The sequence below is a fragment of the Ursus arctos genome, unplaced genomic scaffold (assembly GCF_023065955.2).
Source record: "Ursus arctos isolate Adak ecotype North America unplaced genomic scaffold, UrsArc2.0 scaffold_15, whole genome shotgun sequence".
In the NCBI taxonomy this organism is placed as follows: Eukaryota; Metazoa; Chordata; class Mammalia; order Carnivora; family Ursidae; genus Ursus; species Ursus arctos.
In genome coordinates this window covers 15,758,173-15,830,261 of record NW_026622819.1, presented here as the reverse complement: position 1 = coordinate 15,830,261, position 72,089 = coordinate 15,758,173, and positions in this window count along the sequence as shown.

The following is a 72,089-nucleotide window of genomic DNA, read 5'->3' as shown; positions in this document are numbered from 1 at the left end:
TGTTTATGGCACCATCATCAACAATAGCTAAATAATGGAAAGAGCCCAAATGTCCATTTACTATGGAATGGATAAAGAAGAAGTGGTATGTATATATATACACAATGGACATTATATATATATATATATACATACATATATATATACACATATATGTATATATATATAATGTATATATATATAATGGAATATTACTCAGCCATAGAAAAGAATGAAATCTTCCCATTTGCAATGACGTGACTGGAGCTAGCATGTATTATGCTAAGCAGAACAAGTCAGTCAGAGAAAGCCAAATGCCATATGATTTCACTCATATGTGGAATTTAAGAAACAATACAGATGAATATAGGGGAAGAGGGGAAAAAAAGAAAGGACGGCAAACCATGAGACTCTTAACTGTAGAGAACAAATTGAGGGTTGGTGGATGGGAAGTGGGTGGGGGATGGGCTAAATGGGTGATGGATATTAAGGAAGACACTGGTTGTGATGAGCACTGGGTGTTTTATGTAATTAATGAATCACTAAATTCTACTCCTGAAACCAATATTACGCTATAGGTTAACTAACTAGAGTTTAAACAAAAACTTCAAACAAACAAACAAAAACAAAGTAACAGGGCCTAATTTGCTGGGGGAAACTAACTGACCTGGGGAAGAAAATACCCAATTCTTGCTGGCTGTAGTCATTCTGTTCCACCTAAGGGAAGAGAAAAGAAAAAGAAAGAAAGAAAGAAAGAAAAAAAAAAACTAAGAAATATTTGTGAAGTTTGCAGTGCAGAGGCAAATTTTAACAAAAAAACTGAGACTTAATCACATGACTATAGAAAACTTTCCTCACACTTCAACACCCCATTACTAAAGGCCCATTCATAAGCAGAATATTTTACCAGGTACATCATGCCCTGCAATCAAGAAAAAATAACAGGGAATACCAAAAGGCAAAAACTAAAAATAAAAATAAATTGAAGACTCAGAGGAAAAGTGAGAACTATAAAAGAGGGATGTTGGAATTATCAGACCAAAAATTTAAAACAACTATGATTAATATCCTAAAGGCTCTAGTGGCTAAAGTAAAGAATATGCAACAACAGATTGTTGGATGTCTGCAGAGACATGGAGATCCAAAGAAATAACTGAGAAGAAATGCTAGAGATTAAAAACACTGAAACATATATGAGGAATGCCCTATCATTGATAGGCTTATTTGCTGAATGTATATGGATAATGACCTCAAGATACACCTACAATTGCCTGGTTCTCCTTTCTTTCCCAGCAGTCTGTTACTGGAATACTGTGCTAACAGTGCCTTGGTCATAGCAGATGTGCTTTATATATTTTTTCTTTGACCTATTAATATGACCACTGCATTTCTACCAGTGCTGCCCTCTGTAGGAAAGTTGTGTTGATATTAACAAAATTCTGAAACTGATATAAATGCATTTTAATACTTTTAAGCAAATAAAATTTTAGAATAAAACACGCTCATATTAAATTATTTGATGCTTCTCCAAGTCCAATATTACCTACCCATCCTATGAGGTCTTTCTTTAATTTTGAAGTGTGCTTATTTATTAAAAGAAGAAATGGTGAGAAACCAAAAATTCAAAAAGTGAAATATCAAGATAAGTTTATCATAAAAGGAATTACTTGGAATGATTCTTATTATGGTAGCAGAGAAAATACAATACTTCTGTTGGTTTTTAATATAAATTGATATTTTCTTAGGACACTGCAAACACTTTGAAAATTAACTTGCCAGCACCTCTTAGGCTGAAAAGTTCTTTCATTTCCAAAAAGATAAGATGGCAATTTTTAGCTAGCAGATTTAGGGTTTTTCTCAACTAAAAAACTTTTCAAACCCCCGTTTTAATCTCTGAATTTAAATAACCACATGGAGCAAGGTAGGCCACATCTATCTTCTAAATTTATAGAAAGCATAAACTATATTTAAATATCTTCCAACACCTTTAACTCAGTATTTTACCCTAGTTCCTTTAAGTTAGAGGTGAAGAATTTGTGCAGATTTTACTGAAAGACTCAAAGGTGCAAATTCACAGCTATATTGTAACCCTATGGGAGAGTAAGAAAAGTAACTTTGAGAAAACGACTTAATCCAGGAAGATGTTACGGAAACTAAACATATATTTCCATTTTCTTTAAAGTATGCACTTCTTAGAAGCAAAGTTTATTAAGGTAAAATAATTAGCTCAATCAATGAAAAACAAATCCTTGGTTGATTCACATCTTATGCTGCTAAAGGAATTCTTTTTTCATTATGTACAAGAAAAATGCAAAGAGGTACCTGAAAATGATTTTGAAAATAGCATTCTTAATTATGTAGCAGATAAATTCCCAAAACTCAGTGATTTAGATAGTTGTTCTCTCTTAACATAGTCCAGTGATGTTGGCAGGTAGGATTAGCTTCATGGAGTCATTCAGGAATGTATGTTATGCTCCATCCATACCACGACTCTTCTATGTGCAATGGAAGACTTTGAGATTGGACCTTTATTGTGTAGGTGGCTGACCAAAGAGAGAGCAGGAGAGAAAGAGACACACAGAGATAGATTATAGGACTTGAGCTTAAACAAGTGACTTATGTTGTCGTCTTCTTTCCCCCTCCTTTTCCTCCTCTCCTCCTTCTTACTCACAATAGGACTGAAATGTATCTATAGGCGAATAATCCATTCTTACATATCTTTTTTTTTTTAATTCTTACCTATTTTAAACACACTATCTATACTATCTTTGTCGCACACTTCTTCCTACATAGTTTGTTAGATATGCAAAAGGATTTTTTCACTGATTTTCCAATGTTCCTAGTCTAAAAATAGAGCCTAATTTTAATTTCAAACGTAATGCTGGCTCATTGCCAAAACAAAAACAAAAAAACTAGTCAACAAAAATAAAATATTACAAAAGCATGATAAAAGTATAAAAAAGTCTAATCCCATCATTTAGAGACTATTACTGTCTACTGTTTTGGCAAACACTCATCTTTATTTTCATCCATATATTTCTTGTTGTTAAAATGAGATCTTTCATTATAGAGTGTTTTGTACAGATTTTCTTTTTCCTTAGAAATACAGAGTTGACGTATTTCTAGGTTAAAGAATATTATTTTATATTTTTGTACTGGTTGCATAGTGTTTCATTTCTCTCATCTTTCCATAAGAATGTTTGATTATGTTAACATTATTTCTGCCCAAAAGGAGTTTGGCAATTTAGTAGCTGCTCAATAATGCATATTACACTGAAATGGAGTCATCTCTTTACAAATATTTGTAAATTTTTGTATTCTCAGGGCTGAGAATAAAAGGACTTGTATATGATTTTTTACTATAAGAAGACCAACTGCAGATCCTTACTTAAATGAGCTATTGCATTGCACTTAATTTAAAATTAAAACACTCTTTTAATAAGTTATTCTGGGAAGACCATATTGATAGTGGTAGATTTTTGTTAATCTATTAGAATTTCACTCATTAAAAAAAAATCAGCAGGTAGAATAGCAGAATCAAATAGGACAATAAGTAGGGCAACTCCTATGCTAAAACTAGGTGACACATTTTCATTATCATGAGCCCCCAAATATAAATGGTTTGGGATAAACAACAATGGTTGCAAGACACAATTGTTACCAGAAAATCATATGGAGGATAATCATGTGATAGTTCTGAGAAGCAGAGCACTAAAAATCATCATCATGTATATACTGGAAGACTCAGGGAGCAATCCTAACACAGCATCTGAAACTGGTGGCTGTGGAGGTTGGTGGCATTTGAGGCTTCTAATTCCCAGTGAGTGCAGTGACATAAGGAAGGTCGCTAGTGCTTGGGTAGTGCAGGTATTTGTGAGTATGAACATTGGAGACTAACAAACCACAGTGCTCTCCCAAAGCAAGCTGAGAAGTGGAATATCCCCAAAGAGCTGAATAAGATAGTGAGCAAAGAATTAGAAGAGTTCAGATGAAAGGGTGAAGACCTCCAGAAATTGAATCATACTGTTTTAATTGGCATGAAAGGAGAAGGGGAGCCTTAGGGTAGTGACACTAGAAAAGTGATATCGGTCCATTCCTTTCTCTTTGAAGTCCATGAAAATTCATCTCACTTCATACTGAATCAGTGAAAAAAATTGTGGCTTTGTCTTTTAAAATCTACCAAAAGTAAGAAGGAGAAGGAGAAGGAGAAGGAGAAGAAGGAAGGAAGGAAGGAAGGAAGGAAGGAAGGAAGGAAGGAAGGAAGGAAGGAAGGAAGGAGAAAGAAAGAAAGAAAGAAAGAAAGAAAGAAAGAAAGAAAGAAAGAAAGAAGAAAGAAGAAAGAAGAAAGAAAAGAAAAGAGATCCATCTCCTACAAATGAGGAAAGTGTGTTGGAAATTTATGTTAACAAAGCAAATGAAAAATACAGCTTAATATTTTGAAATGAGCTAAGAGAAATAATGGTAATGACAGTCGTATAAGCCAACAACAGAAATCAAAATTATAAAAGATCAGAAAGAAGTGACTGAAGAAAAGAAAAATATGAAAACAGGTGTGAATGAACTTTGTTAAGAATTACAATGGGGGCACATGGGTGGCTTAGTCAGTAGAGCGTCCATTTCTTGACCTCAAGTCTTGATCTCAGGGTTGTAAGTTCAAGCCCTGCATTGGGTGTGCAGCCTACTTAAAAAAAAAAAAAAAAAAAGAAAAGAATAAAGATAAAAACAAAATACATGTAATAGACCCTTCTGGAGAAGAAAACCAAATAAATGGAACAGAACAAATACTAAAAGTATAATCCAAGAACATTTCCTGAAATCAACAAAAAAAATGATATGAAACTACATAATGACAGAACACTGAGCTCCTTGGGAAGTTAAGCAAGTATTTCCAACACTAAGACATATTCTGGTAAAATAATTAGACTTGAAGTAAAAGTAAAAGTCCCTGGAAGCATCTAGAATAGAGTATGGAAGTTTTGGGGTCCCAATTCAAACTGAGAGACAGACTAAGAAAGAAAAGGAACGTTTATGTTTCAATTAGAGAAATAACGTGAACACGACGGGACATGTAATATTAAAACAAGTAATTCCTATTTTTTTGTTTTGTTTTGTTTTTGCAGGGGGGAGGGGTTAAGTTTTTGATGCTAGCTGTGCTGGAAAAGGGGGATTCTTGTAATTTAGAGACACACTGAAAGATTCATACATAAATTAATATGCTGTTGCCATTTGCCTCAAACTTACCCAGGAGTAAGTGGTGTGTAGATACAATAATGTTGGTCATGGATTGAGTATTACTAAAGCTGAATTCATTACAGTCTTTTTTCTTTTTGCATATAGTTTGAAATATTCCATACAAAAAGTGTTTTTCAAAAATGGATTGTTTTTCTTTACTACTTTAAAATGGTTTTCCCATATGCTATATTTGGATTTAGACTTTCTAATGTATTAAATTTAATTTCTCCACATCATGGATTACTTTTGCCCATTGAGTCACGTTCTTAGTCATAATTCTCCATTTCAGTTCTGTTCCCAAAAGTTTTAGCCACTACTACCTAAATTAATCTCCTTAAGCAAAATTATCTTCTCTAAATTCAAATTATTCAAAATAGAGGAAGATATTCTTAAATTAGGTCTGTATATATAATCCCATTTCTTTTAGTGAGGAAAATGTGTGTTATTTTTAATTGATTACCTACGTTAAGCTCTAGAAACCCAGAAATAATTTCTTTATCTAGGTTTCCAAACTGTGATTATAGTTTTTTGTAATAATCCACCATTTTTGTTCAACCTACAGTCACTTTTTTTGGGTCCCTGGTAATCTGATCTACAAAATCGAATCAGTGAGATTTCAAAATGCAAATCCAACCATGTCACCTTCCTGCTGGAAACTCTTCTAGGGCTTCCTAATTTGCTGCTATGAAGACAGAGGTTTTGAATCTATGTTCTCTACCCCCTCAGACCTCTTTAGCCTCCTCTTCCCCATCCTCCAGCATCAGATTTAATTTTGGTTGATCTACTTCCTTTACAACTCCAGGCCCTATGCCTAGACTGCTTTCTGTTGATCTTCATTTACTTAATTCTTACAAGTTTATCAGAACCTTGTGCCAATATCACTTCCTAGGAAAATTACTTCTGAAACTTGCTGGGTAGGTTCCTTGATGTATACACTCATAACACCCCGTGATTTGGGTTTACAGCAATTATCACAGCTTCTTGTTATATATATATATTTGTCTACTTACTATTTACAAATGTCTATCACTTGCCTTAGGTGGTAAACTCCATGAAGACAGCATCCATGGGAGTTTTATACTTAATAGTTTCCCACTTTCTAGGACAATATACATATTAGGTACTTGCAGATTCAATGATTGGAAAATTTGTGAGTATTCCAGTCATTTGTGGTTAGTACTTCCATCAAACAAGGAACATTTCTTAAGAAAAATCACTGATACTCCACCTCTATATTCTATTTTTAACATTACTGCATTCAGGTCTTCTTTCCCCTTCCCTACGTAGCTCCCCTACATTTCTTTTAGGAAGAAGTGGGAAGTTTAACAGAACTTACTCAAATGAGTGAGTTCGTAAGAAAACCTTTGTGGTCTCATATGTCAGTGACACTTAAAATTCTGTCATTTAAACTGAATGGATCCCAGGACTCTCTAGAAACAAAATCTCAAAGACATTTCAAAATTGCAATCTGTAGAGTCCACAACTGATTTTTTTAAGGGAATAATGTAAAATCACAAGTGGAAGCAAAAAAGAAAAGCGTAACAATGATAACAGGATAGAAAAAAAAAAGCAAGTGTTCAGAAGTATGTACTGCTAATGCAGCCTTTCCTGCCACTGGTAAAAATCTTAAACGGCTTAGTGTCTGAGCTCAGAGAGCAGAGATTTATACAATGCTATTGACATAAAAGATCTCAGCAGTTTGTTTCCCAGAGTCCATAGTCTCTCAAGGGTTTCAGAGGGGAGGGGGTGCGGGATTGGGATAGGCTGGTGATGGGTAGTAAGGAGGGCACATATTGCATGGTGCACTGGGTGTTATACGCAAACAATGAATCATGGAACTTTACATCAAAAACTAGAGATGTACTGTATGGTGACTAACATAACATAATAAAAAATTAAAACAAAAAAACAAAAAAAACCCCCAAAAAATGTAGAAAAAAAAAGATCTCAGCATACTTAATTCGCCTTAGGTGAAGTTCATGTAATAAATCTAGTGATCATGGTGTGGTAATAAGCAATTGTTATTAAGCATTTCAGTTCTCCTATGTAAAGCTGAAAACTGAATCAAAATGTTCAGATAAGTACAAATGTTCCTGTGTTTCTTTATCAAGCCAAGCCATTTTAAATGCACACTTGATATTTTTAAATGCACACCAAATTGTTAACATGCTATTAAAATACAATTTTGTACATTTATAGTAATTCATTTCTTTTACACGTAGTTTACTTAAAATAGTTTGACCAAGATATAGTTGATTATAAAGAGAAATATATAAATATATAAGCAAAATTTGATTGAAATGTAACACTAAAATAATTTATTTTAAAAATATATTCATTGTTGGGGTACCTGGGTGGCTCAGTTGGTTAAGTGTCTGCCTATGGTTCAGGTCATGATCCCAGGGTCCTGGGATGGAGCCCCACATCCAGCTCTCTGCTCAGCGGGGAGCCTGCTTCTCCCTCTCCCTCTGCCTGCTGCTCTGCCTACTTGTGCTCTCTATCAAATGAATAAATAAAATCTTTAAAAAAAAAGATAAAAATAAAAAAGTGTTCATTGCTTAATACTCAAATTATCAAACTGTTGGATATAAGCAGCAGAATGTAAGAAATATGTTCTTTACTTCTTTTGGGTATAAAAAATACTGACCATTCTGATTTCCTTCAATACATATTTTTCTTCTTCAATTAAAAAGTTAATAAATCTGGAATTAGATATTTTGCCAACAGGTTACTGTATTTGTTATTTAAATGATTTGTGTAATTTAATAACAGAGAGGATTACTTTTAGAATGGGTAAAATGCATGAGGCTAAGCAAACTCTGAAAAAGATCAGGAGCTAAATTAACTCAAAATAGTCTGCGTAATTTACAGTGACACTTACAAAACCTTTCTGCTTTTACAATTGAAAGAATCAACCCCTAAGTTAAGATCGGAAGAACAGTCAGTATTATTATTGCTCCTCAAGAAACTACTTCCTTGACTTTGAATAGAACAAACTTTATTGAAAAGTTTTGATGCACTTCACAGAATAAACTTCAAATTAATGTTCTCTCCTTGGCTTGAGAATCTCTTGTAGAAATTTTAAGAATGCCTCTCTCTACTAAGAAAAGTTAAAAAGTACAGTACAACTTTCCATTGTATTTATTATTTGTGCCATTTAAAAGTAGTCCAGAATATGCTTCTCAAAAGCAAAGTATGGATATATACCATATACCAGACATATATCAGTTTAGGAATTCTATTTTATAATATCATTTTATTTTATATAGTCTCTCATTTCAAATTAGATGCTGCATCTTACAAAATCATCTGTAGATGTTTGATCATGCACACTGAATTCATCCAATGATATCTGCCTCTCACAAATACATACTATTTATCTGAAGGTGTAATTACTAGATTTGAGAATTTTCTATCATTTGCAATAATAATTAATTTTCCATTTTCCATTAATTTACAGTTCACATTTATTTCCTTGATTGGTTTACTTTAAGCTTTGTTATGATTATAATTAGCAATTTATTAAAGTGTGTATACTTTGGCATGTTGGACCAATATTGATAGACTCAGCAAAAACAAATTGCTGCAAATTTTATACATTTGCAAACTGCCTCATTGATTTTTTTTTAAAGATTTTATTTATTTAGTTGACACAGAGAGAGAGAGAGAACACAAGAAGGGGGAGCAGCAGGCAGAGGGAGAGGGAGAGGCAGGATCCCCGCTGAGTAGGGAGCCCGAAGAGGGACTCGATCCCAGGATCCTGAGATCGTGACCAGAGCCGAAGGCAGACACTTAACTGACTGAGCCACCCAGGCTCCCCTCATTGATTTTTTTTAAGATTTATTTATTTATTTGAGAGAGAGCGAGAGAGCAAGCACGAGTGGGGGGAGGGGCAGAGGGAAAGGGAGAGAAGCAGACTCTTCAGAGTGGGGAGCCAGCCTTGGGGCTCAATCTCACAACCTTGAGATCATGACCTGAGCCAAAATCAAGACTTGGTTGCTTAACCAACTGAGCCACCCAGGTACCCATTCATTGATTTTTAATTTTGGAGGTCATATTGTTCATTGTTTGATTTTTTAAAAATATCATTTCTAATTAGCACTGCTATGATCAACTTCCTTGTTTTGTGAAGCAATTTTAGTGTTAGTATTATCCTAAAACAACAGGTGAAGGATCTTGCCAATTAGTCAAAAGAAATAGAAACAAATAAAAAATTAGCTTAGAAACTTTTAGAAAATCATATATATATGATATGATATATCATAATCATATATATCTCCCTGAATTTATAAACACAACCTTTATTTATAATCTTAAAAATGCTTAAATGTTAATAGCATTAAAATTCCACTAAAATATTCATCATAATAATTTCCTATATGGAAATAAAACAAATAAAACATCTACTGCTTTTATTTACTTTGAGAAAAAAGGACTAGTTTCCCCACAGTATTTGGTAACAAATGCTCTATAACGAATGAGAACTTGTCATTTATTACTCATCCCTTATTTGTCCATTCAAAATATACTTGTGTATCTTGAGCTAAGTATTTGTTGTTGGCCCCTCTAGATCCACACCCCATATTTATAAACTCAGCTCCTGGCTCATGAAGCTGACCTGCCCCTCATGAAGGGACTATGCCCTTGCTCTGTTTCTGTTGGACTATCAGTAGGTGCCCTGGCAGAAGATATCAGGGAGAAAGCAGAGTGAGAGCAGAGTGTTTCTACCCAGCACCCCTTGAGGCTTCCTATTTGTGGCTCTGTTCTTGACAATGTGTCCAGCTCCACTCAACGGGGGCTTCCTTGTGTGACTTTCCATTGTTCCCTTGGGTCTAAGTAGTGGAAGCTTATTTATCACACAGCCACATGACTCTTTGTAAAAAGACTCTTTTGTAAATACACTGTGCTTGAATGATCCCAACTTTAGGTTTCCCATCTGCTTCCTGCCGTGGCCGGCCTAACTACTGTCTACCACCCACCAGGTGTAGTTCTTGTTAATGTCAAGATAGTCCTCTTTTATTTGTGTACTTATTTGTTCATTGTGTATTTATTATGTATTTATTTATTCATCCATTCCCTCACTTATTGTAATTTGAAGTGGAAGAGAGATCTCTCCATTTCTATTCTTGCATCTTTAAGTAAAATTAGCTCTAAAGGTCTCAACCTCTGCCCTGTTCCCCCACCAGTCATCCCAAACTTTCAAAATCCCAATCTATAAAGGCAAAACCACAAGAAGATCCAAGGGGTTGTGAATTTAAAATGTGAGAAGGTATTTTGTGACAGTATTCTCATTTCAGTGTGAGAACAGAGCATGTCTTTTGTGTATGAACTCAGTGGTGAAATGCAGTGTGTCTTCCCTCATTAAACATTGTTCAGATGTTTTTGACTTGAAGTGTATTCTTGAAATGTATTCATTATAATGATAATTTTCTAATAATCAAATGTGAATTACCAGTGGGCATTGTTAAAAAGAGTTTTTTGTCTTTGTGTGGTTCATAATTACAACAATACAAAAAAATCATTCTTGAAGAATAGTAAAAGAAGTTATGGTTCCATCTCATTATTTTTTAAAATATGGTTATATAATATTTTTAAAGGCAATTACAGGATACTTTTTGGATTAAGAAACATTAAAACCATTTAAAAACATTTAAACTAAGTGACTTTAAAATACTTAAAACATTGGATATAAAAATTCAGTTTTGCTATTTTCAAAAATATTTCTTATTTATTCAATTTTTGAAAAATAAGTTTTAAGATAACATTGATTCTAATTCTTGAAACAGACCCTAACAATACAGGATATTTATCACTTTATCATAATCCTATGAGATAAATCATAATATTTTATGAAGTTTGGATTAGAATTCAGAAATATAAAGAAAATTAAGGCAACATGACAAAAATATTGTAAATATAGAAGATTAGGACAATAATAATATGAAATATATTACAAGACTGGAGTGTTAATTTTTTTGTTTTCCTCTTTGCCCTAACTTGAACTAGTTTCATCAAAACTTTTGGATTTTAGATTGATTTTAAGTCCATTCATAACACAGGAGATGCTATGCCTGTTTCTTTGAAATGGTTGTGCCGTTTAATTGCAATTTTGTCTGAAAATAGTATATTATAAGATGTTTATCTTCCCTAAAGGAATTCGTACTGGGGCTTGCTTTGCTCCAAATGTTGTCTTTGTTATTCAGGGGCTCCTTATAGGCTTTCCCCCTCTCTCTGGATACAATTGTTAAATATATGGAACTAATCAGTCAACTTCTATCTCTCTTTCGCTCTCTCTCTCACTTTCTCTCTTTCTCTCTCTCTCTTTCTCACACACAAACACACACACACACACACACACACACACACACACACACACACACAATGGTTCAAATATGGGCAGGAAATATATTCCTGAGTAAAACTGAATAAAATGTGTAAAATTATAGTTAAGGAAAATGAGAATGATGAACAACTGAACACAAATATAATAGATAGATTTTTATAAAAGCCATTAGAGCAAATAAAATCAAGATTATTTGGGGGGGAATATGTTTCCTCTCCTGAAATCTGTTACAGAAATAAAACTTCACTGCAAATACTAATATTCAACTTAATATTTTTCACTTATCCTTAAGTCCTTCAAGCATTTAGTAAATATTCAAGAACCTTCTGCTAAGTCATCATCGTCCATAAAGTTTATTTGAATTTAATTCTGCTGTGCCAGAACTATCTTTTACTCATCTCCCTATCATCAGAGTAGAACACATTCTGGGGCAAGTAATAGATATTTAGTTAAATGTGTCTATGATTAAGTACTGACACATATACTATACAATGAGGATGACATTCTTAATCAAGGAGTAAGCAGGCATTCTAAAAGTAAGAAATTCGAGAGCAGCCCAATACCACCAATTTGGAGAATCTGGTATCAGATGAGAAGAAGGTAAACAAAGCTGCTGAATTCAACACTCATTCATCCCCAGGGAAATTTACTGATGTGTTCAAGGATGTCTGGCTGCTACTTAATAATGACAGTCTTCTCAAGGAAGGGACAGCACACTCGTTTGCCCAGTTCATTTCTGGAAAGATAGAAGAATATGCCAAGGAGTTTTTTTAAATTGTAGAGCATGGAGAAAATGAGTGTCAGGCAGCAATTAGTGATGAGGATCATACAATGTCAGGCACCACATTCAACACCTTGTGCTAGCCGTTGCCAGTTACCTGCACCAAAATCAACGGAAACAAGATTGGCAAAGAAATGCAGAATGCTTAAAGGCTCAATGTAAGGATTCTTCAGATGTAGGAAGAAAGGATTCAACATGTGGTCATGTGATAAATAAGTGATATAAACAAGAGTGATATTTTGCTAGGGCTTTAGTTAACAGGTTTTCTAGCCCTCATGGAATACTATTGAATGTATAGCATTGTTGTGATTCTTTCGTGTTCTCTGCCTTGCAGTTTTCCATTTTTACTATATCTATATTACTATATTCCATTTTACTATATTTTGTAATTTTTTTTAATTCTGCAACATTTAGTTATGAAGAGAGAGATGTATCTTGGAGTCATTTTGCTGTTTAGATAATTTTCCTAGCCATGAAGCCCTGTTACTGATATAGACAGGTAAGACGCTCAGTATTTTTCTACCTCTGTCCTCCAAAGCACTTCTTGTACTTCAGTGATTTTTACTGATCCACCAACAACTACAGAGGCTATGCTATAAACCAGCTGAATGGAAGGCACATTTACCCTTCTCCCTCCAACTGCTTTGGTCATTATTTATAGCATCTCATAACTGGGGGCACCGTGGTGACTCAGTCAGTTAAGTGTCAGAGTCATGATTTCAGCCCAGGTCATGATCTCAGGATTGTGAGATGGAGCCTGTGTCAGGCCCAGTGCTGCGTGGTGTGCAGCCCGCTTACCATTCCCTCTCCCTCTTCTTCTGCCTCTACCCTTAAGTGTGTGCCCTCTCTCCCTCCATCCCCTCCTCTCGATTTCTCTCTCATTAAAAAAAAAAAAAATGTAAACGTCTCATAACTGTAGTTTTCAAAAGTTTGGAATTGGGCTTTTCAGGTCCCTTTGTGGGGGCAAAGGAAATTGTCTGGAAATTCCATTATAACCAGCTTCTCTGGGGAAGTTGTATTTTAATCGAGAGTCTTAAACCACTGTCCCTGCACGAGAATGTGTTTGCTTTCTTCTCTTCCCTTGTTGTCTCCTTCCCATCTCGTACCATTATAGTTGTAGACATGGGTCTGGATTTTTAGACGAGTTTTACCCATTTGTTATTATTTTTTATTATTCAAGAACGGACATACTAGGGATGTAGTAGTGTATAAAATTTGAAAAATACAGATGTTGAAGAAATAGGTATCTTGTGCTTTAATACTTTGTGGTGGGATTGTACTATAAGCAAATGAATCAAACGGCTATGTAAATCACAAAGACTAAAGATGAACCAAAGTGAAAAGGATATATTCCAGGCAGTATCTTTCTACTATAACCTGTTATTTAAGGAAATACTAGTGATTTGTTCTAAATAGGATGTACAGCTTATTCCAAATTACTCTTCTTCAGCCCTGCCTGCCAAGAACTCAAATATCACTGTGTTGTAGCAACTCGTCCCAGGTATATTGGCAGGTATATGTGTGATCTCAGAATACACAGGTGACATAGATATAATATGACAACTGCTAATGGTGGATTCATTTATATTGTTTACACTTCTACGGCCAGGCCTCAAGGGAAGGTCAGTTTTTCAAAAAACAGGTAGTGTCTTCCTACCTATCTCCAGATACATGTCAAAAAAGAAGGGGGTTTGTGCTTCAGCTTTCTTTTTGCTCAGTGTTACAGTCAAGCAAGGTTGTTTCCACGTGAGCCGTTGAGCTGCAGAAACATTTTTGTTTATTTCAAATAAAATATATTTGTGTAAAAAAATAAAAGTAAGAAATGCATTTAACAAGTTACATTCACATAGAACAAATAATGGAGAATATTCCTTTCAAATATTTCTAATGTGCTTCCCATTTTCATTGACCTTGATTTTTCCTAAAACAATTTCTCCCTAGTCAATTCACTTATCTAGGATAGATTTAAATTACATGTCAAAAACTCTTTATTCCTCAATTCACTTTTGGTTCAAAGGATGTAAAGGCAGTTAAATTTTGAAGAAGCTCATTGTTGTATTACGTTTTCCTTTCACTGGGGAAGAAATCAGGAGGAAGAAAGGCAGCTGTAATTGAAAGAATGGAACATGTGAGGCTTACATTGTGTTCATAAAGTCATCAACAAAAAGAGACATGGAGAACAAGATTCTTATCTCTTAGTTCAATTTAGAAGAAAACTTCATCTGGAAATAGTTAAATGATTTGGACTCACTTTTTTGTGATATTTAAATTTAATGTTATTGAAGAATCACATCTAAACAAAAATTCTTGGGCATTATCTCTGTACACTTTAAGAATGGTTCTGCTCCCCGGCTAGTTTATTCAAATCTAACTAGTTTATTTTATCTGTCAGGGTGCAGAGCTGATACCAGAAGATGAAAAACTTTTCAGTAACCATTTAAGAAACACTGGATAAATTAGAAAGGTATTTTAGAAATGAACTCCTTTTCAAATGAGAAAAAAATCCATACTGCCAGAAATTATTGGTATTTTCTTCTAATTAGAAGGGATTTTTAAGCTAAATGTCCTCAAAAAGTAATAAAGACATACTGCAATCCAGCCGGGGTTTAAATGCTCTCTCCTCCACTCAATTCTCGTGCAACCATCTATATATTCATTAACGTTTTGGACCTCAGAAGGAGGAAATAGTTATTACACTGTTGGATTATTCATCAATATGAGTGAATCCATTAGTAGTTTTCAATAAATGTGACTTCTATTGTCATCAGTAACTAAGTATTGTGTACATAATAAGCCTTTTATAAATAGTACAAATGACTTAACCACTACCAATGCCTCACATTTATGGAATATGGTATATTGCACACATATTAAAGCAAAGCTCCATATTTAAAAAGGTGATTTTCTTAGAAGATCAGATTTATATAAGATATGTGTTTTAAATTTATTTCATGGGATATTGTATCTTTGCATGGCAATATATTTAGCTGAGAAAACTTTATTCCTTGTTTTCAATATATTTTCTGCTTTGTAATTTCTGATCTTTATACTCACCTCATGCTTTTCACTCAATATCAGCTTCCTCTACTGGGGTGATTGCTGACCAGTCTCTACCTAAATCAGCATTTGCTGTTGAGAGGTCAGGCAAGATGAGGACTTAGAAATGTCCTTTAGATTGGCAAAGTGTATTCCATGGCGATTTCTACATGAACAGATATGGAGACACACAAAAGCAGGATTAAAGTTGCTTAAAAAATGCATGAGGAAAAATATTAAAATTTTTTCTAGAGAAAAATAACCTATCTTCAACAAGCAACGAGGAATAAAAACAGAGGATGGAGGCTGTTTTAGATTAAAAGGGACATAAGAGACATAATACATATAAATGTGAACATTGATTCTGTTTCAAATAAGCTACAAAAAGTCATTTTTCAGATAAGGGAGGAAATTTGAAAATGGACATGATATTAGGTGAACAAAATAGTTAATTTCAATATCGTGATGTATAGAAAGAACACTGTGGTAATGCAAGGAAAGCTCCATAATTTTATAAGATGCTTATAAAAATATATGGGGTAAAGTGATATAAAGTCAAGAATTTTCTTTAAAATACCACAGGAATGTGAATAGATGAAGCAATGTTGTAAAATCTTTAAACAATTGAATCTAAGTAAATACTCTAGAAAATTGCTCTTTCTTCTTTTATATAATCCCTTAAAAATAAAATTTAACTTAGAAACATTTTTAAAAGAAGTAATCTTATCCTATGTTTCCAGCGTAAGGCTGGAATATATATATGACCATCCTCCTGCTGAAAAGTATTAAAAATACTGTATAAAATTTAAAAAAATAAAAGCAAGCCAACTTTGTAATTGCATTAAGGAGCAAGCAAGGAAATAAAGAATCCTGAGACCAAAAACTAATTTAAAAGCAAGAAAGGAGAGGTAAACGGCATTTTACTAGAGCAAGCTACTTGCCCTGAGGACATTGTAAAATGAAACCTAAGGAAATTGAACTTTATTTTTTATGTATTTCGGGGACTGGCTCAAGGTGGTAAGCCTTTTAGTAGAACTTCTAAATACAGCTGGAACTTCAAATGACTATATCTTCCGGGTAAGTGTGCCCTAAATATCAGGTCACTTTCTCTCACCCAATGCTAGGTCCAAAAAAAAAAAAAAAAAAAAAAAAATCTTCTTCAACATGAAGAGCTAGGTGGGAAGAAAAAACTTTCCCTAAGAATTAATAATATTAATAGAGATAAGTTAGCCTTAATAATTTTTCATGCTAAATTCAAATCATCTGGTTGGTTGAAAAAATAATAATCAGATCCAAAGTAAATACAAGTCATTTGAAGGAAATCTGCATGCTCAAAGAATTTGCATGGATAAAGTTCCATGGAAAATAAGCTCACAGTTAAAAATCACAGAACATACAAGGAAATAAGACAAGTGAGAGAGAGTAGTAACAATGGAACATTGAATAACCCTCAAAAAAGAAGCCTGAAATTGAATTTTTAAAACTGAGTAGGAATTAAGTATTTTTCCTATTTATAAGTAACAAAAAGTAATTAAAACATAAATGCATTACAATTACGTATTATAGGAGACTCTTACATTGTTTGTCCCAATATTTCATACCTCCCAGTATACAGGCTTTGTTTAGCCATCTCTCGCATTGACTCTGAGTTTGGCAATTTTTCCTGCTTTGGTTGATGAGAAATTAGCAAGCATAATTAGGTAAATATAAGCAATTGCACGTTGGGGTATGTTCTCTAGAAATGTTCCCTTTTAGCAATCAGCCTCTGTGCTACAAAAAGTCTTAGAAAATACTACTGAATTAAGAGAGAAAACACAGCCCAGGGCTGAAAGGCCATCATGGATGTTCTAGCACCAGCCAAACATCTAGCTGAGTGTAATCACGTAGATGACCTTGACCATGGCACGTGACATTGAGCCCCCTCGACCCATAGAATCACAAAAATTAATAAATCAATATTCTTTTACAGCAGTTGTAGAAAAACTTTTCCTGTAAAGGTAGTAAATATCTTAGGCTTTGTGGGTCATACAATCTCTGTTCCAATAACTCAGTTCTATCCTCTAACACACAAGCAGCCATGGACAGTATGTAAACAAGTGATCATAGCTGTGTGTCAATAAAGCTGTATTAGTGGGCATGGGAAGTTGAATTTTATATCATTTTCACATGTCACAAAATACTCTTTTTTATAGTCATTTAAGAATAAAATGCCTTTCTTGGCTCAGTGGTATACCAAAACAGGCGTTGCACCTAATTTGGCTTTCAGGCCATAGTTTTCTGATCCTTGTGGTAAGCAACTAAATTTTGTATTGATTTGGTACACATCAATAGATAACTGAAACAAAATTGTTTCTGGAAGTTGGCTCCCGCTATAAAGAACTTTGCTTGTTACATCTTAGGCACATTAGCCCTTTATTCTAATGTCACTTCTATTTGGGCCTTTTTTTTTTTTTTTCATTTCCATCATACACTTCATGGTTTCACCTCCTTTCCTAAGATATAAACCAAATTTATCTAAATATTTTTGTTACATGATTGGGACAAAACAAATAAGATTATTATATGTATTATATGCGAGTTGTATTTCCATATCCATGTAGAATATTTTGTGTAAGAAAAGCTTTGGTCAGTGGGAAATTAGCAAACATAAATAGGTAAATATATGATAAGCATTTGTACATTAGAGTGTGTATAATTTTAATTATAAAGCAAGGCATAATTTTACCCACCCATAAAAATAAAAAAACAATAGTTGATTGATAGATCCATCCAATTCTACCATCTTCCTGTTTTCCTAAAAAGGCTATCTGAATCCATCTATATGTCATGTTGGTTCAATTTTCCATCCTAAGTAGAATTTTTCTTGGCTTAATCTTTGAACTATAGATTCAGGCTCAGACAGATACTGTGCCATACTCTTGGTAGTAACCATAAAAATGCCACATCATACTCTGACCTCACTAGTTGAACAGTTCATTTTTGTAGAAATAACCAAGGATTTATATCTAACTGAAAAGGAATAAAATATTTCTGTTCGAACTACATAGGGCATATTTTAGAATCTAAAATGAGAGTTTTCTTTCCATTTTGAGATACCAATTTTTCTTTGAAAGATACCTGTGATTAGTTTGTTCGGATAGACTTTTTCTATCATTGTGTCATTCAGATTTCAGATCTTTGATAGCAGAGCTAAAGGATTTTGTTTTCTGGTGTCTCATCTATAATGGGCTCTACATACCTATGAAACTCTTACTGAAAAGTTTCTATTTTGAAGTTATTTTTATCTATTAATACAATAGGTACAGTTTAAGGATTAATCTCCAGAGCTTTTCTTACGTTTTTAAATGTGTCTTGTATAAACTGTAAAGCAGAACACTTCAGCTGAAGAGGAGACTTTTTTCTCTTTTAAGGTGTTTCCTTAATCAATTGTAACATGAAGGCTTGATAGCAAGTTTAAAAGGATGTAAAAGTGTCATACTTATCTCCCGCGCTATTTTTAGGTTTGTTGTTAAACATGGGTTTAGGTTTATGTCAATAAAACGTGCATTTATTATTTCTTTATATTTTTTTAAAGTAGGCATTTCATGGGACTAGCATAAATAATTTTAGTTGTCTGTACCAGTAAGTGATTATGGTTCTATACAAGTGGTCAGTGAAATACTGATGTATTATATGACTATCAAATTGAAATAAGATTCTTGTTGAGAGGTCAGAATTCCACTGTAATATAGCTGCCCTGTAGACAACAGGCAGGGGAAGTGATTTGAGTTATAAGTAGGTTTGCCTTGACCATAGGAATTAGAGGCAAAGGGAAGTCAGATTCCTCAGAATATAACAAACAGCTTGCTGATTAATAAGAATTTGTGTTTAAAGTCCATTAAACCTATCCTTATTACCCCATACTCTTCAATCTCTTTAGGTAGAATTAACTTCCTCCACTAACTTGAATGTCAGAAGAAACACTCCTGAGGGATGGATTTTACCTTGAATGATGGGGAACTTTGTTTCATGATAACTGGTTACAGCACAAGAGGATGAGATAATAAAATTACTGGCAGTAACCGTTAGCTGATTCCACATGGACAGAATCCAGAAAAATGTACAAAAAAATTTATTTCTATCAGTGTGAATTACATTTTCTAATCCATAGATCTTCAAATTAGAGTCAGTATATTGGATTGGTCCTCTGACTTAGTTCAATTTTTCCTGACTCTAAGTAAGTAGGGATTTTTTCTCTCAGATCCTCCCTCTCAGAAGATGAGTTTTCCTCTCATTGGTAGGACATCTATTTGTTTTTTTACAACCCTATCTTCTACCTCCTTTACTTATCCTCAAACATGTCAATTCTCTAGTATCCCTAGTCTCCTTCTATAGTATTTTTTTCTTCAGTCTTTAGTGTGTATTACTAGTTAACTGGGGTCTATCCAGGTTCACATTTCAGAACAGCAGTAAATCAGTGGCAAACAGACAAAGTAAAAAAAAACAACAACAAAATTTATACATACATATATATGTATGTATAAATTCCCTAATGCCAAGTAACTATGAGACAATAAAATCTTTTAAGTCTTCAAGATTGTTTTCCTCTTAGCAATTTTTTTGCCAAAGATATTTCTATTACTTCATCTGCTTTGAGCTGCAATACCAAAAGTTATTCTCCATCTGTTACCTAATCTTTTTCAACTCTAGGCCCTAGATGAGGGAAGGACATGTTACATAATTTTTATGTGTTGGAGTAGGAAAAAAAAATCAGGCCTAATAATCTGATTCATATAATATGTTCTTTTACTGCAGTGTTCAAAGAGTTACTGGGCCAATCAGAAATGCAAAATTTATATAGGAAAATTAGCATAGAAGATTTTCAAAACTCGTTAGAATGCTAAGCCATTTTTAGCAAACACTATGGAATTATTTCCATAATATATATATACCTGAGTGGAAAAAAAAATTCACCTGATAGTAACTCTGATTCAATTTTTGTAGTTGCTAACATTATTACAAGATCAGAATCATTTTATTGTTTTCCTTCCCAGAACTTCTTGCTAAAATGTAGACTGTCAAATATTAATACAAGTATTTTTCATCAACATTCCTGTTCTACCCAGTCTAATCCTCTTCTCTTGTACATTGCATAACTCTGAAATTTGGCAAAATCCAAGGTAATCATAGTTATAAATAGTTAACAATCTTGCATAGCATTCAAAACATAAATGATAAAGAGCAAGTCAGAAAATCCTCTTCCAGAAATCAACTTCCACATAGACATAATTATTTAAGATGCTGAATTTTATTTAGCTCGTTTTAAACACACTGCATATTGAACATTAACAAAACAAGTGATCAGAGAAATAAAATAGCTGTATTCAACAGACACAAACATTTAAGTGACATTCATTATTATTGGGTTCTTCAAAAGTCTCTCATATCTGATTGGACACGCCAATGACAGGGAAATAGTGCTTAAATTCTTCAAGACAAAGATTCCATTCTCCACATGCTTTTATTCAGTGAATACTAGTAGGTATGTTAGATTTATTGGCATTTTGAGTTTCTTTAGTCATGTTTTTCCACATCCTCCATCCTAAACTTGTTTTATTGTTCATTTTAAAAGGGTTATATTTAAATTAACATATTTTTAACACCCAAAATGAGAAATAGAAGAAAATGTAAAGTAGGCCTAATGAACTTAAAAACAAAAAAAATATATAGGCTTTAACCAAAAAACAAAATCTAAACTTAATACATTTATGTCAGCTGGGCATAAAGTTATCTCTAGAAGATAAATGGAAAGTAGGTACTGGGTTCTTTGCATAATTTTTACTATAGAAACATAACGCATTTTGTACAGATGTAGAAGAATATTAATCTTAAAGTTGTCATTTTAGATATTTAGAATTTTACATAAACAAACGGAGGCAGAAATACAGTTAGACCATCTTAAATAACATTCAAATAATATAAATAATAAACAGGAAGTAAACAAAATTTTCCTTATAGAAGTCAACTCTTACTGGGACAAAGACTATTAATGAATGATGACTTTTAAACAAAACCTGAAGAACATGAAGTTGCTAGCCAAGTGAATACCTCTAAGTAGGGGAATCAGCAAACGCAGTGTCTGTGAGTTGTTTCCAGAAGAGCAAGGAGACCTTGATGACTGGGCGGAATGAGCAGGCAGTGAATCAGGCTGGAGTCAGGGTGTTAATGGGGCCACATCCGGGAAGGCCTTGGAAAACACAATAAGGATTTTGCCTTTAATATGAGCAAGAAAGGAAATTAATGTGGCAATTTTGGAAAGGTGGAACATGTTTGGACTTAATTTTAACAGGATGATTCTTGAAGAAGAAATTAGAAGACGACAAGAACTGAATCAGGAAGAGCTTTTTTGGAGGTTGTTGCATTAATCAAAGAGAGAGGTGTAGGGGCTTAAACAGGATGATGGAAATAGAAGCAGTTAGAAGTGATAAATTACAAATATATTTTCAAAGTAGAGCCAACAAAATTCTCAGGTGGATTAAATGATACTCAAGTTTTTGTTTTGTTTTGTCTCCAAAAGCAATTGGAAAAGAGGGATGGGATATAGTTTGTAGGCAGACTGTCAGGTTCTCGAACAAAAAGAAAGAGGCAATGTTAAATCTTGATATTGATACCACAAGTGGCAATGATAAAAGTGAATCTACTATGATTGCTTTATTTTTAAATATGTTGGTACTAAGATGCTGACAGATTATTAAAATGAAGAACAGGCAGGAGAGCTCTTAAAGGATATAGAAGGAAAATAATTTACATAGGAAGATGAGGATTTGACAATCAGTATTAGCAAATATGTTTGAACATATATTCAATACCAGGTGTTCTTCTAGGCATCAGAGATTATAGCAGTCAACCACAGAGAGAAAATTAACTCTCTCCAATGTAACAACAACTGTCACTTGTGGAAGAGGGTAAAATGATGGTAAGTGTTCTCTATTCTTGAGCATCTCAGGTTGAGAGTATGTGTGTGTGTTTAAAGCATCATATGGTATCTACCCATAAAACTAATAATATACTATATGTTAACTAACTTGAATTTAAATTGAAACAAAAACAAAAAAAACTTTCTTTTATTTAGGTCAGTGGAGCTCCACTCCACATGTTAGATGGGATGCTGCCCAATTCATAAATCATTTAATAAAGCCAATTAAATCTTCAAATTAAAAAAAAAATCTTGTGATATATAATATGAAAAGAAGCTGTTGAATCATGCCCCCAAATTCATATATTAAAGCTCTAGTCTCCAATGTGACTATATTTAAAATAGGACCTTTAAGTTGGTAAATAAGATTAAATGAACTCATAGGATGGAGCCCTAATCTGAAAGTACCAATGTCCTTATAAGAAGAGGAAGAGATATCAGAAACCTCTTTCTCTCTGTATATGCACAAAGGAAATGTAAGAACATAGAGAAAATGCTGTCTTTTTTTTTTTAAGCTTTTATTAATTTATTTGAGAGAGAGGAGAGGGAGAGAGAGAAATCATGAGCAGAGGGAGGGACAGAGGCAGAAATAGGCTCCCCAATAAGCAGGGAGCCCAATGCGGGGCTCCCTCCCAGGCCCATCCCCGGCCCCTGGGATCATGAACTGAGCCCAAGGTAGACACTTAACCTCTTAACCAACTGAGCTACCCAGGTGCCCTCCAAAAAGGCAGTCTTTTGCAAGCCAGGAAGAGATGTCTCACCAGAAACCGACCCTGCAAGCTCCTTGATCTTGGACTTCCAACTTTCAGAGCTATAGGAAAATAAAATGATGGCTAAGCCATACAGTCTGTGGTATTCCGTTATGGCAGCCCGAGAAGACAAATATACAACCTCAACATTCTGTATTATACTATCACTAGCGTATTTTCTTTTCCTTCTGTGTCATGTATGTCAGTGTTTGATGCACATAAGAGAAAATAAACTGGTTAATTTAGTGGATATGAAGTTAATACAGGGATTTAGGTACTTATAAATATTGAAGTGGCTGGAGAAGAGAGACTCTAGTCTTGACTATATGGATACTCTCTGAACAGCATCTAGAATTGTTCTGCTGAGAGAGCTGCTATTTTTTTTTTCTTGTTAATACATCTTTCATTACAGAAGTCTCAGCTAATAGCTCAGAAGGAGAGAGGAAGAATCATTTTTCCTCCCCTACAAAGTCAAACTTCAGCAACAGAGCCTGATACATAGTATATGCTCAATAAAATGTTAGCAAACAGAGAATACTGATGCAAGCTTTACTCCAAGCTTAAGCTACGTGTGTGTTTTTTCTGGGGAAGCTGCTATTTTTGAGCCATTTAGACACCAAAGAATCTGGAAACCACTGATTCACAAGAGTCCTCATGGCTGCTGGCTCCAAGATTGCTCTCCCTTAGTTATCTATAATCTGGGTTCAGGAATTCCCAAACTTCTTATTCAATTCTATTACCTCCCAAACTATGCCGGAAGCCCTAAGATTCTTCTTTTTTTAATTTAAATTCAATTAGCCAACATATAGTACATCATTAGTCTCAGATGTAGTGTTCAACAATTTATCAGTTGTGTATAACACCCAGGCTCATTACATCACATGCCCTCCTTAACCCATCACCCAATTACCCCAACCCCCCACCCACCTCCTCTCCAGCAACCCTCAGTTTATTTCCTATAGTTAAGAGTCTCTCATAGTTTTTCTCCCTCTTTGATGACTTCCCATTCAGTTTTCCCTCCCTTCCCCTATGATCCTCTGTGCTATTTCCTATATTCCACATATGAGTGAAACCATACAATAACTGTTTTTCTATGATTGACTTATTTCACTCAACATAATACCCCCAGTTTCATCCATGTCGACGCAAATGGTAAATATTCATCCTTTCTGATGGCTGAGTAATATTCCATTGTGTGTGTGTGTGTGTGTGTGTGTGTGTGTGTGTGTGTGTGTTATATCTCACATCTTCTTTATCCATTCATCTGTCAGTAGACATCTCGGCTCTCTCCACAGTTTGCACAGTTTGGCTACTCTGGACATTTCTGCTATAAACATTGGGGTACAGGTGCCCCTTCAGATCACTACATTTGTATCTTTGGGGTAAATATGGGGTAGTGCAATTGCTAGGTCATAGGGTTGATCTATTTTCAACTTTTTGAGGAACCTCCATACTATTTTCCAGAGTGGCTGTACCAGTTTGCATTCCCACCAACAAGGTAAGAGGATTCCCCTTTTTCCTTATCCTTGCCAACATTTATTGTTTCCTATCTTGTTAATTTTAGCCATTCTGAGTGGTGTATGGTGCTATCTCATTGTGGCTTTGAGTTGTATTTTCCTGATGCCAAGTGATGTGGAACATTTTTTCATCTATCTGTTGGCCATTTGTAAGTCTTCTTTGAAGAAATGTCTGTTCATGTCTTCTGCTGATTTCTCAACTAGATTATTTGTTTTTTGGGTGTTGAGTTTGATGAGTTTTTTATAGATCTTGGATACTAACCCTTTATCTGATATATCACTTGCAGATATCTTCTCCCATTCCATAGGTTGCCTTTTAGTTTTATTAACTGTTTCCTTTGCTGTGCAGAAGCTTTTTATCTTGATAAAGTCCCAATAGTTTATGTTTGCTTTTGTTTCCCTTGCCTTTGGAGACATGTCTAGCAAGAAGTTGCTGTGGACTAGGTTGACAAGATTGCTGCCTGTGTTCTCCTCTAGGATTTGGATGGATTTCTGTCTCACAATTAGGTCTTTCATCCATTCTATCTTTGTGTATGGTATAAGGACAAGGTCCAGTTACATTCTTCTGCATGTGGTTGTCCAGTTTTCCCAGCACCATTTATTGCAGAAACTGTCCTTTTCCCATTGGATATTCTTTCTTGCTTTGTTGAAGATTAGTTGACCAAAGAGTTGAGGGTCCATTCCTGGGTTCTCTATTCTGTTTCATTGATCTATGTCTGTTTTTGTGCCAGTACCAAACTATCTTGATGATCACAGCTTTGTAATAGAGTTTGAAGTCCAGAATTGTGATGCCACCAGGTTTGGTTTTCTTTTCAACATTCCTCTGACCATTTGGGGTCTTTTCTGGTTCCATACAAATTTTAAGATTATTTGTTCCAGCTCTGTGGAAAATGCTGATGGTACTTTGATAGGGATTGCACTGAATGTGTAGATTGCCCTGGGTAGCATAGACATCTTAACAATATTTATTCTTGCAATCCATGAGCATGGAATGTTTTTCCATTTCTTTGTGTCTTCCTCAATTTCTTTCATAAGTGTTCTGTAGTTTTTAGAGTATAGATCCTTTACCTCTTTGGTTAGGTTTATTCCTAGGTATCTTATGGTTTTTGGTGCAATTGTAACTGGGATCAATTCCTTAATTTCTTTCTTCAGTCTCATTGTTAGTGTATAGAAATGCAACTTATTTCTGTGCATCGATTTTATATGCTGCCTTTGCTGAATTCCTGTATGAGTTCTAGCGATTCTGGGGTGAAGTCTTTTGTGTTTTCCACATAAAGTATCATGTCATCTGCAAAGAGTGAGAGTTTGACTTCTTTTTTGCCAGTTTGAATGCCTCTTATTTCTTTTTGTTGTCTGATTGCTGAGGCTAGGACTTCTAGTTCTATGTTGAACAATAGTGGTGAGAGTGGGCATCCCTGTCATGTTTCTGACCTTAGGGGAAAAGATCTCAGTTATTCTCCATTGAAAATGATACTTGCTGTGGACTTTTGTAGATGACTTTTAAGATATTGAGGTATGTGCCCTCTATCCTTACACTATGGAGAGTTTTTATCAAGAAAGGATGCTGTATTTTGTCGAATGCTTTTTCTGCATCAATTGAGAGGATCATATAGCTCTTTTCTTTTATTAATGCGATGCATCACAGCGATTGATTTGCAAACGTTGAACCACCCTTGCAGCCCAGGAATAAATCCCACTTGGTTGTGGTGAAAAATCCTTTTAATGTACTGTTGGATCCTATTGGCTAGTATCTTGGTGACAATTTTTGCATCCATGCTCATCAGGGATATTGGTCTGTAATTCTCCTTTTTGATGGATTCTTTCTTTAGTTTTGTGTTCAAGGTAATGCTGGCCTCATAGAATGAGACTGAAGTTTTCCTTCCATTTCTTTTTTTTTTTTTTTTAAGATTTTATTTATTTATTTGACAGAGATAGAGACAGCCAGTGAGAGAGGGAACACAAGCAGGGGGAGTGGGAAACGAAGAAGCAGGCTCCTAGCAGAGAAGCCTGATGTGGGGCTCGATCCCAAAATGCTGGGATCACGCCCTGAGCTGAAGGCAGACACTTAACAACTGTGCCACCCAGGTGCCCCATCCATTTCTATTTTTTGAAACAGCTTCAGAAGAATAGGTGTTAGTTCTTCTTTAAATGTTTGGTAGAATTCCCCTGGGAAACCATCTGACCCTGGACTCTCTAAGATTCTTAGTAGCTCTCTGGATGCCTAGATTTAAAACATTATTTAACGTTCTAACTCAGAGGTCACAAAAATTGTCCTGATGATCAAAAAGCATCCAGAACCTGAGTTGTAAGGAGGTCATCTAAACCCCAGATGCAAGAAGGTTTGACAATGTAGCTTATGGATTTACAGGCTTTGTAGTCCATGAGAATACATTTGAAAGGTGAAAGAGATTTTGGTGTGCCATTCTACAATACCTACCTACTTAGGAGAATGAAGTATTAATTATGAAATAAAAAAGCACTTCTGATTAATTGTTAATTTTCTGATAGAATTTTTGGTAGATGACCAGAGGCAAGGTGATGTTTGGATAACACAGAACAAATTGCAGACAAGTTTGTTTGTAATAATACTCCTTATTTTTGTATTAAATACTCTCATGAGATAAGCAACAGATAGGTCAAGATACCGCTTTTTGTGAGGATACCTGGAGACTTCATATCACTGCTTTGGTTTCCAACTGTTTAATTTTAAGAAAGTTATTTCTTATTAAAATCTGTTCAAGTGTTGAAGCCTAAGGGAAATTGCTGAATTAAATAAATCAAAATGAATAAATCACCATCTTGGGTAGCTTTTCAATTGATCTTCAAGAAACTGTTGTAACTCTTCAAAAGTCTTTGTGGTATTTTCAAAATGAATAATATGAATTAATATGCCCTTTTGTATACATGGAAATAAAATTACTCCAAACTTAATAGATGTTCTCATTTTGTTTTTATCTTTTCTTCCCCCTCTATTGAGTGGATTTTTTTTCAGGGTATTTTTACTCTCAACCTTAAACAGCAGGCAGCCTATGGATGGCTCCAGAGTTCTGTGGGTTCTATGAAATTGTATGCATTATTTAGTGTAAGTTGAGTTTCTAGGCAGAAGACCACAGCATTTGTCAGATCATATTTTGACCTCTATAACCCAAAAGACTTAAAAATCACTGACCCATACAAATATATTAAAATGTTTCACCTCCTATTTGCAATAAATGACTCTTGTTTGTGCAACTATTGGCTCTATTGAAGTCAGTTAAGAGGAAACAACTTTTCTCTGAGCAAAATTAATTAGCCCGTGGGGTGCTACAACTGTTTGTGATCTTGGCCTCATAAACGACATTCTCCAACTGAGTTAACTGGGACGTAGTGGTGATCTCAATTCAGTACTAATCTCTTTAGAACTATCTTGTATTTATTAGGTGCATTTTTACCTTTAATTAAATTTACATGAGAATTTCACTGGAGTTTTTTTTTTTTTTTTTTTTTTCAGAAACTAAGAATTAGGGGCCCCTGGGTGGCTCAGTTGTTAAGTGTCTGCCTTCGGCTCAGGTCGTGATCCCAGAGTCCTGGGATTGAGTTCCGCATCGGGCTCCATGCTTGGCAGGAACCCTGCTTCTCCCTCTCCCACTCCCCCAGCTTGTGTTCCCTCTCTCGCTGTCTCTCTCAGTCAAATAAATAAAATCTTTAAAAAAAAAAAAAAAGAAGAAACTAAGAATTAGTCCTCAGCGAGGTGATAACTTCTTATCTTCTTTTAACAAGCTTTTTATTTTTTATGGGAATTGAGATTGGGCAATAGATTATAAAGATTAACCAGCTGAAAATACAATGCTCATTCTGCAGCCATAAGAGAGAAATTTAATCTTTAAGTCTACAAGGAAAATGCTTCAGAATTCAACACAATTTACTTTATTTCTGATATTAGACTCTGTAATGTGCAATATAATAAAGACAATTATGAAGTTCAAGGAATACCAAAAATGGGAATAGACTGTATTAAAGGATTTTATCTCTTCATAGTGTCTTAATTTGCTTTTGAACAAATATATAAAGTTTCTCACTTATTCAAAAAGGTCCTCAACATTAAGATTTGTTTGATTCTAATCTCTTATTTGGCTTCTAGTTCCACATACAGTGTAACATTTCTTGAATAATTTTTCAGAGTAAATACACTTTAATTACCAGTCTGAATGTCTCCTAGAATTAATGCCTATTAATAAATTCACTCATTGCTGACATTTATAAAATATTTCTGATTACTGATATTGAACTCATGTGATAACTTATATTTCCAGTGATGATTCTCCTTATACCATTTCCTTTACTGTTTTATAGATTTTAATGACTTAAAGTATTGTTTTCATTCACATATTCATAAATGATTAAAAATATGAAGAAACATTTTAAATCCCTTTGAGTAGAACCTGTTGACTTTGAGGACAGAATGGGTCATCAAAAAACAAAAATCTATATGTAAAAAATAAAATGTATGAAATAACACCCTGACCAGAACTAAAAGCACAACAGAATAAAAATTTTAGGGGACCGTCTACCTTTAGTCATTATGTTTCTTTCAAAGTACATTACAGTATAGAAAAAACATCAAGCTGGAGAATTTAAGTCTGCATTTTGATCATCAGGAAGACAAGATTTGAGTTAGATGTTTCCTTAGAGATGCGTCATGTATCTCTCTACGATAGCTCTTACCAATGGTCAGTCATTCAGTCTTTATATAAATATTTTTAATATGCATGCAACCATATAAAACAAATACAAAACTTAAAGAGTTATTAGAGGGGAAAAAACAAAGGTTGTTACCCTTGTAACCACTACCTAGATCAAGAAATAAAACTATGACAGGCACCTCTCAATCTATGCCATGTGCTCCATCCTAATGACAGTTCCTCCCCTCTCCAAATGCAAACACTACTTTGACTATAACCACTTTCTTATGTTTCTTTATGTCCATCCTAATTTATTAGAGTTTAAAGGTATCTCTATTTTTTAAAGAAACCAGCTTCAATGTTTTAGGTCTGTGATCTTAGAAGTCTCTTTCTTATAACAACCTCAAAATATGCCTTTCAATTACTACTAAGATTTGCTCCTATATCCTAGAAATACATGGTTAGACTATTATTTTCCCCGTAACACAGAGTTTCAATAACTGAGAAGGTATCACAAAGTTCCAATAATCTTCTTCAAGTTAAACATAAACTTAAACCCATTCTCAAACTAGAGTCCCCAAACTATTTTCATGAAAATGTTCCAAATCTACTCAATAAAAAACTCCAAGGCAGGATATAATCATCATCCAATTTTAACCAGTTTCCCAGGTAATTGCATATTTACTTCTAGAACATTATGTGTGGGAAGCTCTGATTTCTAATAAAGATAGCAGAGATGAACATGAAATCAATTGAGGGACTTAATTATCTTCTTTATATCTTAAGCTTCTTGTCTCTAATAATATTTTCTCTTCTTCCTTCCTCTGTTCCTTGATTTTCACAATGGTTGCCTAGACAGTTCATGCCCTGCTTTTCATTCTCATTTGTGGACATTGTTTTACTTGGAATGTAAGAACTGATGCAGTATCAGCAGCACACTAGGTCCTATAACTTGGGTGTACAGCTGCACTCCCCACCCACCATCTCTCTACAGAGACAGTCAAGTGAGGAGAAAAGGTAAAACCAATAGAATAATACTAAATACTATCAAGCCAAGTATTATTAGTGTTTCAAAAAGGAGAACTGCAGTTTCAAATGCTGCTGAAAAATCAAATAACATAAAAAATATATGAAAGCCTGTTGGCTTTATTGACATGGACAATATAGATATATTCACCAAGAGCTGAATTCATATATTGAAGAGGGAAGTAACCACTCATGAGTGAGCAGATGAAGGCATTTTGAAAAATTTCAGTGTAAACAAGTATCTTTAAAATTTGTCTGTGAAGGTGAAGGGAGATAATATCGCTAACTGGAGAATAGATATACTGACAATTTTTTTTACTGTGTTTGCTTTTATTCTTACTGCTTTTACACTAAGTATTTAATGCTGTTGAGGTTTTGATAGGTAGTATCATGTAACAAATAATCCTTCGAAAGTATGAGAAGGAGTAACTGATTGTGTAAGGGTCTTTGTAGAAGTAGGGGATGGGAAAATTACATTTTCTTCATTAAAACTGGAAGAAACTAAGAGAAAAAGAATAAAAATTTAGATGGAAATTCGTTTGGAACAGCAAAACAATGTTTTCACATGATGTTCTATTTTCTGTTGGTAGAAGTTGAAAGTGCTTCAAGTAAAAGGATAGTTATAGGAAAGATACAGATATTGAGTGGGTTGGAGAAGTTTGTAATTGTTATAGCAATGGATAAAAAATTCACACTTTATTTGGAACAGAGTTGAAATTAGTAAATTTGTAGTAATACCTATCTGTCTTTTTGCATGATTGCTTTTTGCCAGCTTTACCATAGAGGTAGGGGTTGAGTGGATTCATTTAGATTTACAGTTTGAATGGATTCATATAGATTTACAGAATGAATAAACCACAAAATGAAAACAGTAAGATATTAGGCAAGGAAATTTATGCATAAGAATACTATTATATATATATATATTTTTTAAATATTTCATAAATATATATACACATACGTATAGACCATGTATACACACATACAATAAATATATGTATATATAATTTTATATATATAAACTCTTACAGTTCACAGTTGCAAAAAAATTGTATGTATACATATATACATATACATGTATATATAATGTATATATAATGTTTTGCAACAGTGAACTGCTAGAGTGTTTAAACAAGCTTGCTGTAAGACCACTAGATTGTGGGCAGAAAACGAAATGATTGGTTGAGTGACTTTGTAGGTAAGATGATTTTTTCTTCAAGATGTATTGGATAAAGCATAAATATACTTAAACTGAAATAGCCAAAACAGGCAAAGAAACTAGATTCAAGGTGCTGGTTGGTTCAACAGTGACAATACCAACAATTCAGGTAGGGAGTACAATTGAAAGCAAGAAGCCACATTGTTACAAAATGGACATATAAAAAATAGGAGAGGAAGAAGAGTTAGGTGGTAAGATTCTGGCTTAAAAAAAAAAGGCTGCTTTTTCATTTGTTGGTTTACTATTTGATCACTTATTGCTTCATTACTTTTACTTTTTTCTTTGTTTATATATAAACATTTTGAGAGGTGAGTTTTACTTTTACTTCTGTTATGTTTTTTATTTAAATATAATTAACATACAATGTTATATTAGTTTCAGATGTACTATGTAAGAGTTCAACAAATTTATGCATTTCTCAGTGCTCACTACAGTAAGTGTACTCTATATCCTCTTTATTTCGCCCATCCCCTCATCCTCCTCTCCTCTGACAACCACTGGTTTGTTCTCTGCATTTAACAGTCTATTTTTTTTCTTTTTAAAAATTTGTTTGTTTGTTTTGTCTCTTAAATTCCACATACGTGGGGTGCCTGGGTGGCTCAGCCATTAAGTGTCTGCCTTTGGTTCGGTCATGAGCCCAGGGTCCTGGGATAGAGCCCCGCATCGGGCTTCCTGCTCAGCGGGAAGCCTGCTTCTCCCTCTCCCACTCCCCTTGCTTGTGTTCCCTCTCTCACTGTCTCTCTCTGTCAAATAAATAAATAAAATCTTAAAAAAAATTCCACGTATGTGTGAAAACATATGATATTTGTCTTTCTCTAATTTATTATACTTAGCATTACACCCTTTAAGTCCATCCTTGTTGTTACAAATGGCAAGACGTCATTCTTTTCCATGGCTGAGTAATATTCCAGTGCATAAATTTACCATGTCTTCTTTAGCCATTCAACCATCAACGAAACACTTGGGTTGTTTCCATAGCTTGGCTATTGTAAGGAATGCTGGAATAAACATAGGGAAGCATTTATCTTTTCAAATTAGTGTTTTCATTTTCTTAGGTAAATACCCAATTGTGGAATTACTGGATTATATGTGAATTCTATTTTTAATCTTTTGAGGATCTGCCACACTGATTCCCATAGTGGCTGTACCAATTTGGATTTCCACCAAAAAGTGCATTAAGGCTCCTTTTTCTCCACAACTTCACCAACACTTGTTATTGCTTGTGTTTTTGATTTTAAACATTCTGACAGGTTTAAGATCATATCTCATTGTAGTTTTAATTTTCATTTCCCTGGTGATTGATGTTGAGCATCTTTTCATGTTTCTGTTGGCTATTGTTTTACATATATTTTTTAAAAAAACTTGTAGAATAGCAATTGCCTTAAGGCAACAATGAACAATGAAGATAAAGACTTACCTCTTGGTTCTGTGGTAAAGGAGTTGAGAGAATTTGAACTCTATCCCTAGAAAGGGTCAAAGTGAAATGGTGTCTTCAGTGGTAAATTGATATTCAGCTGAAGCAAGAGGATTGGGGGGAATCCCACTGAGAATGTGATCATCTACCAATATTCCTGTGTCAATTAATCACAGGGAATCAGTTGCCCAAACAAGAACTAGATTTCTTAGGTACTTTTTCAATAAAGGATTTCACTGAGACATAGTTCTAGCATATAGAATGGGAGTGAAAGTAATATGTCTTTCCAGGAACAGCTTAGGGCATTCCCTGTGCTTATTTGTCCATGACTTTTCCCCCCTTTCTCTCAGTTTCAATGGAGTGGAGCTACCACCTAGGAGGACCTTAGAATCCATATAGTAAACATGATAGTTTTTGTCAGACTGGATCCTTGAATCACTGTACGGAAGAGGACTACCCCACTGACCTATTTATTTACCCAATACTATTATATGGGCAACAAATAAGCATTAACTATATTATTTTATTACAAAATTTAGAGTTAATATTGCTACCATAGCTAACTTTATAATAAGAGATACAGGGAGCTTAGTTGCGTGTTTCCTTGTTTAATAGATTGGTTACCTGATTGGTTGCTTTCAATAAAGAGTTGATTCTAGATGACAAAGCAGAGTGGTTTGGGTTTTAGGGAAGAGAGGAGGACCAGGTCAGAAAAGAAAAAAACAAAACAAAACATATATCAAAGTAATTAGCTTCTATAATGGTTACTTTGCCTAAGTGTTGACTTTATACCGTCTGTGTTGGTTGGTCAAAATGGAGGTAGAAAAATAGATAAATTCAGGTACTCAATTTATTAAGCTTAGTGATGAAGGACATAGTGCTTATGACTTAGTTCATGTGATCTGAGCATACACAACCTGGTAAATACAAGGTCCTATACGAGCTCTTTTACCCAGGAATGCTGTTGGTCCCAGCAACTGTAAGGCATTGCATATTTTAGATTGAATTATTTATAATTTGAAAATAAAAGTGTTTTCCTCCCCCTTTCCTTTGTAATAATAATGTTATTTTTAATAAAAACTAGACTCAACCATCTACTTAAGCAAGACAAATTAGGAAGGAAAACACAAACACGCATACATACAAAGCTTTAAAAAATGTGTGTACACAAACACACATACACAACACATAACACTCACATATACTCTTACTTATTTGGCTGCTTTAGCTGAAATATTTTAAGTATTATAGTTGGATGTGGGTCTAAGAACCATAAAACCTCCTTTGCAAGTTCTGTACAGACAGTTAAGCAATTCATACTGGCAAGTAGGAGTTTTTGCCTATTTGTTTACTTTCAGCTTTTTATGACAGTAGCAAAAACAAATGTAGCTTCCCCATTTTAATATTCTTTTACATCTATTCATTAGAAAATCCTTCTGGACCTTGTTCCAAATGGAGAGGAAAAGTTCTAAGAATAAATGACAAAAATACTTTCTACTCTGGTACTAAATGCAGGAAAAAAAGTTTATGTAAAGAAAGGGAAAATGAGAATACAAGCAAACAAAAGCAATATTTTCAAAACCCATGGTTTTGAAACATATTGCTAAAATTTATTAAAATTTAAAATGTATAGTAAATTTACACATTGCTGTTATATCTGGAGTATTTCCAACTCTAGGCTATTATAGTACATATTGGGAACAAAAAGCTATTTACAGAGATCAAATGGTTTGCAATTTTTAAATTCTCTTATTCAATATTTTCTTCTTTTCTTTTTAAAATGAATCAATTTATCTCATCTTTAACTGCAATCTAACGATACTTCTGGCTGAGCTGGAGGGTATAAAAATGCAATCAATTTATTTCTGCTTAATAACTGTTGCAATGCCTTGGTGTAAACATCGCTTATAATTGTTTGTATACTTCTATTAAAAATTCCAAGCAGAAAATAAGCAATCTTTGTAATACCAAATCCCTAAGTACTCTTTCTTTGTATCAACCTTATTAAATATACAACATATGCAAATTAAATTCAAACAATAATAATTTGTAAATATAATGCAATCATTTATGTCTCTTAAAATTGAAAATGAATTAGAAGAATTCTCTCTTTAGCAGTGTTTCCAAAGTCCATGATTTTCTTTAACTTGAAATGTTTTAAACTTTGTGACAAGCTTCATAATGAGTACCTCTTAGAAACAGGGCCCATAAAAATGGGTACATACTTTTAGAAATAAATGAATGAGTGAATGAATGAACAAAACTATATCTTTTATTTTTCAGCTTTTCCTCAAGGAGGTCAAGAACTGTACTAATAAGTTCTGAAGTAATAGGAAATAATGTCTAAGATATAGAAATAAAAGTCTATTTATATCAAAATTATGAAAAATCATTGCCCCAACTATATTATTTTCAGGAAGAATGCTATCGTTTGTTTGAAAAAAAAATGTAAACAAGGAAACTTCTTTCAGAGTATGGTATTGTTAGTTTTTGAAAATTAACAGTTTTACTTAGCTGAAACTTAGAAGATTACATGTTATTTCTACCATTTGCTAAAACTTCATATGCAGCATTTAAATTTTGGCCTTACTAAGTAAAGTGGTAAATAAAGCAATTTTTATTTAACTGTAATAAAGGACATACATTTTTTTGTTAGACATTCTTTCATCTTTCAACAAAATTTTTATGAAGTACTTATGACACTCCAAGCACTACTTAAAGTGTTGAAGACAGAGAAAGGAATATGTTTGAAGAAGCTTTTTTCTTCATGGACTAAACTCCTAGTGATATACGTAACAATAAATAAATGAGAAAAGAAATAATCAGTATGATATAACACAATATAATAAATTCCAGGTAGGTAAATTGATCAAGAGTGACTGAATTGAGGGGAGGGAGTTACTACTTTAAGAAGGAAGTGAAGGAATGCTCTTCATTTGGCAAAATGAAAGCAGAATTCTGCATGATGAAAAAAAGTCAGTCATATGAAGATCTGGGGGAGAACTTGCAAGAGAAGAGATAAATGTTCTAAGATGGGGATAAGATTGTGAATGAGGAAATGCCAGAAGCTAAGTTTGTTTTGGTATGGAGAGTGAGGGAGAGTGTGGTCAGATAGAATTCAGAAGATTATGGGGAAGAATCCTTTATGTCCTTATAGCCCATTGCAAGGTTTTGAGATTTTGTTTTTAGGAGAAAAGAAGCCCAGGTTTTAGGTATGAGCATGACATAACTGTAATTATAGCTAAAGTTTGCAGATTCACTCCAGGTGATACATGGAGAATGAGTCTAGGGGGAGGGTCAGGCAAAAGTGAAAATATGGTGATGAGTTTGAAGGTTATTGAATGGTCCAAATGGAAGATGGTAATTATTTTCACTAGGTGATATATGAGGAATTTTAGTAAATTGTAGGCTATGATGATTAATATAATGTGTCAACTTGTTTAGGCTATGATGTCAAGTTGTTCAGTCAAACACCAGTCTAGAAGCTGTTGTGAATGTATTTTTTAGCTATAAATAACATTTCTATCAGCTGACTTTGAGTAAAGCAAATTTCTTTCTATGATGTTGGTGTGCTTCATTTGATCAGTTGAAGGTCTTGAGGGAAAAGATTGGAGGAAGAGGAGAGTAGGAAGAAGGAATTTTGCTTCCAGAATGCCTTCAAACTCAGAATCGCATCATCGACTCTGGCTAGAATTTACAGATGTTGACTTGCCCTATGGCTAAAAAATATGCCACCCCCACAATTGCATTAGACAATTACCTAAAATCCCTCCCCCCCCCCGTGTATCTTCATCCTATTGGTTCTGTTTTTCCTGATTAATACATAGGTTATTGATTGATATGTGTATAGTTGACGGGATATGTGGACCGTGAGTGAGAGAGGGAAATCAAGGATTTTTCTTGATGTTTGGGTTTTGAACAACACAATGAATACTGATGCCATTAATTGATCTAGAAAATACCTAGTGGAACTGCTTTATATGGAGGAGAGATCAAGATTTCCATTTTACACATGTTAAGAGACCTGTTAGAGTCCCATCTCCAATTGTAGTCAGACATACACACCTGGAGTGCCAAAAAAAAAAAAAAAAAGTCAGGCCTAGAGATAGAGGTTCAGAGTCATCACTTTGTAGATGTTATTTAAAGCCATGGACCTAGATGAGTTCACCTAGAAAGAGAGTTCTCCTAAGTACATCGAATTATACAGAGTGTCAATGGGCATTAAGAACCATTCCATAATAATGTATAAAATTGATACATAAAGACTGTTAATTTTAACTAAGACTTCAGTTGGCAATAAGGAACAAAGTAAAACTAAAGTAATATTCAGATAACCATATGAAATTCTGGGGCAGAGGGTAGAAAGGGGATTTATAACTCCTCTATTGCCATAATAATAAAGTCAGACAGTTGATTCAGTAATTAAAATATCTTTACTTTGAATGTATTTTAATATTAAAAATACCACAGACTAAGATATAAACACATTCTTAGGGAATATTCACTACTAAAATGAAATGAAATCAAATATAATAGATGAGAGAGACACCTTCACCCCCATAAGCCACATTATGATAGCATAAAGTTAGTTGTTTTTACCACACACAAAAAAATAAATAGTAATTATGTGACTGAATGGAGATATTAGCTGACACTATGGTGGTAATCATTTTGCAGTATATAAGTGTGTCAAATCAACTCAGTGGATGCTTTAAACTTCAAATATTTTATGTCAGTTATACTCAAAGCTGGGGGAAATTCTGTTAGAATTAGTACTAATGGTCAAATGGGAGAAAGACAATTTTTAAAAGAAACTCAAAACTATCTTTAGTCCTGAGAATGAAAAAAAATCAATGAATAAAACAAAAATAAAAAGTAAAACAAAATAAAAAATTTGCATCTATGCTAATAAAATTTCATTAGGATAATTCATGAATTTATAACCATCTCAGATATATCAAAATAAATTAGAAATAAGAGTTAAATTTTAAATGCAGATATATATTTTTTAATTCTTGAAGAAAAACGAGATTTTTTTGTTTTGTTTTTCCATATGGTGCTATATTGATTTGATAGAGTGGCTGTAACAAAGTTCCAATAAACTGAGTGGCTTAACAACAGAAATATATTGTCTCACAGTTCTGAGGGGTAGAAGTCCAAGAACAAGGTGTTAACAGGGTTGGTTACTCCCAAGGACTGTGTGGAAGGATTGTTTCAAATGGTTCCCTTAGCTTCTGGTGTTTCACTAGCATCTTTGGTGTCCATTGGCTTATAGACCATCATCTTGATCTCTATCTTCATATTCAATGGGATTATCCATTTGTTGATATCTGTGTCCAAATTTCTGCCTTTTATAAGAACATCAGTCATATTGGATTAGAGTTCATCCTAATAACCTCATTTTAACCGGATTCCCCTATAAAGAACCCATATCCAAATACGGTCATATCCTACATACCGAGGTTAGGACTTTAACATATGAGTTTGGGGGGGAGGTACAAGTCAACCCACAACAATCTGCCTTCTGGCTTCTCCCAAATTCATGTGCTTCTCACATACAAATTATGTTCACCCCAACCCAATACCCCCAACTTTCTTAACTCATTCTAGTATCAACTTTAAGCTTAAAATCTAAGTATCATCTAAATCAGGTATAGGTGAATTTTGAGGTGTGACTTGTCCTGAAGCAAAATTGCTATTTATCTGTGAAGTTGTAAATGCAGAAAATAAGTTATTTGTTTTCAAAATACAGTGTTGTTTCAGGCATAGGCTAGACCTTCCTCTTTCATAAGAGAGAAATTGGAAGGGGAAAAGAAAAGAAAAAAAAAGATTGCAGGTCTCAAGCAAAACCTCCATTAGGTTTAAAGGCTTGAGAATAATCAACTTTGGTTTATGATGCCCTGCTTCTTGAACTCCCTGGTAAAGCAGCCCAGTCCTCTAGAAGCTGCGCTGCCAACCCCCTCCATGAGTGGTGGTCCTCCTCCTTATGCCATGGATGGCAGTCTTCCCTCTGAAACCCCAAGGAGGTGACTCTCTTCTCTGGATCCATGGCTCTACCCTCACAGTAATGTTTCCTTTAATGACTCTGCTCTTAAAGTCATTTTCTCTTCCTGTCCAGATTGCCAGGGTTTCTGCTTTTATAAGGTTCTCAAAAATCTCATTGGCCTCCCATGCAATTCACAGAAGTCCCAGACACCCTAAAAAGGATCCTCCACAGATATTTTCTGAATAATTATATTTCTATTCCTGGATTCTGCTAAAATGGTTGATTGAATTACATATCACACACCTAATATCTTTGGCTAACTATCATCTGGCTATACCCTTGACTCTGTTTCAAGAACACCCTGTCAGCATAAGGAGAAACTTTCTACACCATCAAGTACAATTTCTTTTTGTTGAGGAGTTCCTTCTTCAAATTATTTTTCTCCTCTTGCATTTACTATAAGCAACAAGAAGCCACTCCATCCCTTCAGCATGTTATTTAGAAATCTCCTCAGCTAGATATCCACGTTCATCACTTGCAAGTTTTACCTTCTATCTGACAGATCCCAATTAAAATAAGTCCTCTGCCATTTTATATCCAAAGTTTGTCTTTTCTCCAGTTGCTAATAACATGTTCTTCATTTCCTTCTGATATCTACTGGATCATCTTTCTAACAATATTCTGTTCATTATGATAAATGTATTCTCTAAGATGATAGAAGTTTCTCTATAGCTTTCTGCTTTTCTTTTTGAGCTCTCACCAGAATCACTGTTAACACCCATATTTCCACCAAAAGTCTGTTCAAGGCAATCTAGACCTCTTCAAATCACACCCCTCAAAACTCTTCTAACATCTACTTATTTTCCAGTTCCACATTTTGTTACATCAGTAACCCACTCTTGGTACCAAAATCTGTATGAGTTTGCTAGGGCTGTCTTAACAAAGTATTACAAAATGGGTGACATAAGCAACAGAAATATATTGCCTCATAGTTCAAGAGGCTAGAATGCCAAGATCAAGATGTCATCAGGGTTGGTTCATTCTGAGAACAGTGTGGAAGAATCTGTTTCATGCCTTTCGCCTAGTTTCCAGGGGTTTGCTATCAATCCTTAGCATGCCTTGGCTTGTAGAGAATGAACTTCAATGTCTGCCTTCCTGGTCACCTGGCATTCCCCCACTGCGCATGTCTATGCCCGACATTTCCCTTTTTATAAAAATATTAGTCATATTATATAATGACCTCATTTTGACTGGATTACTTCATTTTAATTGGATTACAATTTAGTCATCCATGAGATTAAAGGACATAACTAGATTTTAAAGGAGATAAAGTCTTTCTCTGAACATATTTTCTTGTTTTTTCTGTAACATTAGATATTATAATGGTTAAACAGTCCTTAATAACTAACAGAGTTATCCTTACTGCTTGAGACCCCTAACCATTTGCTTTCTCTTATTGTATCTGAACAGTAATTCACCTTGAAAAGGAAATCTCCTTTTACCGTATATACATGTCTATTCTATAGGTTGTTACTTGTCTATTATAATATGATGCTTCCATATCAAATTTCTAATTGCCTACATAACACTTAAAAAATTTACTTTTCATATTTTGCTGAATTTAATATTTTTAATAATAATATTCTTTCTTATAATATTCCCCTTCAGTGACTTTAATGACATTGAACTATCTTTACCTTTTTTCTAAGCCCTCTCTTTTCAATTCCCTGTGTGTATTTCAGATGTTGTCTCTCTTTTATTTTTATTATTTCGTTTTCCACTATGTCATGTCCCAATATAATTTGTGTCCAATAAACTCTTCACTGCAATTGCCTTCTAAACCTCAATCTATATTCCAATCTTCAGGCTTCAATAATTCAAAAAACTGGCTGGATCTTTGTCACAGGATGGCCTCAAATCTATCATCTGCCACAAACCAAACTTGCACATAACAATTCTTCTTCCTGACCTCACTTTTACTATTGATGTCACCTGGCTCAACCTTAGAGTTCTGTAGACTCTTCCATCTATCTTACACCATCACTTACATGACATCAAGAATAATCGATTCTTCTTCATGTAGCATCTCGAATCTCAACTTCATTTCTACATCCACGAAATAAGTGCTTTTATAGGTGCCTCTTACTTAGGATATTGTAATATTTCTCTTCCTTGCTGTGATGTCACTCCACTTCACTCTCTCCTAGCAGCACCATCAAGGTCAATCTAATCAAATTTCATAAGCTGATATTTCAAGATGTCTATTAGATACCCGGACCTAATTTTTTTTTGTTTTGTTTTGTTTTCAAGAAACAAATTATAGTTGGGTGACAGCTGCATAAAAATAGGTGTAATACTAATTATAAGTGGTAAAATAGAAGCATGCATACTTAGATTATGAATGCAGGCAATTCAGAATTTCTTCCTGGGGATTCTGGGTAAATAACATGGTGGAGATGGAAATCGAAGGTGATTGGGAGTTCCACTGGCTGATAAGCACATTCCACACACTAGAAAAGTCAAGTGTAAATGCATTGTGGCATCCGAATATGTGGAACTTTAATGAGAAGCAGGTGGTTGACAATGAGAGAAAGAAAGCAAAGCCTGAATTGGAAAATACTTCAAGTTCTCTAAAAGTTTAATGGAAATGTATATTATAGTGCAAGGAGAGGAGTGGAGTGAGGCTGAAGGTAACAAAATTAATTTAATGCATTTCGAATGGGGACTTCTAGTACCAGCTGTGACATGCAAAGAGGTTGAAATTTGTCAGTCTCACTCTTACAAGAAAAAGCTGAAGAAACTGAAAATTAATAACTTTTGTTGGACTCATCAGTGAACTGAGGTTACAGATCACCATCCCTCCAATATCTGCAGAGCCAGTTACATTCAGAGAGACGCAGCTGAGATCTATTTATCTGAAACCTAAATTGCTGGAGGTAGAAACTAGTTGGATTAATTAAATAGTAATATATTGGATTCACTGGAGGCTAAATCTGGATAAGCAGGAGAGAAAAACACATTGGGGCTCCATATTTAGGACACTTGCATTTTCATGACATGTACCCCAAGGAATCTCAACACATTTCCTTGGTGAAGATGAGAAAACAAAACTCTAGTGGGTCTGATGGGAGATAGGGAGAGTAATCATTTTGAAATAACACTTTTGGCATTCACCAAGACAAAGATAGAGTCTCTGGGGTAAAATAATTTACCAGAAATTTATTCTTGCAGAGGTAAGAAATTTACTTTCACTCCAGCCCCAACTGACCTTCCTGTTAACCCAAAGGGGAAAAATAAACATAGTAACCAGGGACAGGCATTGGTTACAAAGAAATAGAGGGGAAATGCTATAGCCAGTGAAGATAAAGGAAGAAAAAGTTAACTCACTGAAGAAACACTGGGGTAGGACACGGCCCAAGACACAGGACCAATAAACTACTGAGATTTTATCAGTATTATAGAACACTCTCTCCCCTCCTCCACACTTGGTTCCGCTATAATAACCGTAGATTATAGCTGAAAGACCTGCTAGATACAGTCTCTGAGAAAGAATGCTTAGGAAAGCCCACATTAAGAGGAGACAAAAAGCAAGGACACCAAAAAAAAAAAATTTAAAACTTTGTGCATGTATAGTTAAACATTTCAGCAAAAAATTATAACTCATAACAAAAGGGAAGAAAAATACAGTCTAAAACAGATTCAGAGAGAAAATATCAGTCAGAAACATCAGATAAATTATTTAAAAATAATGGTGATTAATATTTTTAAAGGTTCTAATGGAAAAAAAATAGAAAAGAAGCAATAACAGAAGAATAATATGAGAGAGATGGAAATTCTAAGAATGAAGCAAAAGGAAAGGCTAGAAATTAAAAACACTGTACAGAAATGAATACTGCCTGATCAGTAAACTGGACATAGTCAAGAAAGCAATCAGGGCACTGATGTATGTCAGTAGAAACTCCAAACTGAAATGTAAAGAGAAAAAAGAATGAAAAAAAAAAAAGAAAAGAAAATTCAAGAAATGTGAAATAGGGGCGCCTGGTTGGCACAGCGGTTAAGTGTCTGCCTTTGGCTCAGGGCGTGATCCTGGTGTTATGGGATGGAGCCCCACATCAGGCTCTTCCGCTATGAGCCTACTTCTTCCTCTCCCACTCCCCTGCTTGTGTTCCCTCTCTCGCTGGCTGTCTCTATCTCTGTCAAATAAATAAATAAAATCTTTAAAAAAAAAAAAAAAGAAATGTGAAATAGTGATATTATGTGCAACATATGTGTAATCAGAGGAGCAGAAGGTGAAGTAAGAGAGAATAGAGGAAATTTGGGAGGTAGTAATGAACTAGAACTTTACAAAATTAATGGCAGATAGGAAGAAGAATGAAGTATTTAACATGGTAGAAGAACACAGAAAATAAAAGCCAGGAACCTAAAACCTAGTTTCCGTAGCTAGTGAGATTATCCTTCAAAAGTGAATGAGAAACAAGGACTTCCTCTGACAAATGCAAATGAAAGGAACGTGTTGCCAGAAAACATGCCCTACAGAAAGTGTTAAAAATAGTTTTCCAGACAGAAGGAAAATTGTGTAGACCAGAAGCTTGGATCTATGTAAAAGGAGAAGATTGTTAGACAAGGAATAAATGCAGGAAAAATTGTTTGTTGTTTGTTTGTTTTCCATTCTCTATTTAAAAGATAATGGTTAGGTTAGAGCAATAATGGTAACTGATTTTAGCATATAGATGAGTGAAATGACAGCAATATCACAACCGATGGGAGGGAGGAACTGGAAGGTCTTTTGTAGACGCTGACTGCACGATGCTTGAAAATACATAGTGTTATTTGAAAGTGAACTTAGTTAATTAAAAGGTATATTATATTTTTTCAACAACTGATAAAGAACTGAAAACAAATGATCATTTATATGCCAAGAGAATATCAAGAATACTATACTATAGTATGTTATATAGTAATAATATCAAGAATAAGAGAATATTGCATCTGTAAGAGTTTGTTTAAGAAGGAATAAAATATAATTTACACTGAAGTTAGACTGGCTAAGAAAGAAGACTTGGAGGAAAAGGAAGACAACTGAGGCTTTTTACTACAAATTTCTTGATATTCACCAATTAATTATTTTTCCTGAATCTCTGATCATGGACCTACCCACTCAAAAGTGTTCAATAGCTCTCAACTATCAAATTGAGTAGAAGTACAGCACAATCTACCTGTGATGGTTAATTTTGTGGTTCAGTGTGGGTAGGCCATGGTCCAGATATTTCATTTAGTTGCCACCATGAAGGTTATTTTTTTAGAAGAAATCAATTATTTAAATCAGTAGACTTTCAGTAAAGCAGATTAACTTCCATATTGTTGGTGGGTCTATTCTAATCAGTTGAAAACCTCAAGAGAAACAAAAACAAAAACAAAAAACAACAAAACAACAATAAAAATTGACGTCCCCTGAGGAAGAGAAAATTCTGCTTGTAGACTGCCTTTGAAACCTCCCCTGGTTCTACATCTTGTTCTGCTGTCCCATAGATTTCAAACTTGTCATGATCAATTCATGATTCATTATCAATTTAATTTGAATTGCATGATTCAATCCTTTAAAATAAATTCTCTCTTTCTCATTCTCTTTCTGTCTCTACACACACACACTCACACACACACACACACACACACACACACACACATCCAGGCACACACATGCTATTGGTTAATATACAAGTATTTTCATGTAGAATGCCTCAGATTTTGCCAAAATGTGTGACTTGCATTTCCCAAACACACTCAATAATAGGAATGTTATTTCCACAGAATCTATTTCCCAATGTGCTTTCCACCAAGCCTAGCTGTTTATATTTTTCTAATTTCTCAAGACCGATCTAAAAAAACATTTATCCCTGGGATGACTTGCTGGCTCAGTCAGAAGAGCATGTGACTCTTGATCTCAGGGTTGAGAGTTTGAGCCCTACATTGGGTGTGGAGATTACTTAAAAATAAAATCTTAAAAAAATAAATATCACATATCCCTGACCCTTTGTGATTCATCTGAAAAAATATATTCTTTACCTAGTATATAATTATATGGTCCATTATAATTTTTAAAGCATTACATATTCTGTAGTTGTTATTACTATTTTAATTACCTTTCTATCATTAAACTTTGATATCTTATGCTGCGATAAATAAAAAGATTACTTAAATTAGTGACTTGCATCAGCAGATTTTTTATTTGTTTGTTTGTTTAGCTCTTTTTGTATCTCCTTCTTGTATTGTCTATGGTTCTCCTTCTCTGGAATCAAAGTGGAAGGAGCCATACCCATCTGGTATATCCTGGGCTTATGGAAGATGGAAATAGAAAGATTCCAACAAGATGATACCTTTTCAAGCTTCTGCTCATAAGAGGCACATATCACATCCACTCACATTTGCTGACCCATGGCACTTATACCACTAAGCCTTTATTAAACTTCATCTAATATCTCTGATACATAGTGTATAATTTCTTTACTAATTTACTCAAATTGGATTAATGAGATTTATGTCATTTGTAGTAATAGAATATAACCTGAAATAAAAAGTATGATGTGTGAAATTGTTGAATGTTTTCTTGGACCATAGAACCCAAGAGTAGAAATTAGAAAGAGTAAATGAACGTCACTAGGTGTATTAGTTTCTTTTGGTGACTGTAACAAGTTCCCATAAACATGGTGGCTTCAAATAACAGAAATGTATTCTCTTATAGTCCTGGAGGTCAGAAGTCTGAGATTTTTATTACTGTTCTGAAACCAGGGTGTTATCAGGGTCATACTCCTTATGGAAGATCTAGAAGAGAATCTGTTCCTTGCCTCTTCTGGCTTCTGGTGGCTGCCAGCATTCCTTGGCTTATGACAGCCTAATCTTTAAGCCAGTTTCTTCAAGTCTCTGTTCTCATTACCTTCTCCTCTGTATATGTACAATCTCAATCTCTCTCACTTTTCTGCGGTTACATATGATCACATTTAGGACCCAACTAGATTATCCAGAATAACCTATCCATCTCTATAGCTTTAATTTAATCACATCTGCAAAGATTCCCCCCACCTTTTTCTTTTTCTTTTTTTTCCCATATGAGATAGCATCCAGAATTTCTAAGGATAAGGATGTGGACGTATTTTAGGAAGTGTTTTTTCAGCCTACCACATCGAGACTATCTCTTTTCTTATTTGTTTGACCTATGCTTCACTCTGTCCCTCACTGTGTGTGTGTGTGTGTGTGTGTGTGTGTGTGTGTGTGTGTAAACCAACCTTTTCTAGTCTGTTATCCACATATTGGCACAAGATTGAATAACAGTATTTCACTTTCATATCACATACACTTCAAGACACATGCAAGGACTATTTCTGAATCCCAAATTCAGATATTCAGATTTTTAGGACTGAGGATCTTGTTTCAGCATTTCATGAGTCCACTCTTGGTCCTGTCAGATATGACCAGGTGATTGTCTTCAAACATGACTGCTAGACCTCTTCCCTTACACAAGATCAATTCTAAAAATAAAGTTAATGGTCATAGGTTGGACAAGCATCCTGCAAATTGTCTACTATATTTGCATTGAATATGGTGGTCCAGAGCAAAAATGCTAGTGTCTAATCAATCTTTCAAAAAGCCTTAACATTTATTTTCTAAGATTTTATACCTTTTCTTAACTTCTCTTTAAGTCAATACATTGATGCAATAGCAATCACTAAGAAAATTAGTAATACTATTTCTGATATATCACTACTTGCAAACCTGCATTTTGTTTTTAAAAGTTAGTAAAGTGATAAGCTGACTATAAGCAGAGTTCTGTGCCTGTAGTAGAGCATTTTGATTTGTGTCAGGGATAGAGAAGTGCATGGACAATGAATTTCCCCTTTAGTTGTTTCAAAAGACATGATTCATCAATATATGATGGTCTATATATTGATTCATACCAAGGAGACATGTCAGAACACTGCAGTACTGTAAAAATAAGCTCAGTGGTAGCCCAAATTTGGGCAGTTGAAGACTGCAGTATTTTACATATCACAGAGAAACTATTTTAAACTTCCACCATGTATATCTCTTTTCTGATAGAAAAATTCTTCTGTAGTTCAGAGACGTTTTAGCCAGGTTTTCATAAAAATAATAGCACTGTGTCTTTGTGTATTGTCTTCAGAAAAATTTTTGTCATATTATCTTTCATTTTTTTTATTTTTAACAACATCTTTGTAGATGAATAAGAGAGTTACTATCATTATTGATGAGCGTTATTTTCATCAGAGCTCAGAAAAATTAAAAGGCTCTTAGAGACAGACCTTCAAGTGACTTTACTTGAAGAAGACTTTTATTGGGGCAAATGGAGTGATGCTCGAGTGTCCTTCTAGGAATGTGCATTGGGAAGAGTGAGTTGATACTGATCTAGAAGGAGCCTCTTGAAGATTATGGTCAGTCCAGGGAGGTGAGGACAGTCCCTCCTCCCTGGGTACAGGGTGAAAATCCATAAACCACTTTTAAGACAGAGTGGCAATGTCAGATCTTTTTTAGGTCACAGCCAATGCGAAAGCGTAGAAAGAGGGTGTCTTATAAAAGGGTTGTGGTATCTCAGCTGAGTGCAGGAGTCCTCAAGGATGAAAGAAAAATTAAGGTGACCAACTAGCTTGGTCTTAAGAAGTGAACGCAGTAATGTCCAATGAGAAGTTTCTGTTCCAACAACAATAAAATTGATGTTTGATCTTGTAGACTATAGATATAGATATACATTTATATTAGTACACTATATATATATCACTATATATATTAGTACACACACATAATTGTATAGTTGAGTCAAATGTTTGTTTTTTAAAAAATATTTATTTATTTGAGAGAAAGAAAGAAAGAAAGAAAGAAAAAGAAAGAAAGAAAGAAAGAAAGAAAGAAAGAAAGAAAGAAAGAAAGAAAGAAAGAAAGAAAGAAGAGGAGCAGAGAGTGAGGACAAGCAGACTCTGCACTGAGAAAGGAGCTCCACCTAGGCAGGGCTCAGTCCCAGCGCTCCGAGATCATGACCTGAGCTGAAATCAGGAGTCAGATGCTTAACCCACTGAGCCACCCAGGCGCCCTCAATGTTTCATTTTTAGTTACATTTACTCTTTGAGTTCTTCCTGAACCACAAATTTTCCTCTTCATAGCAGACCAACTTTTCAAAACACTTGTCTGGCACACTCCTGTGTTGTATGCAGTACGTTGGGGGCAGAAGATTCTCATTTATTTTGTGTAGAACATTTTTATACTTGCTAACACTGAATTCCTAACAACTCCTTTCATAGAATGTAGATAATAAATAATAGATTACAAACCATATTCCTCTTTGTTAACCCAGTCTGTAGCCTCAGTTTTTCTCTTGAAAACTCCCACAGGCTACCCAAATACATGGACTAGGCACCGGGCATTAATCCAGAGAGCATCAGAAATAGAATCCCTCCCTAATACTTTAAAATAAAATAAAACCCTTTCCTTATGTTATGTGCCAGACATTGTTTGGTTGGAGGTAGTTACCAACCATATGCTTTTGCTTCAAGGACATCTTGTCTTTCTCTGAATCTAACCCTTTTTTATTGAGCACCATCTCTGTGGGAGCCACTAGCCCCCAGGTCCTTGGATAGATTGGTAGACAAAACTGACAGAAAACCCTACCTCGACAGAACTTACACTCTACACATTTTCACCAAAATACAACCTGAGTTTTCAACTTTCTTTTGCTACAAATCACACCTATTTTGAACGCATCATATTGTGGAATTAGGGGAGGCTCGAAATAGAGCTTAGCAAAGAGTTAAATACTGAGTGTGTACATCTGAGCCCTAAAAGAGGACAAGGATTGAGGAGTTTTTCTGAATATGATCTCTTTTAATCCCCATAGCAAATGAATTTTTCACTGAGGAGATGGGTATTCAAGGTGATATTGCACAGCTTGTCTTAGATGTCACTGAGGTAGAGCTCCTGTTTTCTTGCTTTAAATTTGGTTTCCTTAAATAGGAAGACTTGCTGTGCTTGTTTTAGCACGATTCTTTTCCTTAGAACATAAACAAACATCTTCAAGATACTGATCTACTTTTTTACACAGATTTAAAATACTCTATTTCATACATTTCCTATGGGCCAAGTAACAAAAATACAAATGCTCCCTCTCTGCAAATAAAAGTTCTTCTTCTTTATCACAACTGGATCCTTCTTCCGTCCTTCCTGCCTTCAAGTACCTTTCTATCACTTCTATAGAACTGAAGGTTCTCTGCACATTTCTTCCCAACACTGGTTTGCCCTCTCAGAAAGAAGATATTCTTTATATTTTATGTTTCCGTATAAAACAATGTTTAAGTACAAATTTATGTCTAAATGGGTGTATGTTATTAATTATGTGCAAATTTGGTTTCTTCTAATCATTATCACAAATGTAAGATTAAAGCTGACATTTTTCTCATTTTCACTATTTGCGTGTACACTCCCTGAGGGAGCATACAGTTAGTATGCATTTGGCACACTCACTTGCATGGCCTGGGGATAAATGGGAGCTCAACATACAACCTCAACATTTTGCTTTTGGATAGTTCTTCCCATCAGACCTGAGTTATCTTAGATTGCTAAGAAGCAAAAAGCGAGATGGGAGTAGTCATGTAAGAGATTGGAGGGGCTTAGGAGGAGTGGTAAATGCCTGTGAGGGAAAATGAAGGGTGTGGTGGGGAGTCATCAGTCTGGGAAACAAGGGGAAACTCTGTGGAGGAGAGAGGAAAGAAAGGGCAGACTAAATTTCATTATGATGGTCAGGAGCCCGAGTTTCCCTCATGGACAGATCTGCCTCAGTACTCCAGCTGTGCTCAAGAACTGACTGGAAGCAGCTCCAGGAGAGATACATCCCCTGACATGATTACGGGGTGGATTTCAGAGTGCAGCAGCTGAAGCTATTGGCCAATTATCTTCCTCACAAAGGAGATCTGGGAGACTCATTGTGTAGACTGATGCAAGGTCCTTGAAGCATCTTCGTCCACTCTACCACACCACACGTATTCCTTATGTAAATATATTCCTTATAGACATGTATTCCATGCATCATCCTTATACTCACCTAATAGGCTGTTGTACCTATATATTTTGTAAAATAAAATATTTCAAATTATTTGAATATATAAAAATAAATATGAATACAAAATATAATTCATATATTTGAATACATAAGCACAGATACAGATGCTATTAAACTGAACTGTAGTTAAATTTCAGTAGCTCATAATTTTTAAATACTAAAGAATATATAAAATACTCTATAATGATTAGAGGGTAATATATGTAATACTTCCCACAATTAAATACTTTATGGCATAAGACTAAATCCCTTTCAGACATATTGTAGGAAATAAATACCTTCTATTCTTGTAGGATTGGAGAAATGTGTTAATATTCTCACAAGGCATAAGGTACTTTTAAAATCGTCTAACATTTGCATTTGGTATAATATGCGATACCATTTTATATGTTCAGTAGAATCACCTAAAAGGTGGTATAATAAAGACAAATCCTTTATGGGAATTAATTTAGTGAAATTTAATATAAATCAAGGCATTTAAATGGCAATTTGTTATTAAGCAAATAGCAATTCAATATTAAGCAGCCACATAGAGAAACTAGCTTTCAAATAAACACATTTCTGAAATGCAAAAATTCTCTTGATTTCAGGAATTAATAGTTTCTCTATATTTAGGTGAAGTATCTGTTCTCTTTTTTATTGAATACTTGATGATATTCAATGAAATATGACATTTTGTAGACCATTACTAAGGAATCTCTATTATTCCATGAATAGCATTTACATATTATTCTTCAAATTTTTCACAAAGAGCTGTGGAGAAACGGCAAGGCAGGCTAAAGAAAAGTGATTTCTTAAACTTTCAAAGACATACGTCTAATGATTCAGTTTAAACCAGCAGAATGTAGGTGTTATATTTGCTGGTGACAAAGCTGCATATTTATGGAGAGTGTTCCCCGAAGCTATAAAACCAGGAACATGTGGAGCAGAATTGTTTAGAGATTCTTGTACAATACGGAGAAGAATACAAAAAAATTCTTTCACTCTTTCCATTTGTGCTTTTTTAAAAATTTTTTTTTCTTTCTTCTTTCTTTCTTTCTTTCTTTCTTTCTTCTTTCTTTTTCTTTCTTTATTGTGGGAGGGGTAAGGAATAAACAATGATGTTTCTAAGCTTTTTGCTGACAGTGAAATTATAGAAATGGCTATGGACCCTATTTTCAACTTGGATTTTAGGGCTTATAAAAAGTATAGTATACACCATGATAGTACTGATCTTAGCAAAACATTTTTGAATCTTTGGGTTTGTTGTTTTATTTTGAATTTTTAAGCTAATTTCACTTTCCAGAACATTCCACAGCAGCTTACTAGCAGGAGAAAAGTGGAAATTTAGCCTTGCTATTCAGCATGAACTATTCAATGATTCTGTTTTCTGTATGATCATCAGAATTTTTCTCTCTTAGCTAGAGACCTGCTGAGATGTGTATTTAAGTGCAGGAGTGCAATATTAGCCTCGTGTAGCAGGAAGAGAAAACTGTAGCTTTTCATGTTTTTAAAGTCTTTTCTTCTAGTATGCTGATTGCAAGCTAATGGGTGATAATTTCCATCTGGTTGTGTCTTGCACCTGCTTCACTCCCCCATTCTCATCTTTCTGTTTGAGGAGGAAACATTTTGCTATTTCCTATAAGAGTGGTTAATATCTACTGTACTAATACAAATAGTAACAAACATTGTGGACTCACATAGTTTTCAACAAAAACAAGCTTTAATTAAAAAGCAGCTGAAGTCATGAATTTACACTTTAAATAGAACATATATGCAGAATTTATGAGTTAATTTAATTTTATTTAATCCCTCCTAAAGCATCAATGACTTTGAAACTCTTGAGAAAAATTTCAAGATAACTTACAAATTAAATCAAGTCGTAGTTAATTTTCTTGCAAATAAATGCTTTTGGAAGTATTATAGAAACACCTGGGAGAATAATACAGAATTACCCAAATAAATGATGTTCCCTTCTTGAAAGCACACTGTGCTTTGCAGAAACAAAACATTAAAAATTCCCAATTGACTTTACATTTTTGACTAAATTAGGTTGTGGAGGTGGTGGGAAAATATTTCTAAAATTCCTTTAATGAATGCACAATGTTGCTGTTCAGAAAAATCTTGTGATGGTATATCAACTACCCATTTGTTTGATAGACATTGACACCCAACAGTAATTCAAAATATTTCTTAAAATATAATATGAAAATCTAAATTGCTTTATTGATGGCAACTCAGGAACACAATCATTATAGCAGGTAAATAAGGATCATTTCAATATTGAATGGTGAAACCCAAGGAAATCCAGGAAGTAGTATTGCAAAGGTGTTGAATAAAATATGGTCTCTTTAGTTGAAAACTATTTGTTTATAGTTAACTAGAGCTGATCGAACCATTTTGCAAGAACAATTTAGCATTTATTAATACCATTCAGGCTATTCTCTTATGGGAAATAATCAGAATAAAAAACCCAGATCCCGCCCAAGAAGACCTGAATATATTGCATTGGTAGTATGACAGATGCTATTATGTTGTGGTATGAAAAAGATATATTAAAAAATACTAGGTGCTTACCACATGTATGATTCCATGATCAATAACTGTATTTTCCCACATTACATGAGCGTCTTGCCCTGCTTTATCTCCAGCATTTAGCTCACTTCATGGCACAGTGGTGGTTGTGAAATAAATGTTTAGTGAAAAAATGAATGTGTATTTAAAGAGCAAGATTTGGCTTACTGCAAATTAACCTAAGTTTACAGATACACAGATTGTATTAATGTACTTTGCCCTAGAAAATGTCAATATACATTTTCTCTCTGGTTTTATACTCATTCATTCATTCATTCATTCATTCATTCATTTGCTGTTCCTTTCAAGGAATATTGATACATAACAGATGATAGATGATAGATAGATAGATTTATGGGGTATTTCTCTGGAGATTTGTAAGAACCCAAAGTAAGACAAATAATACACACAATCAGAGAGTTATATTGTAGTTAGAGTTAAAAATATTTTGACTAAATTAATGGTGAAGTCTTAAATTCAGTTGTTGAGTGGAAGGACAATGTGTATAAAAAGCTATCACAGAAGTGGTTAGGGTATGTTTAAGAAGGGCCTGGATTTATATGAAGGAGATACATAGCTGTCAAAGGAAGCAGTGGAACAGGATACAAAAACTTACCTTATTTTTTTTTTTCAAGAGGGAAAAAGAGGTAAAAGTGAAGTGATTTCATCAATGGGAAGTTCTTCCTAAAAATTAGATTGGTCCAGCAATATAAGCCAGGGCTTCAGATCTTCATGTCCTTTGCCAGAAATGCTTACAGGATCAGAAGTGGGAAGCCACGTGTAGTGATGCCTCAGAAAGGGAGAGGATGTATCTGATAATCTCCAACTTCAAACTGAAACAGTATGATCTCATATGTAGAGCACAACTGTGAGAAATCCTCTTAGGCAACAGTTTATTTTACTTTTTCTTAGGCAATATTTTAAAGTCCTCTACCAATCATTTATTGATTGATTTTTTTCATTCAATAAATATAAATTGCATGTTTAGTATATGAAAAGAGAAAATTATTATTACACAAGTAACTATCAGACAGTGCACTGGTGAATCTGGTATATATATATTCAGTCCGAGGTGGCACAATGGAGAGAACAATAAATTCCCTCTGAAATGGCATAGACATATTTGCTAGAGAAGCTTTCTATTTTTTATTTATATTTTTAAACTATACCTTAATCAATATGATGATACTATTTGCAAATTGTAAAAGATACATTTTGAGAGATACACAGAGGTCTTGAATGATGTACTAAATAGTTCGGATTATATCCTAAAGTTGACATGGAATTAATTTAGGTTTCCAAATATAGTTAAAACTATATAATTACAACAGATATATTTAGTAAATATTTCACAGCAACTACTATAAAAAGTGAGATTATAGTGTGTAAAAATGATCTACCTGTGATCAGAGTTTCTCTTTATAATTTGTAATGAATTACATTTGAAGAAGAGTTATGAATAGACACTTCTATAGGATTTGATGTGAACTTTTCTGTTCATATTTTTAAAAAGTTATCTCTCGGACAAAAGTCTGAATACCATCACATAATTGCTTTAGTCTCTCAGCATTATTTTTTCAAAAAAAATTTTTTTTTCAATTGAAAAAAAAACTTACAAAAGTTTCCTATGACTCAATTTTTAATGTAGTGTACTTTTTCAACTTGCTGACATACTACCCTACACCAATGACATTCATTTATTCTAATTCTTCTTAATAAGTTGATCCTTTCTGGGAATTATTTGCATAAAATAATGAAATAGGATTACAGAGGAATTAGAGCAGTGCTATTAACATACTCCTCCCCCCCCACACACACCTCCTGTGGCCTCATACTAGACATCAGAGGAGGAACATTTATTTTCATTCACTTATAATAGCAAATTAAAAACCAAAAGCATCGGGAAAAAATGGTGGTTTCTCCAGTTATTATTTAAAGAAATTGAAATACCTATGTCTTAAATATCATTATCTATTAAACCAAAAATACTTTTATGTATTTCATGAAATGCCTTAAAATTGTTGTTGGATATGTTTTGTAGAGCATAATCGCCAGTTAATCAAAAGAAATTAGAACTATTTAAAAATCCTTAATAACATTCTATCTTATAATTCTGTTCACTACATTTCTAAAATCTCTCCCCTTTAATTTGCACTCACTTTTTCTAAGTCAACATGTTTTGATCTTGTGGTAAATGTTGTTTATAACCTGAAGGTGATTATAAAACTACATCCTACTTATTACTTAATAGATCTTCAATTTAGAATCAGTGCACTCAATTTATCTCCACTAGATCTAAACAAATACTGTATTATAGAGGTCAGATTTGACTGGCACCAGTAAACAAGTAATCTTAATAAAATCTCAGTAAGAAGCACATTTTCTATCTTCAGCTTATAAGCGAAGTTGCTTTTCACAAATAATTGAAGAGAAATTAGTCATATTTCATTCTTGTTGGTATAATGTGTTTATCAATGCAAAATGATTTGTTCAAAATGAGGTCAAATCAGATTACAATTTTTCCTTGATGTACGGCATATGCATATAGACTTGCTTTGAATTAGCAAGCTTATTTGGAAGAAGTATGAACTGATGGCTCTAGAGGTAGACATGAGTATAAAAGAATTATTAGTTATGTTTAAACATTATGAATATAAACTAAAATGTAAAGCACAGTTGATTAAATAATAAAGTGGAAAAGAAATCAAATCAAATACCCCTCAAAGGTTCCGTGCTAAGAATTCAGTCATTATTTTTATTTTTATTTTTCCTCCAAGTGAAAATACAACCCTAGTAAAATTTAGGTATGCTTGAAAGGTTTTATTTTCAGGTACAATTTAATGATGCTTAAAATATATTTTTTTTCTTTGTCTGGTTTTATAAACTAATCCACAGGTATAACTTTCCATCTGCAAAAATTGCTAATTTCCCTGCCAAATACGTTTTATTTTTCAGATCTATAGCAAAAACAGCTTATTCCATCTATTAAATTCCAATTTCCAACTGTGGTTTTCATTGAACTGCAGACATTCTATTTTATTTTATTTTATTTTATTTTATTATTTTTTAAAATTAATTTTTTATTTGAGTATAGTTGATACAGTGTTACATTAGTTTCAGGTGTACAACATAGTGATTCAACTTCTCTATATGTTATGCTGTGCTCACCGAAGGAAAGCTATCATCCATCACCATACAATGCTATAACAATATCTTTGACTATATTCCTTATTCTGTGCCTTTTATTCTCATGATTTACTGATTCCATAACTGGAAGTTTGTATCTTCTGCTCTCCTTCACCCATTTTGCCCAACCCACACCTCCCTTCCCTCTGGCAACCATCAGTTTATTCTCTGTATTTATAGTTTCAGACATCATTGTCTTCTTTCATTTGTCACATCAATTTTGTTTTGTTTTTGCCACTTCTCTGCTAAGTTTCAGGCAATCGTTAATTTCATGGGATATTAGAGAAGTATTTAGAAAGATGAAATTGATTAAATGTGCTGTTGTTAGCAAAATTTAAAGTCTTCTCCCAATTCCTGAGATAACTCCATTTAAAATTAACAGTTTAACTGTGGTGCAGAAAGGATGAGAGATGAGGACTCTTGGAATAGACATCAAGTCAAAGTATATATACTGAAATTTGAAAATGAAGTTGAAAATGCTGGGTATCTTCACTGAGGCCTAGGATTTATGAAAATAAATCTGTAGTAATTTTTGAAACAGAACCTCTTATTTTCTCTTGTAGGGAAGATAGAATACTACTTAATGGAGTGAGCACTGGGATAGGATAGGAAGGATGGAGGAATTCCGCCCCCCAGACTTTTAGGATTGGAAATCCCACCCCTAATTTTTCCCTATAAAATCTATAATGGAATAAGCAATATTTGGCCAGGATTTAAATAGGATTCAACCACTTAATTCAGAAGCATCGCTTTTCTCTTCCCTAGATCAACATAAGCATCAATGGAGGTCAAAGCCTCAACATTTACAAATTTATACATCGTGTAACACCTAGGTGATTCCTTGACTCTGATTCTGCAATATTCCTCATTTCCTTTCAATTCTCAGACTCTATAGCTTTCTTATTGTAGGGACCCAATACTTCTCCCAATCTGTCCTTAACACATCTAGTGGATTTTTCATATTTTTAGGTTCCTGCAGGTTCTAAGGTGGGGGGAGGATTCTGGTGCTTTATGTAAGGAGAGGGAGGAAGAGAAGGTGGCTCTGCAAGCTGCTTGGATCCCAGTTCTCCTTCCCAGTGATGACTGCTGTTTCCTCCTGAATTCCCAATGGCTGACACAGTCCACTATCTGGGATGTGAATTTGCTTTTGAAGAACTTGGAATCTATAATCATATGAGAAATCATACTTTACCTGTTAACATTATTTTTGTCCTACTCTGAAAAAGTATTTACTCCAACTTTTTAGGCCAAATCCATGACATTTAATTTTTTTGTATCTTCCTGAAAAAAAGTAATAATGGCTTGCTTCATCTTTCTGGACCTTCCCATGCTTCCAGTACACAACTCACCCCTGGTCTCCTCTGTTACACTCGTCATTCCTTCTCGATGATGTGTGCTGATTCTTTTCTCATTTTCTGAAATGTAAACATTATAGGGTCTCTGGGTTCAGGATTCTGAATTTGTCTTAATCTATTACATTTTTGGTGATCTCATATAGACTTAAGAAAGATGTATATACTTCTTTGTGCTGATGAATAGCAGATTCTCTTTCTAAAACTAGATTCTTTTGTAGAATCCACCCAAACTCTCAAATATGGTATATAATAGGAATCTCAAATGTAAACTGACTGACCTACAAACACACACACACACACACACACACACACACACACACACACATGCACACATGCACACACACACGCACCCCACTCAAGTCTCATGGTATTTGCTTCTCCTTTAGTCTTGTCCCTCTGAGCAGGTGGCAATGCTTTCAGTACCATTATTCATTATGAAAAGCCTGGTGTTATAGTTGAATAATCACTTTCTCTCATATTCTCTAGGTCAATCCATCAGCAAATGCTGTAGGCCCTAAAATCAAACCATACACCCATCTCATTAACTAGTTGATACCACCATCATCTCTCAAATTGATGCTTGCAATAGCTCCTACTCATTTCCTGCTTCCAGCTGCCCTCTTCAGGCTGCTGTAGTCCAAACAGTCCTTCTAAAGCTTAACACCATTCACCTCGTCCTTCTCTTTAAAACCCTGAGGGTGACTAAGTAGGAAAGCCCTGAGTCTGGTGTGTATGGTTTGCCTCTCTTTCATCACCTTTCATCAGCCTCCCATTGTTCTCTACAACCCAGTGACCCTACCCTCCTTGATGTTCTCATCACATGCTGGCCTTTTGCTGTTACCTTTGTCTACAATGGCCATTCTCTGTGCACCTGCATGGCTCCCTTTCTCATTTCTTTTACCTCTGTGAATTTCACCACTAACTCTTTACCCAGTATCTTACCTCTTTATACCCACAACATCCAACTTATAGGATATTAATTTATGCATTTGTTTATTGTGTATAATCCTCTAATTGGAAAGAAATATTCATGACAACAAAATTTGGTTTGTTTTATTCTCTGCCAAATTCAAACACCTAAGGCAGTGGCTGGTGCTCAATAAACAGCTTTATCCTTAATGTTAAATTTAAATGATCCCTGAATGTTTTTTCATTAAAAAGAGCCTCTTCTTTAGTGGAAAATTCCTCTGGCTTTATCTTTGTCTGAACCTCTAATTGCACAAGGATTTTGCAATGAGTATCTAGTGATTTCTCTTTGTTCTTCAAATTCTATTTTGATAGTGGATTAGGGTGAGAGTAGGGGGTGAAAGAATTGGTTAATCCCACCATAGGACTATTAAATTATTGGGCTGCAGGTGCAACTCAGGATAATATCCCTTACTTCCAAAAATACTTCCAGGTTATTTTTCAGTTACAAATTATTTGTCAGACTGGCTGCTGCAACATCTACTCCCCTTGATTTAAATAAGTTTGTTAACTGTCTTCAATATGCCTGGACCATCTTGTGCCAAAAGGCCTCCATTTGGAGACAGGTACAACCCACAGATGTCTCTAACACAATTAAAAGCAACAAAAATTGAACAGCAACAACAAAATGAGACAATACAATTCCAAGCATCCATGAATAATAACGTAGATTTTTACCAAAGACGCTGAGCAAAAAGAATAAAGATATTACATCATAAAACACGTGGAAAGAATTTCTGAAAACACTATTTATTTATTTATTTATTTATTTAGAGAGGGAGGAGGGACAGAGGAAGAGTGGGAAAGAGAATCTTATGCAGCCTTTACCCCCTGAAATCCTCTTTAAAAATATTCTGTTTTACCTTAAAGTTAAGCCCATTTTCCATTACCATCTCCCTGCCTTCCTGCATCTTCTCTCTCCACATGTTCTCAACTTCTCTTTGCACTGGCTACTCTAATGTCTACTCCATCTTCAATATTTCCCTGAAAAATTAATGTTATGTTATTGATATTTTTACATAAGTCCTTACTTCTCTTACGGTTTTGATAAGAAACCTTTAGAAAAATGTTAGCATTGATGGGGGCGCCTGGGTGGCTCAGTCGTTAAGTGTCTGCCTTCGGCCCAGGGCGTGATCCCAGCATTCTGGGATCAAGCCCCACGTCAGGCTCCTCTGCTGCAAGCCTGCTTCTTCCTCTCCCACTCCCCCTGCTTGTGTTCCCTCTCTCGCTGGCTGTGTCTCTCTCTCTGTCAAATAAATAAAATCTTTAAAAAAAATGTTAGCATTGAGTTTTCAATTTTTTAACTAACCCATGAGGTTATCATTGCTAATAACATTTTTGAAATGCCTTTTATTGAAACACTTTGATCAAGAGCTACCTATGGAAACGATTTGCATTATGTTATTGTCATGCCATGTGTATCACAGCTAAATACTGAAATCAGACTCTTGGCATCAGTCTGCCAGAGACTGAAGTGTGAAGTAGTTTGTTGTTCTTGTTTTGGTGGGGGGAGAGAGAGATTACATGTTTTGAATACAAAATTATTTAAATAAAGTTGCAGATTGGAAACACAGTTCATTATAGACAGAGGACAAGAAGAAAAAGACAAGGATTAATAAATTGGCAGAGAATAAGAGGGCCCAGCTTGGGGAAGAGGAATATAATTCCTCTTTCAATAAAAGTGAATACTGTGACATTCCACCACTGAAAACATATGCCAGCATTTTAATTCCCGAATGTTCCAATATTTGGATTTTGACTCAATATTTCCCAGACTAAAATAAAATCTTTAAAAATATTACTATTTACTAAAATAATGCATTTGTTAAAATGTGACGAGTATATAAGACACATTTGTGTTCACTTTTGCTGTTAGAACAACAACAACAAAAAATGCATTCTCCAAGAACAGGGAAGAATCAAGTCTTCAATGATTGTGTTGTGTCTTATTTAAGCCAAAATACCTGCTTTTCATGTCAATTTTTATTAAAAAATCAGTAGAAAGATTCTAATCATGTCGGGCTCTCAGTTTCAGGACAAAATTTCAAGTTATGCTAAAAATAATATTTCTAATACCTGCTCCACAATTCAGTTTGAAATTCTCTCAGTAGTATGATTTTATCTTATTAAAATTTTGGTCAAAAGCAAAGGCTATACAAAGGCTATATACATGTGTATGTGTGTGTCGGGAGAGAGAATGTGGATAATTTTCATTATGAAGAATGATTACATTGTTTTTAATATTAACTACTAGCAACATAATTATACTTATTTATTTACCAATTTACTATAGCTATACTTGTCAGTAAAGCAGTATTAATTCCTCATATATTTGGCTCATTATATGATAGTGTTTGACAATATACTACGTAGTCAATAAATAGCATCATGCCTTAAGATAAACTAGTTAGGTCAAAATTATAACAAACATAAAAGAGACTGAAGTTGGCATATTTATTAAATTTTCAAGTATATATTTCTCAGTTGGCTGAGAAAAATACATTTACTTAACTACAGTGATTTCTGTGATTGAAATATATATTTGAAGTCTTTACTTGTCAGAGCAAGAACTGAGTATTAGTTAATAGTTATCCATGTGACTGTAAGTAATCATCTCTTATGTTACATTGTAATGTAAAAAATAGGATAATATTGTACTATGAACTTTACTATTCATAATTACATATAGAGAAACAAAATCCTGTCTATGAATCTACTAATCATTTACACTGGTTTCATATTTTTAGTGGGGGCAGTATAAGCTTCAGACTCAGATATTAGATCACTCTTTGCCATGTATAAATGCAAAGTTCCTTAAAAAGGGGCTGGCACATAGCAGGTGCTTTTTTAGCTAGAGGAATTCTCACCAGCTATTGAAAGATAACCTCCAATATATCCATACCACAGTGCATTTAAAATATATTTCTTGTTTACCTTGAAAGGTGGTATACATAAATATACATAAATCTACTTTCTAGGACTGCTGTCCTACAACGGGTGACCCATGCATCCAGGCTTCTTCCATTGCGCAGTTTCTCCATCTTGGACCTCTTTGCCTTCAGTACTTGGATAGACACAGTGTGCAAAATAATTCTAAGGGTCAGGATTAGAAAAATTTTCTATCACTTCCGTCCACAATGCTTTGGCTGTAATAGTGACATACACCAACCCTAACTGCAAAGAGGGCTTACAAATGTTATTTCCCTGTGCTCATGAAGAAAGGGAACTAGACTGGAAAACATCTACCTAGTTCCATCTAAATAAAAGAAAAAAATGTTTTTGGATAAATTTCACTACAGATTCTGTTTCAATACAAAATGACTATCAATTAGCTAATATTTCCTTTGAACCTTTGACTCCAAGCAGACTTAGGAGGAGAAATGAAAATATTATTTACAAAGGTAAAAAATTAGCTCTACTTTGCTGGTTCCCTTCCTTTGCTCAAGAAGGGAAAATGGTATATATGGGTTAATATAATACAGAAAATTAAAGGAGAAAAATATCACTATTGTATAAACTATAATTGTATAGAAATTGTCTTACTTGAAAATAAACCATTTTCCTACCATTTGAGTAACTGAAAGCAATGACCAAAAAAGATAAAAAAAAAACAAACCACCGACCTAGCCCAGTTATTAATTGCTAATTAATAAAAATGTGAATCTTTTATCCTTAATTATGAAACAGCAAAGTACTAGAAAAAAATTGAAAGACAAATCCACATGCAATTTAGCATTTTATTCTAAGGGAGATAATTTTCTTAAGACCTCTTTTTGCATTGTTGTGAATAAATAGATTTCATTAGGGAGAAGTACAAATGCATTTTCAATATTCCAGATTCTCAATTCTTTTTCATTATTTTGTCACTACTTTGGGTGTGAAGTTGATATAAATGTTAGCTACAGTAATTGGTCCTATATTTCACATGCCAAACCCAAATCCCTAAGGGCCATGGAGGTAATCCTTGAAAAAAAAAAAGTATCTTTAAAAGTATAAGTAAAATGGTGTAATCACCAAAATATAAGCTGAATGGCTGAAAGCATATATTTCTATCATTTGGTAGATTTTACAAAGTGGAAGTTCTGATTAGCAATTATATATCTATAGGTTATCCAAAGTTAACAACAACAACAACAAAACACAAGCATTAATTTTTGTACATTATAAACTCTGGTAGACAAGTATTCAAATGTGGGGTCCATGGAGGAGAAGGTCTGGCAGTTCTCAGCCTCAGTGCTGGGAAACATTATTTTCATGTTTTCCATAGGCATCTATATGACAATCCCAGATGCAGAAAGTCTGAAATTGAGAGAGAACGTATGTGAATCTTGTCATGATCTCTCTCTCCCTCCTATCTCTTTCCCTTAATGGTGATTCCAACCTAATGATCTACATAGTATATTAACAGATGTAAAAGAGGAGAAATCATTTACCTTCTACCCTTCTAGGTTCTTGGCTGAGAAAAAACAAACAGAAGTTTAATACAGGTAAAACTCCTGTCTACATGGGAGATACCCAAGAAAACTGAGTAACCGACAGAAATGGTCCAAGTCACCACCTAAAATACCATCTCCAGCTAAAGACAAAAGATATTGATGGGAGGCAGTTATAGGAAGTTATCAAGCAAAGCACAATAAGCAAGGTTGAAGTTGTTAAACAGATTTAAGTCAACACCATCTCCATTGATGAGTTTCTCATGATTTAATCACCCTTCTCTTCCTGGTACAAAAAACACAAGTGCTAATCTCTACTCTGTTACCAGGTTTGTAGGGACACGTAATATTAACATTTCTGCATGCCATGAGGCAAACATTTATAAGGTGAGGGAATAATAGTATATCACTGAGTTTCCAATTGTTTTCTGTTAAAATATGTGTGCTCAAAATACACTAATAACTTCCCATGACTCTTAGAGTAAAAACAAAACAAAACAAAAATAATTGTTTTTAGGATGTCCCATGTGATCTAGGTTCCTGCTACATTTCAAACTTCAACACCTTTTTCTTTCAACTTCAAGTGTATGGCCCTCTTTTATTTCCAGATCCATCACAAGGACTCCTCTAACACCTGGGATAAACTCTCTTCATGTGTTGCAGGAGGTCATTGATAGGACATGACCACAGGTTGACCCCAAGATAGATCCAGGCAATTAGAGACTCTTCAGTAGAGCAGGGATTAGTACCTATGTTTTCTGACTTTTGCTTATACATTATATCCCATATCATTATCACTCAGAAGAATTTGTGCATAGCAGTTGTTCAATAGAGGTGATTTTTAATTAATTACCACTATTCCAAGAAATGAATGTAATTTAACTTGCCTTATGAAATTCATAGGAAACAGGATTTTAAATACATCTATATATGTAAATCATATATATCTACATCTATAGCTATCCATCTATCTACACAAACACACATGGTTGTACATGTTTATGTATAATGTACATTACATACTATGTATGCACTCTTATATGCATATAAAATATGTATATTTACATAAAGTTTAAATGCATATATGGAAAATGTTAGGAGATACGTTTAGTACAATATATCAACACCATATTGGTACATATGTTTGTGTGTGTTTATTATAGTTATAGACTTACCTGGATGTACATTTATGAATTTTATCTAAAAATGCCCATGCCCCCTAGGTCTCAGCTGAGGCCAATTGAATCTTAGTAACTGAAAGTGGAATCTAAAGGTTAAGTTTATTTTAAGGTGGGCCAGGTGATTCTAATTTGCCACCAGGGTTGATAAATACTTAAGGGGCATTATGAGAGAGGAAAGTCTTCAGCCATGTACACACGCAGGTTAGGAACCAAAAGCGGGGTAACTTCATACAGCATGATTTCCAAGCTACAAAGTAACATTTAATTACATTAACATTTATTTTTCTAAGTTTTCTTTTTTTGGTTCATGTACGTAGCTACTATAATAAATTCTATATTAAAGTATGGGAAGCATTTTTCCATGAATATCTCCTTTGAAGATGCTATCATTCATCTACTTCCTATTTGTGTTCTCCTTTCAAAATGCAATCACAAATGTTGCTTTTATAAATTCTTTTGGCCAATGATATGTTAGTCTGAATTACTTTTCAAGAGGATATTTGAAAGCCTTTCAAGCAAATTGTCCATTTTGAAAAGCACAGTAATCAACTATTGCAAAAACAGAAGACTAAAAAGACAGACGTGTTTCAACATTGCTTAAAAGCCAACAATTTGACAAGGGCTGTTACAGAGAACTCTTGTTTGTACTGAATTGACTTGTGACACAACAAAATAGGCATGGGATTTCTTCAAAAGACATTGAGTTCCAGGAATGCTCAGTCTGGGCATTAGGATTTTGGCTGAAAATACTACTTTGTAACAATCTGATTGAGATGGTTTTTAGATACATGCTGGATTTTATGTTTTTGTGTTTATGTGTTTTATTCCAGAACACTATAAAGCCAAAAAACAAAAAACAAAAAACAAAAACTTACTAGTTATGAGCCAATGAACTAATGCCCATCATGGAGAGAAACAATCTTTCTTTTTCTTATTCTGGTCACAGATGGTTCATAATCTCTTCTTCCAGTTAATTTAAAGAATTTTGACCCCTGTGATTGTTTCCAAACCTTTCCCCATTTTCACTGCCAACATCCACAAATTGGTGTCCGCAGAGAGTCAAAGGTGAATGCAATTAAGTGGTTGATGAAGAGGCATGGGAGTGGCAGTCTCAACCTGAATTAAATCCGGGTGCTGGGCAGTTGCTGCCAACCCAAACCTCAGGTAGTTGGTCCTGTTTCTGCGTGAGTCAGAAGTAAGTTCTAACTTGTGGAACTTCTGGTCCTCAGGCCCTCAGTTCATCAACTCTTCATTCAACCCATGGCAGACACTTACATTTCCTCCTGCTCAGCTCCAGTGGGTGACGGTGTCATAATTTTCTGCTGAAGGCCTCTGCTGATCTTTGCTGGGAGGGCTCTTCAACACCAGGGAGAAGGTAAGGCTGTGGGAATCACAGTCAGGAGACTTTAAGGGGGAAACAGATCACATATTCAATGTTTTAAAGTACTGACACGAGTACAGGTCTCACAACCAGCTCAATTATGAATACTAAACACACATGGCAGATAATGCCTGAATACAGTCTCAGCACAGTTCTTATGTTTACTTTGTCAAAAATCATGACATAACAGGCATAAACTCAATCACTGAAGTAGCAATTAGTAAAAATTTGTTTTGCACACACCAAAAAGACTGTTCACTGAACCAAAACATGGAATGAGATTCTGGGGCATGTTATTATAAAGCAGTTTATATAATAAGAAAGCAGTGACTGTTTATTCTTCACCGTGATTGGTTATAATAGCAGATATTTCTTAAGCGATAGAAAATTGGTCAGTGGTTACTTCATATCAGTTTTGGGAATCAGTTTAAGTTTTGCTTATGATTTCCAGAGGCATAAGCAAGAAATGACCCAGGCCAAGTCAGTCTTGCAAAATAAGCTGAATTAAGCTTTGCATGTATGATTACACTGATTTTGTATGCTCAGGGAACTTTTGAGTCTGGTGTCGGCTTTTGCTTTTAATAGCTTCTTTACATTTAAGAAATTGATGTAAAGCGTTGGCAGTACAAAATGGAGGTTTGGCTGTTTTATTGGTAATCTAGCTCTTCTGTCATCATCTTGGCTCATTGTCTATCTCCTTCACCGGTCATTTGTGTTTTTTAAACTGGAGCTAGGGCTGAGGTTTAGTCTCTTTAGTCACTGGTATACGAAGTAGAAACTTCTGAGTCTGTTTTCAATGATTTAATTCCACACTTATGATAGTCATTATCGCCTGTATTTCCATGGTTTCAGTTACTAATGGTCCTAGTTTGATGCTCTGAGGTTGTTAGCAATAGTGGAAATTAGCAACATCTCTTAATGCTTTCTTCAAGTTGGCCTGTGGCAGAGATACCTGCATGTATTTGTAAACTCTTTCCTTTTCAAAGTTTTAATCTGTTGGTGCTGTGGAAGACTTGTAAGCTATGATAGAATTTACTAAATGAGAGTGTCTTTTACGTTATACAAAATAATTGTCTGTGAGTCCTTCCTGAATCACCCCGGCAACAGTTCTATTGGTTCCAGCAGGTTGGTATTTTATCCTCTAATGACACCAATTGTATCACAGACAGAAAAAATTCTCAGTTGTATAAAATAAGTCATAATTACATGATTATAATATATGTACTCAATTAGAAGTTTAATTGTTTCTAAATGTATTAAAGTATAAAGTGAAAGTGAAATCTATACTAACAGGTAAATAACAGATAACCACACTTCCATACACTATGGAACATACGGTAAATTTTAGATGCTATGAAATTGCATTCGGACATAAACACCTAAACAAAACGCATTATGTAACATGAAGAAATGGTTTTTACCAAAATCAGTGTGTACAATGATGACAACCTCCAAAAGAGGTAAAATTTTGTATGAAGGTGCAAGAAAACGGTCCTAAGAATGTTATAGAGGTGGTCCTAATTGAACTTAGAGTTTTAATGACAGCTTTGTAATAATTGAAACTCAATACAGGTTTTTCTTTGACCAAAAACTCTGAAACACCTGTCTCAGGGAAAACGGCAATTCTTAAAATAAAAACGTAGTATAATAAACAAAAGGATATAAAGTAACCGAGTGTAAGCTTCCTCCCATCATGCAACCAGCCAATAGAGCAAGATGTTGGGGTAAGGAATGCCAGCAAACCAAACAGGACTGACTCTTTTCCTAAAGAACCAGCTTAACTCAGCATAAAATTTGAGCTTCTCTTATGTAGGAAGAGGCAGAAGCAAGGAGATTGGAGTCAGGAGCTGACTGATGTCTGTAGCTATTCTGGTGCTCGCAAATGTCCTAGGAAGGTTATGAAACTTTCTGTCCTTGGTCAGTTGATCTGTGTACAAAAATCTGGTCCTGTCATTCCAGTAAATCTTAAACATAGCGTTGTTATTTCTGTAGGTACTTATCTCTTTGGTGGTGGTGGGGGGGAATTAGTTCTGGGTGAAGAGTAGTTTTACAAATCTTGACTATAAACAAAATTCTTTCAACGATTAACATGACTGTGCAGGGCTAAGCAGAAGTTTCTAAGCTATAGGTTACAGCCGGAAGGGAAATAGAAGCACTGTGGAGTCAGACATGCTGTTTCTCCCAGTTACACTAACAAACGAAAGTTTCAAAATTATATCCCACTTGTACTACCCAAGGAGTATTTTCCCTTCTCCATATTTGCATTATATATTTAATAAAATTCTCTTTTTTGCAGAGTGGGGGGGTGGATATTTCTTAAGAAGTAGACCTATGAGCCCTGGGTGTTTTATGTAAGTGATGAATCACTAAATTCTACACCTGAAACTAATATACTGATAGCACACTGTATGTTAACTGAAATTTAAATAAAAACTTGAGACTAAAAAACAAAACAAACAAAACAAAACACTACTATTTCTTCCAAAAACAAAAATGATAATCAGAAATCAGTGGTAGAAAAGTGTATTTTACCAGAAAATTAAGAAAAATGATTCTAGGGGCGCCTGGGTGGCACAGCGGTTAAGCGTCTGCCTTCGGCTCAGGGCGTGATCCCGGCATTATGGGATCGAGCCCCACATCAGGCTCCTCTGCTGTGAGCCTGCTTCTTTCTCTCCCACTCCCCCTGCTTGTGTTCCCTCTCTCGCTGGCTGTCTCTATCTCTGTTGAATAAATAAATAAAATCTTAAAAAAAAAAGAAAAAAGAAAAATGATTCTAATAGGTACAAAGTATTCCCTTCTGTTTATGAAGACTTTTCTGTTATTTGATATGTAGAAATAATTGCTTCCATTAGAAACTACAGAACAAAATTAGATGTCACTCTATAGGCCATAATTTTCTCTGACATTAGAAAAAACTTGTTAAAATAAGGCTATTAATACTTCCAAGTAGATAGGTATGTGATTTATATTAATAGAAAAACAAAAATAGGTGATAGTAATTTCTTCCTGAAAATAATATTAAATTTTAAAAGAATACTTCCTTATCAGGAGTCACTAAGCCCTCAGTACATCTTGTCTTCTTTGGGGGGTCCTATCAATATGACCCAATAAGCACAGAACTGCTGAAACTTTCACTGTCCCCTAATTCAGTCTTTGTTTAAATATCTTGGGCATTGATGGGGAACCTGGGTGGCTCAGTCTGTGAAGCGTCAGACTCTTGATTTCAGTACAGATCATGACCACTCGGCTCTGTTCTTAGCATGGAGTCTGCTTGAGATTCTCTCTCTCCCCCTGCCTATGCTCTCTCTCTCTCTTTCTCTCAAATAAATAAATAAAATCTTTTAAAAAAAAGTGGCATGAGCATTGAAATTAGTGAATGCACTATAATAGTCTGTCCTTAGAAGCCAGGATTGTTAATCTCTACAATCACCCAACGTGTGATTATGTTCTCCCTTAAAAAGAAAATTGGAAATTGGTGGGAAAATGGCATTTTGGAGTAATTGAGATTATGTTTATTCACAGAGTATCTTGTTTTCCTTATGTGCTGCCAGACATCTGGATAAAAACTGAAAATTTTAGCAAAATATTAACATCTTTCCAAGCATCTAAGTGTTGATTGCATTTTATGTTGCGCTCTAAATATTTGGTGAAATTTAGTTTTAGCTATAAAATATATATACTGTTGCCCTGGTATCTCTGAAGTAATTTCTCTAGCATTCCAAAGTTTGGTTACTATCTGATTTGGGAAGAGACAAGTGAGTATGTGATGGATTTTAGAATTGAAAGAGATAAAATTGCTGTCCAAACTTAATACTTGTGGTGAACGATTTTAATTATTTTTCTAAATCTTAAGTTGGTATTTGTGGCCAAATATAGCAAGAACCTCTTGTTGAACAATAAATGCCCTTTATTTTCCCCTCAGTGAAATGACCCTGAGTACTAATATCATAACAACTGAAACACAGTATACAAGAAACTACCTGTTAGTCTCATTACTAAATTGGACAGTTTTTGAGGTTCTACTGATTGGAATAATAAAGTAGTTAACTATAAAATTTGAAAATAAGAGATGATAGTTTTCCCCTGAAGATAAGCTGTATCATTGATATCCAATAAAATACTTTGGAAATATAGAAAAATCAAATGAATAAGCCATATAGAACAATTTTTTCTCTATTCTAACTTATAAATGAAATTGGGAAATATATCCCATTCCCTTTAATGCAGAAATAAAAGAATTACTAGTTAACTAGTCAGCCTAGAACCCACTTAAATAAATTATATGGTGTAATGGAAAAGAGATAAAACTAGGTCAGCCTAAGAGAAAAGTGACTTTAAAATATAAAGAAAAATGTAGTTCTTCTTATCATAGAAGTCTGTTTATCCAAAATTTAATACAGAAACGAAATACATTTTCAATAAATTGACAATAATTTTTGTCTCCAGATAAAATCTTAAAATCTTAAGGAACAGAAATCTGTTAAGGAATAGGTATTTAAAAAAACAAACAAGATAACTTCAAAAAGAAGTGACTATCCAGAGTATTGTTTCATTAGTCATCGGAACATACTATCAGTTTTATTTTAGTGAAATCAGTTATTACATTGGCAAACAACATAAAGTAGTGAAACAATTGAGCACGCACAAATGGATTACAACATACATAATTCTATGGTGTCTGTAATCACCATTTTTTTGGACCATGAGAAAATTATAGATTGTGTATGAGAGCTGGGAAAGGACTTTTGACCTAAAAGTTTGAAGACGTACATATAAAAATTGCAAAGAAAATTTAGAAGAAACAGTTTGAGTATAATCAACGAGTGGATAAATCTTGAAAATTAATACTGAGGAACCCGGATCTCCTCAAGAAAAAGAAAAAAATGTGTAAACGTTCAAATTATCTGTATGACCAAATATACTATGGAAAAATCAGTATTGCGATTGATGACATAGGACCTAAGAATGACAAAAGACTGCTATCTGTACCATACAAAAATACTTCTTATATTTAGAGCAATTTTTGTGAGCAGCATATAGTTGATTTTTTTTTAATTATCTGTTATGATGATTTTGACTTGAACTAATGGACATAAGCCATACTTGCAAAGTAATCGCTGATATTTGGCTTTGTGTGTTTTATTGTACTATTTGTCCCATTTGTTTCATTGTCTCGTGTAAAATTTTTTATCTTATTACCTCCTTTTGAAATCTATTTCCACTTAGCATTTTAGTTAGATCATTTTGAGTAAAAGGTAACTTTTTTTCCTGATAGTTAAATTGGAGATTCCAAAATACATAATTAAATTCTTATGGTTAATATATCATTTGTAAGAAAATGTTAGCCTCTTAAAACTAGTTCTATTGAGTGTCTTTCATGCTCTTTAATTCTCTCTACATGTTAAACCCATACATGTTATTACAACTTTATATAATTAAAATTCTCTTATATTTTTTAACGTATTTGTTTTCATTTTGTATCTGCATATCTCTATTTACTTCTGGTATACTTTTTCTTGGGCGAAAGGAGTTCCCTTATAGTTTACATTGTTTATAATTATGACTAGTTTTATTCTGAAAAAAATCTATATTTCATTTCACAATTAATATTTTTGATGAGAACAAAAACACTGGTTGACAGTCTGTTTTCTCTCAGCAATTTAAGAATATTTTTGTCTGGCATTTTAGTTATTTTGTTTAAAATAACCTTAAAGGAACAGGACACTTCTGAATATTTTATATATATTTACATATAAGCCTGTATATACATATCAAACATATTGTGTGCATTTATACAAATTAGAGAAATATAAATAAAGATGGGCCTATATGGGGTTTTCTGAGTACTTATGTTTAGGTTTACATCTGTATGGTAAAGGTATGACTTGATGGCTTTCAAATTTGGGGGACTTGTAGCCATTTTTCTTTTCAATAATTGTTTCCCATTCTCCTTGGCTTCCAATATAATAAGATCCCCTTTTTAAATTACCCTCTTAAAAGTTTTTACTTTTTGCTTTTTTTCCCCAGTCTATGCATTCTCTATTCACCCATTTTCCAGTTCACTATCTCTCTCATTTCCAATCTGTCATCAAATAATCCAGTTAATTTAGATTACTTTTTTTGTTTTAGAATCTTCCATGTAGTTATTTTATATAGACACTAGTTTTCTGGCCAAATTCTACATCCTTTCAATCATTTTTGAACACATCGTTCAGCTGATTAAAATCTGTTACTGTTAACTTCAATTTCAGAGTTATATATGAATTTGTTTATATTGCCTCTTTATTTTCTTGGAAACTTTGAAAAAAAAATGAAGTCCTAGAGGTCATTAATATTTCTAGTGATTATTTATCACCCTATCCTCTAATCTGCTGCTAGACTGGAAACCTCACTTTAAATCCAATCAGGTATGGACTGAGCTGATTCCAGGCTGGGTCCTAGTCTTCTAATAATTTTACTTTTAAGATTTGATTTATTTATTTGAGAGAGATAGTAGAGAGAGAGCACAAGCAGGGAGGAAAGGGAGAAGCAGGCTTCCAGCTGAGCAGGACCCTGGGATCATGACATGAGCCAAAGGTAGACACTTAATCAACTGAGCTATCCAGGTGCCCTAGTCTTCTAATAATTTATATCTTATTTTGGTGGTTTCTAGGCTGCAGACCTCTGAGTCTCAGCTGAGAGCATGGCATATTTACTAGGTCCCTTCCTACTTAGAAAGTCCTGAATTTGTTTTCTTGGCTCAGAGTTGCTGCTAAGAACACCCTGCTTTCAGTAGTTTCTTTTTTGTCTTTTAGACTCTCATCCTACACAGTTGGATACTTGGGTAAATGACTCTAGGGAATTAATTTCCTTTCTGTTTAAGATATGGCCTCTTTAATGCTGAAAGTTTTTGCTGCTCTGAATGAACCCTCTGCCCTAGGAGTTTGGGGTGTGGGTGGGTGAGTGTATTTAATAAACCCTCTTGCCCTGAAAACTTTTGAGAACTTCACTAGTTTCTTTGCTCCTTCCTACTCCAGGATTCTT